Source organism: Chelmon rostratus, chromosome 2 (assembly GCF_017976325.1).
Source record: "Chelmon rostratus isolate fCheRos1 chromosome 2, fCheRos1.pri, whole genome shotgun sequence".
In the NCBI taxonomy this organism is placed as follows: domain Eukaryota; kingdom Metazoa; phylum Chordata; class Actinopteri; order Chaetodontiformes; family Chaetodontidae; genus Chelmon; species Chelmon rostratus.
The window spans coordinates 28,631,868-28,700,641 of NC_055659.1; the positions used below are offsets into that span (position 1 = coordinate 28,631,868).

The 68,774-nt window shown below is 41.9% G+C and overlaps 3 protein-coding genes across 3 annotated transcripts; 1 reads left to right on the top strand and 2 right to left on the bottom strand.

Annotated features, from left to right (window-relative positions):
- Positions 1-219: 219 nt before the first annotated feature.
- Positions 220-10,101, bottom strand: LOC121614991 (protein Wnt-7a). Its single transcript, XM_041949110.1, has 4 exons — positions 9,851-10,101; positions 9,269-9,495; positions 6,354-6,625; positions 220-2,966 (listed from the first exon to the last, which is right to left on the bottom strand). The coding sequence occupies exons 1-4, from the start codon at positions 9,919-9,921 to the stop codon at positions 2,487-2,489; spliced, it is 1,050 nt and encodes a 349-aa protein (XP_041805044.1). The 5' UTR covers positions 9,922-10,101; the 3' UTR covers positions 220-2,486.
- A 6,588-nt stretch (positions 10,102-16,689) lies between these two features.
- On the bottom strand, positions 16,690-32,501 carry ptpdc1a (protein tyrosine phosphatase domain containing 1a). Its single transcript, XM_041956567.1, has 10 exons — positions 32,335-32,501; positions 27,517-27,612; positions 24,931-25,102; positions 24,529-24,609; positions 24,191-24,309; positions 22,176-22,313; positions 20,964-22,081; positions 18,983-19,168; positions 17,870-17,980; positions 16,690-17,786 (listed from the first exon to the last, which is right to left on the bottom strand). The coding sequence occupies exons 2-10, from the start codon at positions 27,602-27,604 to the stop codon at positions 17,673-17,675; spliced, it is 2,127 nt and encodes a 708-aa protein (XP_041812501.1). The 5' UTR covers positions 27,605-27,612; positions 32,335-32,501; the 3' UTR covers positions 16,690-17,672.
- Positions 32,502-36,490: 3,989 nt separating this feature from the next.
- barx1 (BARX homeobox 1) lies at positions 36,491-39,932 on the top strand. Its single transcript, XM_041959833.1, has 4 exons — positions 36,491-37,081; positions 38,318-38,609; positions 38,918-39,002; positions 39,460-39,932. The coding sequence occupies exons 1-4, from the start codon at positions 36,880-36,882 to the stop codon at positions 39,625-39,627; spliced, it is 747 nt and encodes a 248-aa protein (XP_041815767.1). The 5' UTR covers positions 36,491-36,879; the 3' UTR covers positions 39,628-39,932.
- Positions 39,933-68,774: the final 28,842 nt, after the last annotated feature.

The window sequence follows — 68,774 nt, forward strand, 5'->3', positions numbered from 1 at the left end:
AGCCGGCAGCTCCACACTCCCACCGCTCACTGAGACACACACTGCTGTGACACCGATCACACACACTTCACCCTGATCAGTCCCCATGATGAAACCTGAAACATGTGTATAAAACACAAAATGACCTCCTTCTGTTAACTCTGAGAAAACATTTATTAACCAAAGACGCATGAAAAGACAACGTGGTTTTACATGAAATCAGACAACAATGGCCTCTGCTTTAAGAGCACTACAGCAGTCGGGTGATATCATTTCATCAGTTCAGTCACATACAAGAACAACCTTTAATGAGGACTGCGTCAGCACTGACTGACGCTTCACTGGAAACTCTCTTTATAATAACCAAACAAGAGAGCTGCAGGGTTTCTGCAGCCGTAACCATGTAACACCCCCTCCTGTTCCATCCATAATCAACCTGTCACCATGCAGCACCATCCCAACGGGTTGCTACAGTCCCTGTAGAGGTACGTCTGACTGTTTTAAATGTAAGTATTAAGGCTGGGTATTAAACTTTATACTTGTTGAGTACTGGCTGAAGCGTATCCATTGGACCACGTATGAAAAACTGTAAAAGGTTGTGAGTGAATGCTTGGTCTGTCGTTTATTTATTTCACGATCTAAATCAAAACTTTCATCTTGTTCTATTCAGTATTTCTTTTATTTTGTATTGATACTGAAACACAGTGACAGCAAAAAATGTTAAATGATACTCAGCTGGTGCATCCAGGTGCTGCAGGTGCACATCCTTGTTTTATGTCACACATCTCCCCTCATTTCCTGTCCTCTCTCTAATAAAAGGCATGAAAGGTCAAACTATGTTTGTATGAAATGATACCCAGCCCTCCCTGGTTAGAGAAAGACTTGACAAGAAGGACAAACTGCATATCTGTGGATCACTCATTACTCTAACAGAGATCTGACATGAAAGCATAGCTCCCAGACTCTCTCCCTCAACTTAAATAATCTCATCTCATTTGTATTCACACAAAGGATTTAAATCCAGCCTCTGAACACAACATCATGCCGACACTTAATATAGTATTTATTTAGATGTATTTGTTATTTCTGTTTTTCACCACTGAAGACGTTTGCAGGTTTAATATTTGCAGCTCAGCAGAAGAGAGCGGTGGAGTGGCCGCGGCTGGTCGAGGCTGAAACAGTGATGTTTTTTAGACAACAGAGATTACAGCCATGCACAGGGAGAGACTAGCAAAGGACCAACTGTTACACTGACATATCACTCCTGTACCGCGCAGTTAACCCTTCATAAGAGCTGTATCTTTTATTGGCTAACATATGAATCGTTGTTTAACTTTGTTCCAATCATAAAGGCGAATGCTGCAGCAGATACTAGCGTTTTTTAGAATATGGATCGTGAACCACGAAAACACCTTTTACCTTTTCAGAGAAACCCTGTACAAGAGATAGCACTGAGTCACACAAGCAACAACGTCCATACACAGCATGGCAAGGTGAAACCATGTTTCTGACATTCACAAGGCCACATCAGCATAATGCTGACATATTCTCCTGCTGAGGAACGAGGCACATTCTGAAAACAGGCTTTCAGTGGGTCATTTTCTCTTTCAGACACTCAGTAACTGAACAGTTAGAAATGTTAAGGGAAAATATCTTACACGGAGATAGAAAATAAATTAAAAAAAAATATTATATAAAAATAATCTCTTACAAAATATATTCTATCAAACAACATACAGGGGAATTTCTGTCTGGAAGCTCGCGTTTGCTTCTGGTGGCGTCAGCTTAGCTTGAGGAGTCAAAATGGCTGCTCAGTCACAAACCCCATAACTTTCCAGACAACTAGCAGCAGACTGTTGGGGAGAGGGAACAAAAACACATCGAAAAAAAACCCAAAACACTATCATACCAAGCCCGGGATCAGTAGTTTCATGTTCTTCTGCTAGGCTTAATGCACAGAAGCTGCAGGGTCCCAAACATGCCTTTCAGTCGAGTTTCAGTTTTCAGCTCCAGTGTGTCAGTTGTCTTGGTAAAAAATAAAAAATAAAAATAAAATTCCTTTTGCTTTTAAGTGCGCTTGAATATTTTGTCACTAAAAGGCACCTACACCATCTTAAAACCTGACCAGATTTAGTCAAAATCATCAGTAGTTTTCTCATTGAATAAATTATTAGTCTAGGAAAGAAAAAAAACTAGCACTGTTTGAGGTGAGTCATGCAATAGACCAGCGTGGCCTGCAGGTCGGTCAGGCCTGGAGCATGAAATGGCATTCAAATTCTACAATAAAATACGACTCATGAGCCCACAGGTGGAGTCCAGTGTCATGGCAGATGTCCATTGGCATCAGTATAATCAACACACGGCAGAGGAGTCGAGGCAGTCGCTCCGTGTGTGTCTGTCAGCCTCAGAGGACTCTTATTCTGAAATACATCGACGAGACGCATGCACACACATTCACACACGGTCCGGTCTGGCTGTGTGTCTCAGTACGCGTCCAATAAATACTTCTATTTACAGGTGTACACCTCTGTCCTCTCACTGCAGGTGTTGCACTTGACGTAGCAGCACCACAGGAACTTGCAGTTGCACTGCCAGACGCGGGAGTATTGGTGCGTGTTGTATCCTCGACCGCAGCACATCAGGTCGCAGCTGTTGGGCTGCTGAGCCGTCTTGTTGCAGAGGCGGCCCTGCGTTCCCATGCTGCCGGTCAAAGGGTCGGCCTCGCAGTAGTTGGGCGACCTTTCGATGTAGACCAGCTCCGTGTCCATGGGCTTGCGGTAGGAGTGCGGCTTCTTGATCTTCAGGAAGGTGGGCCGCTTGTTGCGGCTGGCTCGTACCGGCTCCACGTGCACCGCCTGGTTGTACTTGTCCTTGAGGATGTATCCCAGCTGGCGGAACTTGGGGAGCGTCGTCCAGCACGTCTTGGTGGTGCAGGAGCCCGACACGCCGTGACACTTGCACTCCAGGCGCATGCCCTTCTCCAGGACCTGCAACACGAAGGACAAGCTCAGGTGAAGCGAGGTTTCAGGCTGAAAAGAGCAAAGACGTACAACCCTCGACTGAAATCCAGTCATATTTACATAGATCGTTGTTTAAAATCAAAAAGTCTACCACGCCTTCATCAGACCTCCACTGTCAAACCATAAAAGAAGTTCTGACAGTTCATGCTGTCTCTGACAATGTGTTTGTTGCTGCCTCCCCACAATGAGCAGGCGAGAAACATACGAGTTCACAGAAATACTCAGTCTAACATATTGCATGAATAGTTCAACAGGTTGAGACAAAAGTTTTCTAGCATTCCAAATGAATGGAAGCATTCCTGAGCTGCTACAGTATGTCACCCTATGGCTACTAGCTATGTATGTATGTGCCTTTCCTTCAAAGAAGCACGCTCATACAAAAGCATGGACTCTGTCGAGCTCCATGCATGGCCCGCATGTCCTATAGCAGAAATATGAGACGCGAAGCAACTATGAGATGTAACAATATGAATGTGGCCTGACACACAAACACACTCTGTGCTCCTGTACTGATTTTACACCACTGATAAGTCTACATGAGGAGCACTACTCAGTGTGAGAAAACGGTTGTATTCTATCATCCTTGGTTCTGGAGGAGCTTTGTCAAGTCAGAGAAAACAACCCAGGTTATGTCACAGTCATGTCATCGGAGTTGTCTCAGCTTGTGTTCGGAGTCTATGTTTTTTAATGGACAGCCAGTGTCACAAACTGGGCTGTTTTATCTTAGATCTTTAGATTTTCACCAATCAACATCAGGATTTTTTTCAAAGTAGTAAATGAGTTGATTTCATCAAGTTTTACAAACCAGTCATCCTAATGTTTTTGTGTAGCCTGCAACAGAAATACAATTAGCACTGATTCACTATCATTAATATACTGAATAAATGTTTACAATTAATCAAAAATGGGGAGAATCAAGTGATCGAGTCTCTAAGTGAATTACAAAATCTGCAATGGTTTTGAAATCAGTATTTTTTACATCTAATTTTTTGCCACATTTTGGTCTTTTTTTAACCTGGATTTAATCATTCAAGTCAACAAAATTTAAGAGGCCTAAATATTGTGCATGTATATATTCTGCAAACACTTTAGGGTCAAAGTTTAAAGCACCTTTTGTTCTCCAATCTGTTTGTTTTATGGATCTGCAGGCGGTGTGACCACAAACCTTTCTGCGGGTAGAATAAAATGGATCTGTAAAGGTGATGAATTCAGACAGAAGCCGGGTCGTTTATGAGTTCTTGTGGTGACCACAGAGACCACGTCAAGGCGAGCAGACTGGCGGCGGTGAAAGGCCTTTTCAGGGTGAGAGTGGAACCTTTGGATGTGTTTGGCGAAGCAGCCGGGGTATTCTCTGTGCGCCTGGAGCTGAATGACATCAGCTTACCCTCCTTCCTCCTCGCTGAGTGGGAACCCTCGCTGGCATTAGAGAAGCCTCACCCTGCTTTTTAATTCTTCCACTCTGATGTGGCCTCAGACTTTCAGGAGTCTTGTGGAGCAATTGTCAAAAGCCTTGGATGCACACAGCTTAGCGTGGTCATGCCCCCAAGACCTGACGAACATTTAATTCACTAAGTTTAGGGAAGTGAAATGCCAACGAAGCTGCTATTGTTTGTCTAACAGAACCCCTGTAAGCCTCCCGTGGCACCTTTTGCACTATTGTTTGTTCTTCTCAAGAAATTTGAAGGATGGTACTCAAAACACACACTGACATCATCTCCAATTTAACATGAAAGCCTTACTACAGTAATTACAGAGGTATCACTTCAGTAAGCGTATATTAGGAGATTCACACACTGTATCACATTCAGACTGATGCCAGACCTCAAATATGAAGCCTGGTCCAGAGATGAAAGTTCCCCTTTCTCCTGCTGAATGGGAACACATCCTGTCACGATGACATGAAATCTATCCGAGCATATTCCCTCAAAATACACATTTTCATGTATATCTCTCTGGTGAAAAGCATATTTCCCCAAAGAGAAAAGACAGAAGATGTTTTCAGAGAGAAAACATCTGAACGTCTAGCATTACAAACGGTACTGCAGGTACTGATAGTTCTGTGTTTACAGCTTGTCCCTTCCAGCGTCAGCTTACACACTATCTTCTAAAAGCACAATGGGGAAAACTGACATGCTCATATAATTGGAATTTGGTTGTTGGATACATTTTGTCTCCATGACCCGTTAAGATATCTTTCATAAGATTACAAACTTCTCAGCCAGCATAGGGCTGTTTCCAGTCTTTATGCTAAGCTAAGCTAACTGGCTATTAGCCTACAGACATGACAGAGGTAACAAACTCCTTATCTAACCCTCATTTTGGGCGCATTACCCAAAATGATGAACTATTCCTTTAATGTTGCTGTGGGACGCTAATGGAAGCTCTGCTATTAATCTGCTTCTATATAATTAATACAGAGGATGCGAGAGCTGCACGTATGTTTTCATTAACCTTTAAAGCAAATCGAAACACTTTTCAGCATTAGTGTAGTATTTTTAGAAGTTTACCTCAGACCTGCACTGATCTACCACGGGCCTGCTGCAGTTTTTCCAACAGATTGCTTTCTTGTGGGGTCATTTTGCGGATGGTCCTGCAGTTTCTATTGATCTGTTGTTTGGCTCCACTGCTAAACAACTTTAGAGTCTGGCTAATGCACTCTCATGGGGTTACAGTCCTGGGTCCGCCTCACTGTGCATCTTGTCGGTTACATCCGGACTCTACCTGTGTTCTCTAAATGGCTGCAGGATCTGACCACACTTTGTCCTCAGTGGCTCCTTATTTTATTATATTTCTAACCATTCATGATCTCTATCACTGTGCCATTGTCACGAGTGACTCGAGTCTGACAGTCTCAGACCTGCTGAAATGTTCCCCAGTCAAGTCACCGGTTCAACATCAGCAATTCATTCCTCGACAGCATTCAGAGCTGCCTGACGTGGACTGAACTGAACGCTCTGGCTTGGCTGTAAGTGTGAATGTGTTTGCGAAACGACATGAGTCAGCTGGGGATGCACTGATCTGATCTGCTGGATTTGGTATCAGCCGTGATGCGACCAATCCACGTCAAGAACAGTATTTTTGTGTCATAATAAAATTCCGTCTTTCTGTGGCCGGTTGCATTCATTCAGTCAAGGCAGGCTGCCGACTCAGTTTTTAGTGATCCAGTAATCTCTGGCCTCGTGTTGCCTTACATAAACCTGTTTCCAGGAGTTCCACGCAGTGCAGGATGCAGATTTGAAACTTGGAAAAAAGAGCACTCTGATATCAGACTGGTACCGATTTTCTTATTGCCTTCTTCTTGCAGATTATTTTTGGATCTGTTCAAATAAATAGACAACAGAGTAATAAACATACCTTGCGTCCCACTTCATTGTTATGCAAATTCATGAGAGTCCTGGCATTCTGCTTGATCTCCCGGGCGTCCACAAACACCTTCGAGAAACCCAGGCCATAGTGGACGTCAGCAGAGCAGCCGCCCCACTTCCAGCCCTCCTCCTGGTTGTAGAAACCCTGCTTCTCCTTGTCGCAGCCGCAGCCGCTCAGGCTCCCCTGGGTGCAGGCCGCAGTGACGGCGTGGGCGACTCCGGCGGCGATGATCGCGTAGGTGAACGCAGCCTCCTTGCTGCCTGCGATAAAGAGAAAAGACATTTTTAATCACAATTGCTGACAACAGGATTCACTATTTCAGGCACTGTCAAGCCTCCTTACATACCTGGCATAGCTGCCTCAAACCAAATCATAAAATACATGAGCCAAGCCAAGTCCAATTCATTAATCAAGCTCCATTAAAACAGATAAACTTCAGGATGAACTGAATCTTGCAGAAAATATAATGGAGCTGTTTGGAATGGAGGGAAACTGATTCCTCTGAAGCAGGTCAGTTTCATTGTCTTTATGATGAGTTATAATAAAGAACCTGCAGGATTCTGACTAGTCTGTAAATCTAAGAGTACGACTTCACACATTCACCAATTAACAGTCAATCTGCTGAGTGCCTTTGATTGGTTAGGATGTTTTTGAGACCATTCAGTGGGAGATAAACAGTACATGTTAAGGCATCATTTTTGGCCCTTGTCCCAGCTGCCGTCACACTGGGATCCAGCCTGTGGAGGTGAGTCTGAGAGGCATGCAGAGCCTCCCTACATGGATGGATTTCCACTCCATAAATCTAAGTGCTTCAGGTCAACCACGCTTTTTAATTAAAATGGAGATAATTCCTGTTGGAGCACACGTGGAAAGCATCCAAAAATGAACGTACATTGCAAAAACACTGCGATAAAGTCATCATCTTTAACAATTAAACTGCCATACAAACACTTGAGACTTTTAAGATCATGGTTCTCCTTCTAACACTGAAAAAGCTCAACTGTTGAGCTTTCATGCAAAGTGCAAAGCGTCAAACACAGACGCATCCTGGCATCAAACACGTGAAGCTGAGATATTAAAGCAACTCTCTGCTCAGTCTTCACAGCTAGTAACGAAGCAGTCGGTACCCACAGAGGGTTACTTCAAGTAGCCAACTCAGTGGGTGGGGAGGATACTTGATCCCAATGCCAAAATACTGTACATTGCTGCGCCACTGCCAACAACAATCCCAAATCGATGTATTCTGTCAGTTATCAGTGTTCCAGTCTGCTGAAAGAAAACAATGGATTCAGACAGACTCTGCGTAGGGCAGCTGGACCCGAGCGGCGCTCGAGCTGACCTGCTGTCTCCTGGAACGCAGCCTGATTCTCATCTACATTTGAGCAAAATTTGAATTTTGCAATACTGACATGATCTTTTTTTTTTTTAATATATCTGATGATATCCATAAGAAGCATAGTTCTTGCCTGAAGCAGCAGTCTAAAATCATTCTACTTAAAGCATCCCCTGCCAAAGCTGCAGAACCTGGAGGTAAATTTGTAAACCTAGCAGAAAGTACTTGTCTGAACTTGAAGCTTTTGGGGGAAAAGTATTTTATGAACATACATGAAGGTGGTTGAGCTGAGAGTACATAAAGAGCATGCAGGTCTGCATGTTACAAGATGTGAAATAGCAATAGCAGAGAAAAACAGCACTTATTCATGATAAAAACACACTGAAATGATCAGACAAAAGATGCCAAAGTATCATCTGAACCGTTACAATCACAGAGCACTTCATGAAATGTCACGACAGGAAGCTCTATCACTGTTTATACTAACCTATATCATTCACACATCAAATTACACATCTCGCAGCTTTTAACTGTGGGTTGGAAGACTCATTCAGACGGCCCTCATATTTGCTGCAGCTAATACTACAACCATCTCAGGCAATCTAATGTAATATAAGGCCGCCATGTACAGTGCAGCAATCAGCAAAAATTAAAGGCTCAAACAAGATGTGAGCTGTAATCCTTAATGACACTTGGCGTGAAAAATGACACCCAAGCTCTGCATCTGTCTCTGAGATGACAGGGTGAACTTAAAGGACAAGACAGTGGAATACCAGTGTGTTAAATACGATTCTCCACTTATTTCCGCAGTCCTGTCTTTGGAGCAAGCGAGCATCGCCTCGAGCCTTATTCCACATACAGGATCAAATATGTGCCTTATTTTCCCACCACGAGCAGATGCAGAGAGTCTGAGCTTCAGACGTGCAGACATTTGTCAAAGTGTCATAGGTCGAGTACCTCAGAGGAATGCCTTTCTGGACTATTTCTGGACAAATTATAGCAATTTCAAAACTTTTTCAGGACTTCCTAAATGCTTGCTTGGACAGTGCAAACAGCAAAGACAACATGTTTTGCACAACTGTGTGCAAGCAACAAACAGTTATCAAGCTGCTGGTATACGACTATACCGCAATTTGAAAATGAACCAGCTTATTTCTCAGTAATAACTATTTTATTAGTTAAAAACAAACCTTGTGAACACTGTAACTATGAAGATCAAGGCAGGCTGACATGTTCCAACAGCATCTTTTATTGCACTTTAGGACAAGAACTCAGTGATGAAGTGGAGCTCTCAGTATAAAAAGCATTTAGGAGCTTTCTTACCTTAAGAAATAATAATAATTTTGCAGTAACTTTTAGGGTGATACTCAACTGGTATCTTAGTTGCTTGTCATGTGAGAAATTGCAATAACATGATGTCTTTGAACCCATCACAGAATCCCATAGAATATTATAGGAAAATAGCACTAAATAAATACAACATAAAAACCCGGGTTAGCAAAAAGAATCAGTAAATTCATTTAGTAAATATGGACCTTTTTCGTTAAAATGGACTCAAACAGCAACATACCCACTCTGAGCTCCTTCCCGAACACGGTCCTCTCCCCCAGGGCCGAGCAGTTCCAGCGTCCGTGTCTGAACTGAAACTGACACTCATTGATCCCCATCTGAACTCCTTCTCCGATCACTATGATCGCGTCGGGTCGGCTCTGACAGATAGTCCTCTGACGGGGGGCCAGGCCGGGGATTTTATTGCAGATGATGCTCGCTCCAAGCGCAACCACCGATGACAGACCCCTGCGGTGAAGATGAGAGGTTAAAACACGGCACTTTCCTATGGAAGTTCTGCATGGGCTTTCTGGGGACCTGATTATCAGAAAATAGACACCGTTCTGACTTATGGCGCATGTAGAATAACTGCATGTGGTCTGATGACATTCCACGATGGACGTAATAAAAGGTTAATGAATCTAACTCTACCCTATTTGCAGGGGAACGGGAAGAAAGGACCATTGCCCCAAACTGGGCGCCCCTTAAAAAGTCTGTAAAGGTTAAAGCATTGTTGAAATCTCCGTTTATCTTAAAATCGGCAACATTTTTCTTGCTTTCATTTTCGAATCTTAATTAACCAGCAGGACATCCCAAAACTCACCCGATTTTCAGATACACTATTCCAAGGCACAGGAAAAAATGGAAAATCCAGCGCCGTGTCTTCCTACTCATGGTGCTCAGCCCAGCCGGTGTATTAATGCTCTGCTGTTGCAACAACCAGCCTTATTCCTCCAGCGAGTCCCGCGGGGCGTCCAGGTGTTCCGGGCTGCAGACGGGACCAAAGCTCCTCGGGACAAACCAAAGTTTGTGGAAACGCACTCGTCCTGATTTCATTTGGTAGGTGTCCGGTGGTGTGCGCCTGTGCTGGAGCATTGGGGCTGTTGTTTTCAGGTAAGCAGCTCGGCTCCGTTAGTGATCAGGCTGAGAGTGTGTGTGTGAGTGTGTGTCTGTGTGTGTCTACCTTTTCTACCAGGGCGTGTTCTGCAGAGGATCTGCCTCTGAGCCGCTCAAACACTCTCAGCCTGCAGGTACACGCTCAGCTCATCCGTCCTGCTATCTGACACACGTTCACCGCTGCAGACCTGGGAACAGCTGACACGAGAAGCCGGCCAGAGCTCCAGCTCTTCACATGTTCTCCCCCTGACGCTGGACCTCACTTTACGTCTGACAGACGGCCCAGTGCCGCCACCTTTTTATTTAGTTTCCAACAATAAACGCCCCTCCCACCGCTTCACTGTTATCTATCTATCTATCTATCTATCTATCTATCTATCTATCTATCTATCTATCTATCTATCCAATCTTATTTATTTGATAAATGGAAAATATTAGAAAGCAGGTAAATTCATTTAAGTCTGTTTAAACAGGCGCATTCACAGCACAGTGAGTCTGGTCCAGCAGTTACAGTAACAGCACCAAACAGCAACTAGTGGTCAGCATCAGATCAGATGCATTTAAGACTATTATTTCTTCGGTGATTCACAGGCTTCGTGGTGGTCTTCACCGCGGGGACGATGGCTTGAGTTAAAGGACCACAGCACCATCTGCTGACCCCGCTGTGTAACTACTATCATGAGGCTGTGCGGTGAGCGGCTGAATCGACCTGTTGGCGGGACGCAGTTGGACCCCCGCCAGGGTGCAGTGAACCCAGCAGAGCTGCAGAGAAACGTCGCCTTGTGTCGGACGAAACCATGCGGCTGATTGGACCTCTGCTCGGTGCAGACTGAGCTTGACTGACATCTGTAACTCTTCCCAGCATGTTGTACTCTGGGTGAGACAAACGTGTGTGTGTCACTCTCGTTAAAACAGCTGAGCAGAACAATGGCCGCACCAGCTAGAAGTGTTACGCAGAATGCGCTGCAAGGCCTTCAACTTCATTTTTAGGTACTTGTACTTTGATTTTTCATGTTATGTCACATTATTGTAATGCTTCATGATGCAAGCCTGTAATATCCAAGCAAATTCCGTCCAGTTCTTATTCCCGAAACGTCAAATCCAGACGCTTTGTCACGGCCCCCTGAACGTCTCTATGAGACGCACCGGGCGTTCAGGCTCTGGCCGGATGTTCTCTGCTCATGTTCTCATCACAGCGACCGCAGAGCCCCCCCACCACCACCGCCAGTCTCCCTAACATGAGGTTAATGCTGTGAAACGGCCGCAGTTGAGGTGAGGTTGAAGAAAATATCGCTCACCTTCAGTTTGTCACGGGACACGAGCCCCGGTGTGCTGGGTGACAGTGGTGTGTTTGTCGTGAAAATGTATTTCCCTGGAAGAGCCGCTCAGTTTAAACGTGTTGTTACACACTAACCCGCTTCAGTTAAAACGACCCTTTCACACGCTACAACACATACGTGTATTTGCTGCGTATTACGTACACCGACCTGAAACTACAGCCGGTTCATACAACAGTCCTGCAGTAAATCCTCCTTTCATGAAGCTCATTATGTTCAATTTTCATTTCAACTGTATAATCAATTGGATGATGTAGTTTGTCCACACCTATAGTTTAAATGGAGAACACAGGACGGTCCATTAATAGACAGTGGTATTCAGTACCATGCTGATCAAGCCGTCTTCCAGAATACTTTCCCATATTGTAGAAGACTATGCTCATTATGAAGCTCAGTTTCATGTTTACACTGACAAAACAAAGGCATAAGACAATTTTGACCATGAATTTATGTTTATTTAATTTCATATAGCACATTGCATTTGGCCACTAAAATAAGGAGAAAATTATTACATAAATACAAAATATACAAACCACTGCTGCTCAGAATCAACAATATGAGCAAAAAACAAACAAAAACAATGCTGGGTGAGAATGGTTTACAGAGCTCTCTTTGAACAAATAGTGTATGAATACCAGTTAACGTTGATAAAACTGAAGAAATTCCACTCCTCAGGGAAGGCAATAGATTGTATAGTTATCTCCCAAACAGGGCAAAATCACTACCCTTCAACTATACAATCTACTACCTCACACTGTATGAGCAACATCTGGATCCATGCCAACACTGATGTCAGAGGACTGGCCTTCAGACGACACGGAGGCTCGCCTGAGAAGAGTGTTTGGCACTTTAAGAAAGACAGTAGGTTGAATAGTTATCTCCCAGTGCGGGTGTGACCCTAAAACTATACAACCTACTACCTCATCCCACAGTGCAAACAAAGCCGCTGTCTGCAGTGAAAGAGAAGACAGGTGGACTCAATGATGACGAGACCACCAGCTGAAATCAGACCTTCTGAATCGGGCTGACGGCTAACACCTCAGACTGTGGAGAAAAAGTCACATGGGTGGTGAGAAGTTAACATCAATAATTACACTTGAGACAAGTTGTCGTCAGGAATCAACCAAGCAGAGTGTGTTCAGTTCAACTGTGTTCAGTGTTTACTGACTTACTTTCAGTCCCATGAACAAGGTCATAACAGTAAAACTGACCTGAGTGTCTGGATACTGAAGCTACTTTCTGACAATTGGTGTGTTGTGTGAGCAGGTTATCGATTTTACAGTACATAAAATTGTAGAGTGAAGTAATGTTTGGAGAAAAACAAAAGTACTGGTTCATTATCAGTACCACATTTTCAGCACGGAATCAGCACTAGTATTAAAAAACTTGATGATGTCGAGTCCCGAGTCACAGACAGCTTCCAAGAGAACTGTGATGCAGTTTGTTAGGTTAACAAGATTCTGTAATCTGAGTCAACAAGAGCTTACCGAGACTAATACATAGAGTTTTATGACAAGAACAGAGATGGTGACTTCTAATCTGTGGCAGACATTCATGCTTGAGAGGTGAATATAACCAAACAAGACAAATGTTTTCTTCCGCACGACTAATACAGTCACTCTTTGGGCAACTCAGCACCACTGTATCCATCATTCCTCCACTGGACAACAGAAAAAAACAGACTGCTGACAATGAGACCAAGCTGAGAAACCGCACAGTTCATCTGAAGTTCAGGACCAAGGACAGCAGCTGCCAGCGTAGCACTACCGTACTGCGAAATACACGCTAGATGAAGCGCTGGACGTCTCCAGATGAAATGTCCTGTTTGCCTCAGTTGTCCACTCTCATTATCGAACATAAATTAAAATGTGTACCCTGTGTTAATGGTCATGGAGACAACTGGTTTTGATTTAATGAAGATCTATTGTATATACTACCTTAATTTTAATCCATGATCTTGCTGTCAACACATTCTTATCAAAGAACAGGCTTCACTTAACTTCAAAGTTTTACCTGCAAACTATTTGGACTAAAATAGACCAGGGTTTCTTGCAGCAGTACAATGGGGACGTCCCACCTACCCTAAAATGAAGAGGGCCTCTGCAATGTCAGAACATGACATTACATTTTTATGAAATATTACATTAGGCTTGTTAAGCTTAAAGGGACACAAGCTGTGGTGCTACATCACACATCAAGGGTCATAAATTTAACAAGCAAGACAATGTTTAAAGCTTCATTTAATAACTACACTGACAATGAGATGAAAAATGTCTGGATCTGTCTGATTCACACAAACAGGTGATAGCTTGAGGACCAAAATTGTGGATCTGGATAATTTTCATACACATTTAAGTTCTTCATCGAATTGCTGACAAACAGTCTTAAACTTGAAGATGTTCAACTTACAATAACATAAAACTAGGACCAGCAGCAAATGCTCTCATTTGACAACCTGAAACAAGACAATGGCTTTTTAGCTTGATGAACGACAAACAATTCACTGAGATCAACTGTGGTGTACAGTAATGAGACGATACAGAATTTTAGTGGACTGATCGTTATGGCAGTAAAGCAAATTCTATTTGCTTGAGAAATCTTCATAATGGCGATATGAAATTATCCTTAAAGAGTGACAGAACCAGCCAATACTATTCCATCTCAGAGAGAAGTCTGCTCCATGACTGGCTTTTATCAAAACCACATCAGACAGGGTCATTTCCAGCTGCCTACCTTCTCTTATGTTCCCCGCACCTCAGCTCTTGAAGCCTATCTCCACCCAAATCTCCTTTAATCCCCACGCAAACATGGATGTTACCCAGTGTCCATTTGGAAGGAAGCAACACTTCAAATCATGACACTACTGTCTGCCCAGTGCTGCTGTTATGTCCCAGCTGGTTTTCATACTAACCAGTCTCCGTCGACGTGCACGCGTTGTGTTGGCCTAACAGCAGCAGTTGAGGTCTGCCTCTGTCACCAAACTCGTCACACATTCATAAACATGTCACTGGTGATTCTCAGCTCGCACCTCCTACCTACTGAAGCAAATACAACTGCCTAGAGGAACACTACATCACAGCCACCGACGGAAAAAAGTCATCTAAACTGTTTCTTGCAAGATCGCGCCCAGCTGGATTGAATCTCACTAGCAAAAAATACAAATCTGTTGTTTTAGCCGCTGAGAGCATTCACGTTTCATGTGCTTTCAGCCATGTACTGATGAAGCCAGTAAGTACGTATGTCAGCATCAAGCTAACATATTGTTTTGGGTTGATCTAAAAACAACTATTACATCTGGCTTGTATATTTTCATTTTGATATATTTGTATTGCATGTTGGGTTATTTTATTCTAGTATCTTAATTTTATTTTAGAATCTTTCTTATTATCTTGTTTCTAACATGGGGGTTTCAATGCAAATTTCATTGACATGTCATGCTCAATGACAATAAAGAAATCTTGAATCTTGTCTTGAACATTTTTTTTCTCTCTCGAGGCAACGGCCATGCTGATCACTACATTACAGCCTCATATGACAATAGGCATTAAGACGAAGAAATACTTTAAAACGGTGACTAACTCGGACCATTACTGCATCTGTTAGGCGAACACTGCGCGTGCACGCGTACGGAACCAGTTCGAACCTAATACCATTCCAGATTATCATGAACACTCGTTTTCATTCAGGGCTACTCGGTTACCTTGATTATTGGACCGTCTTTTGATTGAGGAGATTCGACGGTAATAAGCAACTCTTATTGTTAGATAGAAACACTCCTTCAACAGGCAATGGACGCTAGCAAGCTAGCTAGTTCTAATAATTAGCCAACGTGACTGGGCATTTAAAAACTACAACATCGTTTTGGGATATTACTCGCCCATGGCAAAGTTCTACTAAATGCAGCAATTTAAAGCATATATTGAGTGCTCTAACTGTTGCACCACATCACACCAGCTACGCTAGTTAACCATTCCTTACAACTTGCTAGCTAGTCCAGTCGAGCTAACAGCTAGCTCGCAGCACGTTCCCGCATGGTTGTCCAGACCAGCAAACGTCGGTATGAAGTACAGTAGCTGTCTCTTCCGCTACAAATTAACACCAGGTGTTGTTGTAAAGTGTTTTAAAGAAAAGATGTACCGGCATTAAGGTATACGCATTTTAAAAAATGAATGATTAATACAGTCTTCCCACCTGTCTGCCATGTCGAAACGCTCCTCCACCCTGTGACTGCTTCTTTTTCGTGGCTTGTTGGCGCATTTTACAACGGGATTATAGCGCGCACTATTTCCCCCTGCTGTTTCGGAGTGGGGACTACAGCAATAACTCTCATCACAATGTATGAATAATCCTCACATTAAGATCCACATTAATTTTAAAGTCACCTGCTTGATTTTTTGACAGTGAACGATTTATCAGCCAGCTGATATTATTGACCAATGTTAGATAACAGACATAACAGCGTCAGGACACACAGTTTGTCAGCTGTCAGTATGCATCTGTTGGCCGTTAGCATTCATTAACACACTGATACACACCAGTAGTATAGTGTTTGTGTGTGTAGTGCGTGTATAGCATTGCTTGTTCATTGTACATTTGTAAATATATGGATGCTAGTTTCTGCAATTTAAATTGACCAACCAGCAGTTGCACTGTTTAACTTTCATCGATCAATATTATCACTAATTTGTTCATAAGATGTACATCGAGCCCAGTCAGACTCTACAAACCCACAAAGAAGAGAAATGTTTCAGAAAACACCAAATCATCGTGGTATGACTTGAAGGAACAATGACTGATGTTAGCTAATTACTTAAGGGATGACATACTAAACACTGAATCACACAATGGTCACATTTATGAGGTCACATCAAGCTGAATTCACATATACAAGTGAGATTATCATGATAAACAATATCCCCTTTACAGTAATGCCTGCATGTATCAGCCATAATAATGTGCCAATACAGTTTTGGGAGTAAAGGTCTGAAGATGACATTGTTGCATTGCATTTGTATAGTAGCACACGTTTGAGAGTCAATGATGAATACCTTTTTGGCATGAAACGAGTTTGATGCTTTAACATTGAGACAACACCAGGAGGCACACTTTCCTTTTCTTTCTAAAGTGGATGTTGGACTGCTGATAAGATTAAATGAGAAAAATCCATGAAAACACTCAAAGCTTGCAGTAAGTTGTGTTTAATTCTGTAAGAAGTAGCTCATTGTAACAATGAAAAAAATAGTGCTCGTTGAAAATTCAACACAGTACAATGTCTCACGTCCTTCACACGATTATTACCATCAGTGTTCCACATTCAGTGCATCTGCAGATCTACGCTACTTGCGTCCATACATGAGACATATATGAGGTGAGAGGCCACTGACTCCTCTCAACAGCTACACACACATACACACACACTGACGGTACACAAAGCAGCATGATACAGAGTCCTGACGGAGGCCATTTGAGTTGAGGCAGAAAACATTTTGCTAAATGCAACAGTGGAGGCAGATTGATGTTTCACAAATGCATGTACAACAGAACAGTACAGTGAGAGGTTTTTGGTGCACGCAGTATTAAGGACATAAAATTGATTGGAAAAGCGAATGCACTGTGGCCTGTTGAATTTGCATTGCAATAACAATAATAATCATAATTTGCATTTGACTCTAACAAAACACCTTACATTCTACATGAACAAAGCAACCTTCCAACTTGTCATCAGGTTATATCGTTATTAAACCAACTGCTGCATTTCAAATAAGATCTGAATAAATAAGACACATTGTAGCATCTGCACAGTGTAAAAACATGTTTTGGTTTAAATAAGACCCCCCTCCAAACAGCTTTGACAGCTGATCTACACATTAAATAACATCCCATTAACATCATGAGAGCGTTTCTCAGTCATTTTCCTACCAACTAACAGATATTAAGAGCAACATCTAGTCCCTCACAAATATTACAGTAAAACAGATGACAAAATAAATGCTTTCCAACTGAGCACAGTGGCACATTAACACAGAGAATGGCAGTGCTTAGAGTCTATTAAGAGCTTTCCAGATAAATGAAATGCTAAACCTTCAAATGACATAATCTTCAAATATCTTAAAGACTAAAGATTGGCAGATCTCAGCAGTAATGCCCAAAAATGAGAATGGAACCCCGTTTCTGAGTCTTGTTGAGGCTGGATCAGGAGTCCTCATCCTCCTCCACAGTTTTGTCACACAGCTCATGAAGAATGGGAGTCAGGATTTCTTTCAGGGTCGTGTACAAAGACTCATTTTTCCCTGAGGCAGGGTCAATCTGGAGAGAACAGATGAAACCAACTCATGCATACAAGACACACATCTTAATATATTCAATATGCACCTGATGTTAGTACTCACCTTAGTAAACACTTTTATTGTTTGGTTGAGAAAACTTGTCTCCACGTCTTCAGGCACTGGCAGGAGATGAGCAGCACAGTCGAGGATACACAGCACAGTGAGTCTGTGGCCCTGTCAGTGGAGAGGAGAGGGAGGCACGGTACTATCAGTTTACATGACAACAGGTCTCACACTTGCATTTTCAGATTTCTTTTAAAGGCAATGCCAGTATCACAGAAATCACATGAACAAAAGGTAGTCCGGTGACGAGCTAAATGATATAACATGCTAAATCATATATGTGAGCTAAGTAGTGACCACCAGTCCATATGAGATACTGTGGACGAGTACTGTTTGAGATGATAGCAGATAACTGCTGTTTCAGAAATTACAAGTGACTCTGTTTTGCAGTGTTATACAGTATTTCTACAAATAGTGTACAGTACTAAGTTCATCAAGATGTAACGTGAGTGTTGATTGTGTGAGTTTTTGTGCTTGTGTGTGGGTGGGTTCTTCTTTATCTTTGATTGTAAAGCACTCTGTGCTTTACATTTCCTTTTGTATGAAAAGTGCTATACAAATATTATCATTATTAATATTATAAATTCAAATGTGCAGTTTTGGCCCAATGCAGGTCAAATATTCCAAACCCTTACTGTCTCTTTGTCCAAACTGCACATTTATAGAGCAATTCTGACTGTATTCTGACAATCTATTCATACTAGAAACATTATTATGTTTAAATAAAATGGCAGCATGCAGACTAAAATCGAAACGTAAAACTATTTAAAAACATAAAATAATCAATTGAAACACGTGTTTACAGACTTTTCCAGTATGTTCAGAGCTGGAGTCTCACCGGTTCTACACACACTTTGTATCATTTTGTGTTTGTGTGAAACAGCAGAAATCTGTAGAAGTGGAAGTAAATTTCTCATACAGAACATTCTGCCTGAGACAAATAGTCTGAGAAGAACCAGGATTAGAATTTATGCCATAACTTGTGTCACGTTTTTCAGTGTTACTGGACACTGAGCTGAACAGCTGTCTGAAACAGAGCTGTTCAACAGTGAGTGTCTGTTATCATTGTTTGCCTCAGACACTGATGTTGTGGAACATATTTAAGCCACCTACCTTTTCCAGTGAGTCGAGGGCGCTCTGTGGGTTTACGTTCTTCTCACTGAGGCCTTTTATATCCTCACTGCTGATGATTGGGTCCTTCAGCTGCTCCAGCCACGACCACATGAGACTGGACAGGACCAGAGGATCCCTCTCCATACACAGCCTCTCCCAAGCTCCTTCTCTGGAGTTCAGCTCTGTCTGCACATCACAATAACGAGCACTATGAAGTGGCGCTAGGCAAAACATACAGGTTTAAACCAGGATAACAAAGGACTAAAATTGTTATAGTTCTGTCCGGTTTGCAGTAGATGAAAAATGAGAGCACAGTAGTCTATCAAGGTTGTGTTTTTATGGTTGGGATTCTCAAAATTGTTAAGCAACTGTTCACCAGTAAACAGAAGCTCTGCATACATGTTGTGCAGTGTAAATGTTTTTTTTTTTTTTCATACTGAACTGTGGATAAAAGAAATAAATAGCGCTGAGCAAGTGCTTCATTACTAAGTGACATGAGTGAACATCTATCACACACAGGAGGAGTAAGAGTCTTCAATCAAGAATTAAATCCAGCACAACAACAAGGTGCTGATTCCCCAGAAACAGCCTGAGGTCTGACAGGGGGCATGTTCAGCACTGGATGTTACATTTTCTACATTATTATGAAAAAGTATGATGGAGATGATGATTAGAATTCTACTGTATCTTTTTGGCAAAACAGACGTAGTCACTATATTGACATTTACGATTCCAGTGAATAGTTTCCCGCCAGAAACTTGCTGTCTTCATTAAGAGACATTTTTCCAGAGGAGCAGAGTGGACTGATAGAGCTTCATCAGATGGAGCAACAACAGCATCACCTGAAGCTCAATATCAGCAGCATGTTGGATTTTGCTGCAAAGAAGCTACAAACTGCAAACAGTGGATGCTTCACACAAATCTTCAACCCGGCAGCACAGGAGATCTACACAATCAGCACAGTCTCAAGGTGGATGCCAAAGATTGGTGTCACCAATTCAGTATCTGACCAAATGTGAAATATAGTCACAGTCTGCCGTCTGTTCCTGAGTTACGCTGTTGAATAATGAGCAGTGCTGAACATGATGACGTCACAGTGAAGGTGACCTTTGACGCTTTGGATGAAAATGTCATCACTTCATAATTTTATCCTGTGAGATGTTTGTGTTACATTTTGTCATAAATAACATACAAATTCTTGAGTTATGGCCAAAAATGTGTTGTGTGTGATCACAGTGACCTTTGACCACCAAAATGCAATCAGTTCATCTGGGAGTGCAAGTGAACATTTGTGCCAAATTTGGAGAAATTCTCTCAAGGCGTCCCTGACATGTTGCACTCACAAGGCCTCCTGAAGCCTCTGGTCACAGCTGTCGCTTGCACAGAGGCATAAAAAGTTCTTCAAGAGGCGTTCCCATGAAATCTGATGTGGTAGCACACCAAGTGAGGTGACTTGCAGAAGCTGGCAACCTCCTCAATATCTCAACATTTACGTAGTTATAATTTATTGACATTAAAGGAACAGTTCACCAAGATTATTTGCTTTCTTTCAGAGAGTTAGATGGGAAGATGAAAATCACTCTTATGTCTGTCTGTTATATAATATGAAGCAAGAACCACCAACTGGTTACCTTAGCTTAGCATAAAGGCTGGACATGGAAATACAGGTAGCCTGTCCAAAGGTAAAGTTTCACTCCCAAAGCTCACCACTTCACATATTATATTGTATGTACTGCATTTAAATCTAACATACTGGAGTTTTACTGAATATATTTTGAACTATTTTGTGGTAGGGCACAGAGACTTCCTGGAGACATGCCATCACCATGAGGTTGCCAGGCAACTAGCTGAGGCTCCAGGTACATGACCACACTTAAATGGTCATGTCTTCAGAATGCAGATGGGCATAATATTAGACCAGACTACTGTCCAGAATAATTACTACACAGTACATTTGAGAGTATCTTACAGGTTACTCTACCTGCCACAGTGACACCTTGGAGGTGAGATCCTTGTCTGTCAGGTCCATGGCCAGAGCTCTGGCCACCAACAGGCATCTGTTCTCTGGGGAGAACTCAGACTGGAGAGTGATGAAGGGAACCTCTGTGACATCCCCACGGTCTGCTCCACCCACTGACACATCCACATCCAGCTGCTCCTTACTGGTTACCAGTTGGTTGGTTGATAAGTCTGGCTGTGTGGCGTTACAGTGGGATTTTCTTCCCTGCTCAGACAGATCTAAAGACCAACTATGATGGCCCCTGAGTAGCCGCTTTTTTAGAAAGGTGGATCCCATGTCTTGCTGTGCTTCTGTACTGGGGTCCTGAATGCTGCTGATAATGTCCTGAGGAGAGAGGTCATAGAATTTGGGGGGGATGCAGGCTGTAAGGCTGCTGTGAGACAAGGAATGTTTGATCCGCCAGTTGATTGGTTTGTTGCTCTTCAAGTTTCCTGATTGAAGCTGCCGTGGTCCAAGTTTGTGAAGGACAGAATCGCTGTAACTGAGGCTCCTGTTGTTGGACAGAGAGGATCTGAAAGGGCTTTCTACATTCTGCTGCCTCCACAGAGGGTCAAGCTCATTATCACTGGCAAGAGGTTGATCATGAAAAGGCCTCGACTGCAGAGCGGTTGGACTGAGAGGATGAGATGAACAAGGTGGAACAGGAATCCCTTTTCCTCTCATCTCTTTCCCGAGCTGCTGAAGAGCCTGCTGGGACACGGTCTTCTCCACCTCCGCGGTGAGGTCGGGGATCTCCAGCCACTCCTCCTCGATCACCACCTGTCTGTTGGCTGCAATGTCCATGAGGAGCCTGCACACCAGCTGGACGATCTTTGGCACGTTCTTCATCTGCCGAGCCTCATAGCCGTGCAGCAGGTGGCGCTGCCGGGTGAGGTACTGGGACAAGGTGACGGCACTCACTTTGGGCTCTGCACAGGAGAAGACGCTTCGAAGAGGAACCAGGAACTGAGCGAACTCCCTGACACACAGGAGCTGGCCTCTGGTCTGGATGGAATTGGGTCTCTTGGCTCGCACAAACAGAATGGCTTGGTCAGCACTCATCCGGGACGTGAAAACCAAGTAACAAGCCAACAGCACACCTACATGATGAGAAACAACAAGCAAATGACAAAAACGATACTTTACAAACATAAATGAGGATTTAAACACTTTGAAACTGCTGGTGGTACAAACCTGTTCTTCCGAGACCGGCATGGCAGTGGACAGCCAGCTTCCCCTCCTGGACAGCAAAGGACATGACTTTCACCATGTCAAGGACTGTTGTCAGAGATGCCACACCATAATCCTTCCACCCAAAGTTGTAGTAATAAACTGAAATGCACAAAGCCAGAAGAATTCAGAGGTGTTCAATATCTACCTAAGCACTTTATCTCACATAGATTTTTGTTTTGTACATTAAGAGCATTCTGCTGATTTAGCATTGCACTCCTACATATAACACTACTGGACTCAAGATGATCAGTTTACTGATCAGCAGAGCCAGAGATGCCATCTTCTTTAACCCACACACATAACCACTCAGAGGTCAGTTGTAAATTTGGGGATTTTATACTAGTAGTGGCTAACGTAGCCTGAAGCTACGAGGCTCAAGCAGAGATGAGGAGCTAGAGTTGTTTTCAGTTTCAAACTTGTAGTCTTCAGACCGAGCCAACAGTGACTCAAGTGACATCACTTGAGGACATTTATCAGACTTCACACAGCTCGTTCTGGAGACACTGAAGGTTTTCTACAACTTTTTTCACACATGCAGCGATACTCCTGGAAACAGACTTTGATGAATGAAATTCATTCCATCCCTTTTCTGATTTAATTTATGATTTGCTTATTTGTTTATTACATTCATCACTTATTACTGTGGTTGTACGAGAGACATTTTGAATTTCTTCTAAACTGGAGTGTGAAGGACTGTGTATGATTCTGACCTTCAGCAAGACAACAAGCCGGTGTTTGTACCGGAGGCTTAATACTGAGTGTAAAATGAAAGATGGCACTATTCACAATGCAGCTGATGCTTTGATGAGGTGATCTGGGAAAAGATCTCAGGAGAGCTTGTTAGGAAGAGAAATCAAGATTGGCAACATCCAAAGACATAACACATGTGGAATCCCTCTGCGATTACTTGGTTACTAGGGACCATATCACTTTCCGGATGTAGGCAAAACACAAAACACTGATGGCTGGAGGAGAATGTTAAATCTACCTCAGTCTCTCATGTAATAACTGCTTCTCATTCTCACGTGTAATACATGAGAACAGATAGAGGTTTAACGTGCTCCACAGAGACTCCTTCTCTACCACTACTTTCTCGTCATGCAGTAATCTACATCTTATACAAATGTGGAAATTACGGATGGGTCGCACCACGTATTTATAAATACATCTACGATGTAGTTTACATACTGTATTAAGTGCTCACTACATTCTCAGAGGCGATTATTTCTACTAAGGCTCTCATTAATAGAAATCTGTTGGTAGGAGACATCTCCAGTAGCATCAAAGACTTGAGATTTCAACTCATACGATCAAAAACCAAGCATGTAGTAGCATTTATCTGATCTCTAATCAGGTCAATCATCGTTCAGTCAAGTGTTTTGTGTGGGTGAGAGAGGGCTGTGAGAGCCTGTGAAGATGCTAAAACTTCTGTCTGTTGTCTTGGTCCATAAATGTAATCACATCTATGCTTGTGCTAGTTTGTTGCTATCTAGCTAGCTGTTTCTGCTAACTGTCAATCGCAGTAATTAAGTTATTCTTCCGGAGTTTGTGGCAGTTACAGTCACATAAGCAACATCCAGCAGTTGGTGGCTCTAAATATTAGCTAGCAACTAAGCTCTTAGAACTACCATGTGTGGTGCAGTCTCTTTAATTAAGTGATGCAGAAATACTAATACGACTACATCCTTTTTACAAAGTCAGAATTTCTCCATCTTTTTCCTCCTAATGGGTTAAATGCACAAGCCTCTTGTCAAATAGAAAGTAATGTAAGCATGCCCTCTGATTAGATCAAATCACTCACATCACAGGCACTCTCAGAACACATATATCCATCACCTAATGTGTATGTCATGGACTACATTCAGGATTTTTTTTTCTCTCATTAAGTACCTCTTCTGCACGTCAAATACATATTTTATTGGTTTGCGTTAGGAAGTTTACAGCACGTGCTGGTGAGGATGGATGTAGAGACTCACTGCCTGCCTCCATGAAGGTTTCCGGTCGATAAGTGAAACCACTCTCCTGCTCCAGCGGGTTGCCACAGCTGGCGTGTTCCCCTGGTCGCTGTAGGTTGATGACCGTCTTCAAGCCACACCTGAGCACAGCAACAGCTCCGTGTCAGTGTACAGAGAAGTCCACACACACTACACCACAACAAGTCAACACAACACATGCATCACAGCACACTGACATGTGACAGCACTGCTGCACGTGGAGCAAACCATTCAACAATCAATCACTATTTCACTGTTAATCTCAATGTTAATAAATTAAATTAATTCAAATGAGGTGTGATAGAAGGAGACTACTGTACCTTTGGAACTGTTCAATTATATTATATTTCTCTATGATTTCAGTAGAGGGCCTTGCCATAGCTAGCAAGTTGTCAGTAATCCTGTATGTGAAAAATATGACAAGTTAGAGGGAGATGTGGTAGATATAGCAAAACCATAGAAAACAAATGTTGAATTAGGACTGTTTAGCAAGTTAACCCCAATTTTAAAGAGCTCAAGATACCAAAGACCCTTTTAAAAAAGATATCCAAATACAAACACGTTGAAACTAATGATCTCACTTGTTCACTGATGCAAAAACCAGAACAAATGTATTGACTTTTCATGTAACTACGGATGTGGACTTAAGTGACCCGTGCTGACTGAGCACAGCGCTAACACTGAGGGCTGCATAAAAGGTATGGTAAGACTGACCAACGTACCAGGACGAGTAGAGTCCTTTAATGGCTTGTTCCTCATCACTCCAGCGAGAGGGGTTCTCATATTTACAGGCTTTTCCTCCACAGGCCATGGAGCACTGCATGTGACCAGGGATGACGTGCCTTAAGGTCTCCCCCATCTTGGTGTACTTTGCTGTTGGGACCCTAGCATTGGCTGCAGAGAAAAAGCAAAAAAAAAAGAAACACAAGAACAATTTGAAGATACTTTTCAGTGCTTAGTGCGCGCTTTCCGAGCAGCTGAGGTCATAATCAAATCCCTAAATGCAAAACACTAGTTATTTCTTCAGTGTGGTTACATCTCCTGGTCTTGCGTTCAGCGGGAGGCTGAGGCTGGTTCATGCTGACGGCCACCATGACTCTGTGGGAGGAGGAGGAGAGGATCTCCAGGGCAGAGCTGCGTCTGCGCTGCAGGACCTTCAGCAGGATGTCCGAGGCCGAGTGCCTGCGGTTATGCCTCTTTACGCTGCCCGTCATCTCCCCGGCTATGGAGTGCCGTCCATGGTGTAGTGGCATCTTACAGAGCGGGCTGTGCTGCTGCCTGCACTACGAGCATCACTGTACTAACAAGGACGCCTGGTTCAACAGCTCTGTGCCCACGGTGAATCATCACTCAACAATCACCCGTTGGCAAAGAGAGGCAAATGCAACCTATTAGTTCATCAGCAGCATTTGAAGGGTCACCATGGCAACCATCTCCAAAGTCGTCAGTGGGAGGTGGATGGAGGTGAATGTTGTGCACACAAAGTACACACACACACACACACAGATCTGAGGGAGGCGGCTTATAAATGAAAGAGGAAAATACTCGCTTGCTTACAAGGTCGTACATCTGGCTAACACACAGCATGTACACGTGTTCACAATGAAACCCCTTTTCTGCTTCTGACTGAATCAACAATAGCCAAACGGTTTACTAAATAGCAAATAAAAGTTTTCTTATTATTTTCATCAGAAGTTTAACATTTTCCTTGTTTTACTGTAGAAAATGCTAACAATCATTGTAACAACAAATGCTTGAAAGATATCACAGTCCAAATTAATGTAAAATTCAGTCATTGATCAAATAAAAGTAAGAAAAGCAACAACTGGATTGTTTTATGGCCTTGGAGCACATACATTTTTTACTATCACTTCTATTGCCTGCAGTTACTGTCAATAACAATTAAGGTTATGTTAATAAATACCAGAAGAGCTGTAAAAATGGGAGAACTTGTATCTACTGGTTTAAAACTCGACTATGTAATTGTAATATTGTAATATAGACATTGTGCTTGAAGGCTTCTCAACAATTCAGCAGCCAGTCCTCCATCAAACTGAAGCCAAAAGGTGAAATGATACTGCTGGCTCGCTGAGGCTGTCAGTGTGTGGGAGCAGCGGGCAGACTGGCAAACAGCAAAGATGAGAGAGGGCTGCAGCAACAGAAAGCATGACGTCTAATGTTTTGGCCACGAAATGAAGTACACTGAAAATCAGGCAAAAATTACCAGTCCTCTTCTTTTCTACCTGCAGGCAGGTTTTCACTGAGCTGGTTACTATTCAGTCTTACAGTCAGGACCACAGGAACGACATTTTCTTCCACAATTAAGATCAAAACACTTTCAGAAATTAACATTTCAGATATGTGTACACAAGTACCAAACAACGACATGTAGCTTACATGTGTATAAAAACAAACACTTCATCATGCTTCATCATGTAACAGGCTCTGACACACCTATTCATTCATTTTAGGTTAAAACCAGTTGAATCACTTAAACTCCTACTGTTCCATTTGTGTGTTTTTTTAGGCTGTTGTACAGAAAACAGGCAATTATGATCAAATCCTCTTTATTTTTATTTAGCTTAACTTCAATTCACTTTAAAGATGGTCAACCCACAAAATTGGCTCTAGAGAAGACAGATTGTCAGAGGTCCACACCAAACCAAACCAAATCTTAATCCTGATGGCAGTGATATGGACAGATTCTATATATAAACATCTCCAATTCAGAGTGCATCTAAACACACTCATTACTGAAAAGACACTAATAAATGCAAAAAATACATTTGCCTCTAAAACACTGGTCATCATCAGGTTAGCCAACACTGAAATGTTTGACTTTTTATGAGATATGACAGTGTTCCCTGGCCATGCTACCGGCCACATCCATGATGACAGATGTCTCCTTCACAGAACACCAGTAACCACCGGCATCAATACTAATACTAAACATGGTGTTTGTGTTTTACTCATGTAATTATGTTTACTGATGTAATGTGGATGGATGTTTCTGTAAACCTTTACGTACTTTGGGAACAATCCTTGTCAGATAACAGACCTGCTGACCCCTGAAATATATTTTTTCTATCTTGTAGACTTTAAATTTATAGTAAAACTACTGTAGAGCTATATACATAACACTTCTACTCATAACAAATCACTTTTGTTTGTTTAACCTGAAAGCTTTGTCTTGATGCTAAAGCTGGCCAGCAAAGTCTAGTCTTGTGCCACTGCTTTAAACCTAAATAAACAGAGATAAATACAGCAGCTTTCCTTGTTGTTGTTTTTGCGTTGCAGAGCTCTCCTACCTGTCTCCATCTCTGCGCTGATCTCTCCACTGCGGGCTCCACTCATGGAGTAAGACAAGTCACTCAGTATGCTGACACCAGCTGCCATGGCAGGGGCTGAAAGGTGTGAACAAACATTGTGTGTCAAAGGCAGATGAAAAAAAGAGGAAAAAAAACAAAACCGCTTACAAGCAGAAGCTTAAACAGTCACAAGGTGCACCACAAATGAGATATGAGGAGCGTGAGCGGCGTTGCCTGGCAAGATAACCCAGGGGAGTGAGGGAAACGTGCAAACTAAGCGACCATGTCAGCAGCTCATGTGTCAGTCTGACCGCTGCACCTCTGGGAGCAGGTGGGTGTGGCCTGGGGACAACAGGGGGAGCACGAGCACAAACCCAAGATCCAAGGTGCTGAGTTACAAACCGCACTGACTTCAGCAGCACCTGAACAGGCCAAACAGACAGGCTTCAAGATGAGCGACACGGCACCGTCACACTCAGCTGGACCTCAATCTGAGTATGTTTGAGTTGCAACCTGTTGGAATATGTTAAAACTGCATATGAGAGATTAGGCAAATTCCTCCTTTTATATTGGGCTGATGCCACATTTATCTATTATTCAAGTGAATATATCCACCTGCTATCGTGGAGCTTCAGAGCAATACTTCTTGACTTGCTCATCTGATTTATGTGTCTTGATATTCGAGTTGTAGCACACAGATCTCCCACAGTGTCAATTTAACTGAGGGAACCAACTGTTTCTCGCGTTACACACAAAGCTCTAATGTGTCTCCTGTCTTGTGCTAACTGGGGTTGCAGGAGTGAAACTCTGCACCTTTACAGCTCTCTGCATCACTGTGGTCCATTAACAATTGAGCAAGGTCCTTGTACTTCACAAGCTAACTTTTTGATGGGCTAATGATTCATTGACCTTTGCTGTTTCCGTCCTTTTTGATAAAGTCAATTAGGATGCTTAATCAAAGAGTAAGGAGTCATATAAGGTAAAGTTTCACTTGTTTACTGATTTTCTCTCTTCTTTATATGTTTTTTAGAGCTGTGGTTCCCCAACTGATTTCTGTCATGCTCCCACTGGAAGGCAAAGAAATGCCGTGCCTTAGCACTCCTGGGGCCCTGCCACTCATTGTGGCAACCACTGGTCTAGAACATTTTAATGCCACAAACTAGAAGAGTGCAGTCAGCAGAACTCAGTGTGTGAATGAGAGAAGTATAATGAAGGTGAAACAATAGGCAGCAGGTTCCAAAACACCAGCAAAGTAAAATGTCAGTTTCAAAGCGAAAATGCCAAGAAAAGTCGTCTCTAGCAGAAACAAGATTCCAAACTGAAGCTGAAGCTACTGTGGATCACTTGCAGCCAACGACACACGCTCAAACAACCAAAGGCACAAGTATTGACTTGAGCGAAAACAAGGTGAAACTCTAACCCTGCAAATATAAAATATACAATCACCCATAAGTTTTATTATGTTGCAGCAATAAGTCGCATAATGAATAAAAACTATGGTTTGTAACTAGAGTACAGAGGATACAGAGGCTATGTAATATTAAATGTTGATATATGTGACACATGAATGAAAAGTCCAGTTAATTATTTGAACACATTTTGTTTTTTCAACAATAAGTGATTATATTTATGTAACACAAAATATGATGTGTGGAAACTCTGATACAAACAGTTCATAAATCTCCTTTTAAAGAGGTTTTTTTTTCAGTACAGATGTTACTAGAAACATTAGCCATGGCTCTGTTCTATTCAAGAGTCCCAGTAAGCTCCGACAGCAGGACAATGAGCCAGCATTCCACCAGGATCTAAAAGTGAAGCTGCTAAGCTGCTAGTCTTCTGTTCAACAAAATACACATTTGAAAAACTTATCAAATGCCACAATAATACTTCTGACTCATTTTGAATCTAAACATTTTATTGCTTTATACTAAAAATGCATGCTATGAATCTATTTGTACTGGAACTACAATGAAAACACCTGTCTGAGCGTTCAGTGTGTCAGGCTTTTAACCTGCCATACGTCCTTTAAGGCCAAATGTAAGCATTCACAAGTCATTCAACCACCTGTAAATAAGTATTTTTGCATTGAAATAACAGTTGACACAAGAACAGTGGTTTCCATTATCTAAGGGCCAATGTCTGGAAAATGCACTTTATTTTCCTAAAGTGTTAGTGTTTCATCTGATAGTCATTATCTCTCCACATAAAGGTGACAATAATTGAAAAGCAACTTCAGAGACAGGTCACATTTTGGTCACAGTGCCACTCATGTTAAGAGTAAGGCTCCTGTCGTCTATGAATAATTGATGATGTAAAGTAAGAGCCTGTTTCCATCCACAGCTGTTTTTGGACTTCTTTTACACTGTAATCCACACTTCTTGTTACAAACTAATATGGCACCAAACCCTAGTATGACACTGGCTGAAGTGTCTCCAACATTACAGCCGGAAAGAAGGCTATCCAATCAGTTCAGCAGTCTGTCCTGACGGAGCCCGACACCACTTGGCATTGTTTATAGGAAGCTCTTGATAACACGCTGGTGATTGAGAAGGTGTTCTTCATGACAAATGTGACGTATGTGCATCAAATATTAACAATTATACGAAACTGAGCTAATAAAGTGACCGCAAATAAATCTCTTCACTCAGCCACTTTCAAACTAACCAAAACACTTCACACAGTGGCTCCATAAGCTCATTCCACTGGGAGGCCAGTGTGTTGGTGGGCATGAGAGGTGGTGTGAAGGCTGAGATATCCTTCAGAGACGCTGCTAATGAGCGTGGGATGTGAGAGTCATTTCCACTCAGTGTGCTAATAAAGAAATATGGCCAACGCGACAGCGCTCCTCACACCACACTCAATCTATGACAATGTGTCTGGTCCAGGGATCCTAATCAGACCGCAGGCGAACCAGCAGACCACAGAGCCTTCACAAGACTGCAGCATTGCTGTCAGGGGTATTAACAACATCCTACTCTAAGCCTGGACCATGGAGACACAGAGTACCTCTTGTAGCTCAGGAGGTAGAGCAGTCATCCACCTATCAGAACGTCTGTGATTCCATCCCTGGCCTCGGCAGTCTACATGTCCAAGTATATGTGCCCTCAAATAGGTGTGAGTATGTGTGAATGGTTAATGCTTGTAACGAGCAGGTGGCATCGTACGAATGGGTGAATGCAGACTTGTGCTGTAAAAAGCGCTTTGAGTGGTCATCAGACTAGAAAAACATCATAAATACAGTCCATTTACCATTTGGTGTGTGGCTTCTAATTAGAAAGCTAAAGCAAAACTTTGATTTATTCATCATTTTAGGGCAAATTGGGTTTTTCCTCCTTTGTTCTATAAAAACACCACCCACAAAAGTACTGGTATTTAAAAATATCCATCTAAATGAAAACACAAAAACACAACTGAAGCACTGTAGGAGCTGTCAAAGCCACAGGCTGTGATATAACCCTAACCTTGAAGCCATGTTGGCCAATCAGAAGCCTGAAAAAAAGCTATTACCAGTAAAGCCATTACCCCCTTCATCGGTGTGCAACGGCAAATCAAGGAAGGAACCGCATGTTGGGACTGTTAGAGAAGTGGAGTTATTGCTCAGTATCACACTATATATAAAGTTCGAGTATGGTGACATAGTCATGTCACTTCCTGTCATCAGCTGATACACACAAGCAGCCCCCAGAGTGAGGGGAAAGGGTCTGATGACTGAGAACAGAAAGTTGAAAATGACATATCACTCTTGGGCAGGCCTCATGAGAGCAGTAAATAGCAGAGGTAAAGCCATGTCCTAAATAACAGCAGTTTCCTTTACAACTACGTCTGTGTGTCTGTTAAATGGTCAAGGCGAGCGGAGCAGGGCTGGCAGCTTCATCTTCAGTTTCCACGACATTTATGCAAAATGCCTGCAAAAAGTTGTGGGGATTCTTCTCAGTGCAGAGCAAGGTAATGGTGCACAGGTGACACCAGTTACAGGCCTGTAACAAGTGCTCTGAATAGCCACTCAACTGAACACAGCTCATAATGCTAATAAGACTCAGCAGAAGAAAGATTAGAGTCAATAGCCAGGCAAGATACAGGATTTAAACCACAACATAAGCTGTGTTTCTGATCACTCCTCACACCTTATTTATTCACTCAACAGTGAGCAGCAAATTCAGACGGCATCAAAAGAGCCCTTATTACTATTACTGGTTATAATCGTGCACCAGGGCCACGACAAAGATCTATTATAGCAGCTAAGTTTATAAATCTCAGAGACTGAACTGCACATTGTCATTGAAGTACGATAATAATGACGGGGGACACACTGGTGTGTCTCTTAAGCATCTTAAATAAATATGCTGGAGCCATTAACAAGCACGAAGCTGGACAGTGACCCTCCGTGTGTCAGCTCCGAGGAATCCGGCGGTGTCTGCGGTGCAGAGGGGGGGTCACCTCTCACTTCCTACCACCTTGTGCCGGCAGATAGAAATCAACGTTTGGACACTTGAGCCAGCTAACAGCTGTCGAGCTTAGGAGGTGCGCTAACGCCAGCTCTCTTATTAATCTCACGTTGCGCTTAGGTCATAAGTAAATTAGTTTAGAGCTTACTGACATTGCTTTATTTGTACTGTCGACTTTGAAAACCACAACGCTTCTTTTGACACGGAAACACTAACGTAAAGTGAACTTCTTGAGTCTGTCAGTCCGTAACGTTAGCGCTGCCGTGGTGTGTGTGGTGCTGATGCTGCAGGCTGCAGACTTAACGCTAGCTAATTAGCTTACTGCAATGTATTAGCTGAAGCTAGCATGGTGGCTAGGTAAGGCCTAACTTACCGTTTTCCTGTCGTCTGAGTCCGGGGCTGTCTGTAGAATATCGGACATAGTCGATTCATCGCTCTAAAGCCATGGTTGTGCCATCGTTGGCACGTAGTAAACCGGGATTTTCCTCCAGCCACATCATTTGGTCAGCTAAGTACAGCTAGCTTACTAGCTAACTTAGCAACCTGACATGTTGTCATGAAAAATGGTCCAATCACGTCACGTGACCGCAGGCAGCGCACAGCTGGGATATGAGGGGTCGTGTGGTGGTAGTTTATATCCATTCACTTTAACATCTGTCGAATAAAAGGCCTGCTGACACTTTCTGTATGAATTACATTATTGTTGTTGTTGTTTCTCCCACGGGCCTCTGAAAACAAGATTTTCTCTGGTCTCTTGTGGTGAAAATCTGTAGCCTACTGACTTGTTCACACAGCTCTGTAACAATTCTTCATCTTTATTTTGGTCTTTTTTTAACGCGTATCCTTTGTTTTACACTGTTTTGTATTCATTTTCACTATTATTATTCAACATCCCAGTAATCCACAATTTAAAATATTGTAGTGATTAAAGATTATTTCACAGAGTGCGTCTGTAAAATTGTATTTTATAATGACCTTATCTTTTTGTGCTCAGTGGCAGCTTATTTTATGCCACAGGTATTTGTGTGTAGCCTAGTTTCCTTGCCTTGTTTTTTGTACGCATGTATAAGTATGGTTGAATTCCGCCATAAATGGCTTTCAAAGAAATTAATTTGTCACTAATCTTTAAAACAACCAGTGTTCAGGCTGAACTGCTAACACACTGCATCAGCTACTGAAACAACACAGATCCCAAAGAGAAAAAGAGGACTGCTATATCTTCCTCTGAAGTCCTCTAGTGCAGCCTAGTGGCTATTAATGTAGATAGTGATGCTGAACTGCAAACATAGAATATCAGAGCTGTAATATATAGTATTAAAAAAAATGCTAACATTTGATTGATTAATGTATTTTTGCAATATTTGAACAGCATCAATGGCCGCATATATCATTCATCATCTACCAACCATCTGAACATTTCTGCTTACAAAATACTGCTTAGAAACTGTAAGAAGCTTCATGATCTATACGTATAGAGATAACCATTCGATGTATCCCAGTAACATCAGTTGTTAAATAGATTCTTCCTTGGTGTGAAACACAGGCTGTAGTGCAAATCTATATCAAGTCTGATAGCAATCAGACATGATGACTACTTTTAAGCTCAGAGTACGGTCACAGAGTGATCATCCATAACAATATCAACATAACTGCAATCAGTACATTGATCCAAATTATTTGAATTTTATGTTGAAATGACAGACTAGCTTTGCTAAAGCAACATGTCTGTTAATTCCAGCTTGTCATAGATATTATTGTATACTTGACTAAACAGGAACCTATTGAGATCTGCATGGACTTTGATGCTCTAAGCTTCCAATTTATTTTACTAAAGATTGGTGATTTATTCTATTCTTATTTAACTGTTGCTCAGAGTTTCTTTCTGCCTCTTCTGTCTTTTTCTGCCCTTTCAGTCTGGTTGAACCACAGTGCAGCATTTTGTTCTCAATGTACAAAACATGACTATTTTGCAAACCCTTCATACAAAATAACACTGATGTGTAAAGAGAAGTTTTTACAACCTACAAGCATGGAAGACCATTGAAAAATGAGCAGTCCGCTACCAAATGAAGCTTTAGTGGCAGACAGTCCCACACTTTTAACAGTTGTGTGATGTCATCATGTCAAAGATATCGGGAATGTTACTACATTTGAGCAATGTTGCTGGTGGTTCTGATACAATGTACACAGTCTGCTATTCTTACTTTAGAGTGCAGAAGTATTTAGATACAGAGTTGGAATTGGTTCCAGATCACAAGGGTCATGACCTAAATGAAAGAAGCTGTGGAAGTGGCAGGCAGTTCCAGCCTCTGGGGCTCTCAGTATGGTGACTGTGAAAGCACTGACAGACAGGCTGAGCAGCAAATGTTTTGTTAGTGAAGTTTATTCCAATAAAAAAAGAAAAAAAAAAGCTTTATTCTCTGAAACCTGATATGTTGCGATTGCCATTTGGGTGTACATTCATAGATACTATGGAGATGGTGCTAACTATCATCTGGCAGCCATCTCTCCTTGCAATCTTGGAAGTGACCACCAGAGGAAGATATATTCCAACAATGCCAGTTCATTCAGCCGGTGATGACGATACACTTGTGGGGCATCATGTTGAGCAACTGGAGTAAATCCTAAATACTTTTTCAGTATTTGGTCGACTGGGCACAGTGCATGTTACATGGAAAAAACATCTTCAAGGCTGCAAATGAAGAGACAGACCAGACTTACAATGTATTCCACAGAATATGACTTATTGATGATGATTCACATGAATGATCATTTGCAAATACATTACCAATGACAACTCATTTGAATACGAAAAGGAAATAATTTGATTAAAACTTCTAATTTGTTTTTGTTTTCCTCAGAAACCTGACTTCATGTTACACCTCATTACCCAATATATATTCTGTGGAGTATTCATAATTTTACAAACCAAACAAAACATGGCTGAAGAAATGCAAAACAGCCCTTATTATGGGATGCTCTACTGTAATATGACTCAATATATATCATAATATGTAATATGACTCTTATCCCTTAATTTTCCTGTTCTGTTGGTGCTTTAAGTTTCTGCATTTGTTCAGCACTGTTAGTGTGAAATATCAATATCAAATTCCTCTTTCCTCTGGGAAAATGCGTTCTTTCCTTTATTGGATAATATAAAATCTTATAAAACCTATAGCATTTTTTTTAGGGAATGCTGCTCTCCAGACTTTGACTCCTGACCCTAAAGGGGCCCACTGTTTAAGAACAGTACTTTATCATCCAGCCTGCACTTTTCTACACACTTTAAAATGCAATATTCTTCTCACTTGCACATCTTGTGCCATTCCTCCCTTATAGGATGCCACTGTTATGCTGTTTTTATTTTCATTTTTGAGATGTGCATGTGCTGATGTTATTTTTGTTCAAACACGTTCACTGATGTGTTAAAGTAAAGAGTGGAAGAGGTGTTCGTAGCCAGCAATCTGGGCGTCCTGTTCTGAATGATGTTGTTATTATTATTATGTTGTTGGTTGGAATATGTGTCACATCAGCTCCTGCTCCCATACATTCTGCTCTACACTGTGTCATATTTAAAGAAAATGTTAAAACACAATTGGAAAAGTAAAGAATCGAAATAGACCACCAACTTTGACGCATTCAAAGGTTCTTTGAGGTTTTCCGGTCCAGAGTTGATTTTAGAGGGCCAGAGCTTCTCTCAAAGCAGCCCTGAGACATGCTAAAAATATGCTGTGGGAGATATTTCGCAATTTTCAGCCAAATGGCCAAAGGAAAAAAAAATCCCAGAGGTGCTCTGGCGTGGGTTTTTTGACCTCTAGAATGAAATATTTCCCTTTGAGCTGCCTGAGTGGCTTCACTAGGACTGACAGACTGCAGCACACTGATACCTTCAGCTGAGGTTTGACATGACGTTGCATCATATATACAACATTTAGGAAATAATTACCTCATATCACATCATCACTTAGTGTTGTGTAATCCGGCAAAACAGTACAATAAAAATTATAGGCCAAATGCAGATTTCTTGATCATTTATATGCTTAATGTAAATTTCTATGAAACCACAGGCCTGAAAATGCAAATATAACTGAGCTATATTCAGCAAGCTAATGCATCCATTCAGCATATAACCTGATAGAATCACATCTGCACACAAGCACGAAAACGTATTGATGACTTTGCAAAAATTTATTTTTATCATGTTTGTTTTACTTGTAACTGTACCTTCTAACCAGAGCTTCATCTTCCTGTGATGCATTAACGGCTTCACATCATCATCATCATCACCATCATCAAACTACTGCTCTATTGCTCGCAACGTCACCTGCAGGATATTTAAAATGTCCGTCCTTTCAGGTCCTTATTTTCCTCCCTTTTGCATATAATTCCATGGGCAACATGTGCGGCTTTGCATGTAACTTTGGCTCAGTGGAGGCACCGAGCAGACAAACCCTGTGAAGAGGTGGAGCTACGACGAGACTCATAAAACCCAAAGCTTATTCCTCAACTCACTGCCAAGGTGACGCGCTCAGCGGCTGACAAATAGCTCATACCTCCGCGGCTCACACACACGCCAACACACGCACACACGCACACAAACACAGTGGGTATGAACTCGGACGGGCTCGGGAGTTTCTGGTCACAGGTTCGCTCTCGGCTCCAGATTTTCTCTCCAAAAAGAAGCAAACCTGGGCAGGAGTAAAGCGTAAAACCCGCAGAGGACGCACAGAGGCGCAGAGAGGTCGGCTACCTGTGCGTGATAGTTTGTGTGATCCAGAAGCTGAGGATAACTTTGATCTGTTGATCTCCGGACTATAGCGGCACAGCAGAGGGAATATGACAGCTGTCTTGGGCCACTGAAGGAGTGATAATCGGGGTACGCGCTTGGTGTCTGTTCAGGTGACCGCACGGCCAGATTATGCAGCATCCTTTGGACATGGGGGCGCATTACTATCCTCCGGAAGTTCATCCCGACCACAGAACTCATCGCTACAGGAGTTTCATGATAGAGGAGATCCTGACTGATCACCCGGAGCACAAAGCGTCGGCTCCGGCCGGGGAGTTCCTTAAATTCGGGGTACATGCGCTCCTGTCCGCTCGGCCTTTCCCGAACCAACTGGGTAAGAGAGGCTGCTGTGAAAAGATGAACTGACTGAGTGGATGACAGTGCTCTCATGCTGGAAAAACTATAGGAACTCAGATAAAAGAAAGTAGTATAATGGATTATTGTTATTAATGCTAACATAGATTTTAAATTAAAATTATATTTAATCGCGAAAATCACAGTGAGTGCGTACTTTGCGTCCGTCCTTTCACTTCTGTCACAAGCAGGGTTGTTTTTAGAACAGCTAGTGATTTGCAATAATTAAACAAAAGTGGGATATCAGTGACATTATCGAGTAAATGTCTCTATGTAATGTAACTATACGTTCAGCTGTGTTGTGAAGTAGTGGAAGTGTTTCATCAAGTGTTCAGAAAAACACCAGACGGCTAAAAACAAGTTGAAGTATGTGAATATAATATTTGTCGGTTTTTAATTCGCTTGTGTAAAGTTTGGCCTCTCCTCGGGCTCAGTGGTGCTGACCCAGCGCTCCTCGGGTAAAAGCAGAAAAACCCCGACATGATTTGAAGGAGTTACAGTATTTACTCACATCCCAGAGCAGAGACCATCTCTGTTCCACCGTCATAGTTCATGTTGGCAAAGCGCGTTTAGACCCTCTCAGTGTGATGTCGTCGCTCGTTTTCCAGAGCTGAACCCCTTTTTCTGATTACAAGATATAATTTCAGCTGTTTACGTGAAGATCAGCGTATTTTTAACGTAACGTACGATTTGTGTGAGAAGGGCCTGCTGCTGCACATCACATGTTTGATTTGTTTAATGACTCACATTACCAGCCCTATTTGAATAAAAGACGCGAACATAAATCTGAACATGATAATAAATATAGATACAAATAGTATAACTGATCATTAGAATAATGATATTAATATACCAGGATCTTATCCGGTCTGGGGCCGTCCGGGTGATTAGGCCCAGTTGTTGTTGTTTGGTACCGTGTGGAGTCTGACTGCATGTTCACAGGCGTGAGGAATATTTTTCCTCATATTTTGTCTTTGGATTGTGGACCAAACAAGGCCCAAACTCTGATCTGAGAAGTCAGTATTGATACATAAACCTCAGAATCACATCTGGGATCAAACATTGGCGCGAAGCTGGTTTACTGTTGATCCCTGCTGCTCTCTCGCTCTTATGTGAAGGTAGCCTAAACTAACTAAAAACAGTCACCTTTCTAAATCAAAACCTCCGTGTGTGTGTGTCTGTGTGTGTGTGTCTGTGTGTGTGTGTGTGTCCTTAGTGCTCAAAGCCGACCAGACGAGCCTCCTCAAGTTCCCCATCTCCCCTCTGTCCTGCTCGCTGGGCTCCCCGCTCGGCTCCCCGCTCCTGTCCGCGGGTCCGGGCATGCAGGTCGGCGCGGCGTCGCACCACCTGCCGCTGGACCTGCACCTCCGCGGAAAGCTGGAGCACGGGGCCGACGGAGGCAGCAAGACCAAGAAGGGCCGCCGCAGCCGCACCGTGTTCACGGAGCTGCAGCTGATGGGCCTGGAGAAACGCTTCGAGAAGCAGAAGTATCTGTCCACGCCTGACAGGTGGGTCTGGAGTCTGTCTGGAGAGTGTTTATCAGGCATTTTGACATGAAAATAAAGGCTGCATTTCTAAATCTATTGATTTTTTTCTCCTATAAATTATAGTCCGTTATGATTTAATACTTAAATGTCTTGAATGTTAGAATTTATGTCACTGAATTATTCGAAGTAACTGACAAGATCTGAACATTTGCACTAAAAAAATAAATAAAATAAATCTATAAATAAAAAAAACATGGTAAAACTGTGAGCTGATTTGATCCTGAACTGCACATTAAAATGTTTGATTTTCTTCATGTTGCTCCTCACAGAATAGATCTCGCCGAGTCTTTGGGCCTCAGTCAGCTGCAAGTGAAAACATGGTACCAGAACAGAAGGATGAAATGGAAGAAAATTGTAAGTTAGCCCATTCTTCATGATGATGATGATGATGGTGTGGTAGTGGTTATTTTGGATGAGATTAGGCCTACAGCGACAACACAACCAACAAGAACAAAGAACAGCAAATATTGTTGCTTTGCATTACTTGAGCAGATGCTGATGGTGGAATGGATTAGCTGCCTCCACGCTGCATGCATCAGGACCAAATTAGACGAGGAGTCCAGAGTAAAGGCCTGTGTTACTCCGTTTACTACTGTCGTTTGCAGAAACAGCCCAAGCTTTTAGATGGTCGAAGAAATGTAGTATAGAACTATGAATTTGAGTGATAAACTGTCTGGTACTGCATTTTCTTGCCTGTGTTGGTGTGATGCACTGTCTCTGACTGGAGGTCGGTCACCCTTCTTTTTCCTCGCATTTGCGTCACGGTTTGCAGCTGAAATGCATCTTTTTTCTGCTCGTGTTCACCCCGCAGGTGCTGCAAGGAGGAGGCCTCGAGTCGCCGACGAAACCGAAAGGCCGCCCAAAGAAGAACTCCATTCCCAGCAGCGAGCAGCTCTCCGAACAAGAGCGATCCGCCACTGACGCCAACCCCCAGTCCGACGGGTCCAGCTCCCACTTAGACAGCCCTCAGGAGGACTGACCCGGCGCGGCGCGCACACGCACCCTGACTGCACGCAGCAGCCCCGCGGCGCTCAGCGCGGATCTTTCTGATGGGGCACAGGGAGGACGTGCTGATGCTTCTGAAGCTGGACCGTGTTGTACGGACTCCAAAGACTCGCGGGGGCCCGCAGAAACCCGAACTGTGCAAGCCAACATCCTCCAGCAGCTGCTGCCGTAGCCCCACCATGCACTCCCTCATGGTGAAGTGGCCGCTGTTGGGGAGGGAACTCAAACCTTTGCAGTAGGTCTACCATTTATATTCTATGGATCCACTCACTCGACTGTTTTGCATTCCTTTGTGTAACTTTGCTATGTTTAATTATTAAATATATTTTCACTAATATTGTTCTCTGTTTATTATATAAGCACGGGCTCATGATAATGTGTACACGATGATGATGATGATGGCGGCTCACTCACACACTCTTGTTCTCATGGCTCTAGGCCTAATATGGTTACATACCATCACAACAAAAGCATGTCTCTCAGGTTCCTCGCATGCTTCGCTGGGTGTGAAGCCGTGCAGGCCTGCGATCACACGAAGCTTTAAGATTCACTGTTATCATCGTCTGATAGAGCAGTTTCCACTTCAGATGTGGACCACACGTGTGTTCTGTCTGAAGCAAAGCCAGTGATGCTGACTGCTCTGCAGGAGCTAAGAGAAAACCGGAGCAAAGGAAAATTTCTCTTATTTTTTCTGTAGGATGAAGGATTCAACAAATAAAAAATAGCAATAAGAAATAAATAAATAATTTTCTGCTCCAAGGCAACATGTTGAATATTTCCCTGAGGTGTGGCGACATTAAACTTATTTACTCAAAAACGTTAAGAAGAGCCAGAAGCTGCCAAGTATATTCGTGCAAGTGAGTGTGTGTTAGAATATGATGTTCACAGCTTCGCTTTAATTTTATTTTAAACACATGTTATATTCATGTTATGTATAAGCTGGGGTTGATTGGAGAACACACCGCTGTGTTACAGTATATTCCTTATGGGATGTGTTCGTGCTTCGGCAGTGACATGTAGCCTCCGCCTTTCTTTTATTCTTTTATTTTGGGATCTTGTATCTTGCAGAGTTCTATTTCTCTGTGTGAACAGTGATTGTAACATTTGCTCGAAGCATCTGGTGGATGCTGGCAGCCTGTTCGAGCCTACAGGTTGTCTTCTGATGCGGTTTTTATGTTCGCACGCAGCGTTTTTCAGGGATATCGATTAAGACGTGAGAAACGACGGCGCTGAGGCGTTCAGGCGCACTAAAAACGCAGGAATATATACAACAAGGCTGTCGTTTCAATGAAAGTTGAAAGCAAAGTGAATCGATTTGCGTACGTGGCTAAACTGTACAGTCTATTTTAACCAACATATTTGTCCTCAAAGCAGGGGGATGTTGAACTCCATCTTTTTAATGCACATGGTGAGATCTGTGAGGCGTTTGTGTGCGACTAACATCACTCATTATAAGTAATAATTAAAGAACATGGAGGCCTGCCACCTTGAAAGGAGCGCGTCTCGTTAAGTGAAAACCGTCGAGGCCTCCTCTCACAGCCTTTCATCATGTCCTCATGGTCCAGTCTGTGTGTGCGTGTGTGTGTGTGTGTGTGTGTGTGTGTGCAGCACAGAGCGCTGATACTGCAGTCTGCGGCCTGAAGGTTCAACAGACACCAAGTGAGCTTTAATAGACGCGGATGTCATTTTAACAGGACAACATGTGACTCATTAAAAACACTGTGCTGAAACACACAGCAGTCACACTCTCCCACCGGTCTGTGTCACACTGGTTATTGGAGGAGTTGCTTTCTGGCTCAGTGTTGAAAGTTAACAGGGACTCAAATGCGTCTGCTGTACGGAAAAATATTTAAAATTAATATTTTAAACTGTGTTGCCTTTTTTAGGATATCACGATAATACTTATATATTACATCCTTCTTTATTTTTTCTAGGATTTTAATAGCATTATCAGCCACTGTAGGACTCATCCTTTTAAAGTACTGTCTAGACAACATAAGTCAGTGTAGGCGCAGATAATACAATTTAAATAAGCTCACTACAAACCCACTAGTGTGCAGTGCAGGAACATTACAGGCCTAGTTATTTAAACAATATCATTAAGTAGGATAAAGTCCTCAAAGCGTAGGACCCTGAGAGACTATTACAGGCGGTGGACTTTTCTTTTCATGTAAATACAATGCAGAACAGCTTTTAATTCAATCCCACGCGCACAGATAGGCCTGATACTCAGCTTTCTAAAGCGAGAAAATCAAGTATTATGTTAAGTATTGCCTTTGCCCTCGCGGCTCACTGCGTAAAGAAGGTGCGTCTTCTCCGCAAATAAGCAGGACGGCTTTTCACGTAGAAAACAGGCCGAAGCGATCACATGAGAAGCGGTGTCAGACATCAGGAGCTTCCAGTCAGGTTCACCTTACAGGCTTAAACATACTTTTTATTTAACTAGAAAACGCCCAGCCGATTGTGTAACGTTCAATGAACGAAGCAGATAAGCTGTGGATCGAACGACAAATCTCACAATCTCTTACATTAAAGTGGGATGATAGCGCAACAGTTGGATGTTGTTGTGTTATTTCAGGCAACCCCGTTAATATTCTGAAAGCCTGTTATATAATTTACACGCACATGCACACCAAAAAAAAAAAAAAAAAAAAAAAAAATTGAGAACCCTTCTACTGTCAATAAAACACACGTTTTACCCATAGGCCTACTCTGTAAACAAAATGATGCTATTTATTATGACAAATCAAGAGACACTGATGGTTGAAATGATCTGAAAAACATCTGTGTTTTCATAGCAGGAAAATGGCATTACATCTGCCTTAATCACCAATCACCTCTTTCAATCAGATCAGCCCAAAGTGCAGTCTGGAAAATATGTTTTGCATCAGGAACCATCTCCAAAGCTGCAGGTCAGAAGAGCTGCTGTGTGAAAACAGGCTCAAACACTGGAAATAAAGGGATTTAAATACTTGACTCTCTAAGACTGTGCAGTTCAACGTGCGTCCTTCTGCTGCTGACTGTTTTCCACGAGCTTCATTTTGGGCCCCATGATCTTGAGGTTAAGGTGTTGTCCTTGAAGCTCTAAGTGTTTGGGATCAATAAGCAGCCGGGTCATAATGTGGCAAACATCAGTGCTCATGTCAGCATGCATAAAGTGCTGTAAACACAAGAACAAAGCTAGAGTGCAGGGATCATTCACTTCAAAGCAAATGTGCCTTAAACAGGGAAATTAAAGGTCTGAATCTCCCAGTTAAGGCTCAAAACACACAATTTGTGTTTGAAAAGTTGCATCCACACACATTATACTTAGAGTTTTTTACTGGGCGTCTGCTTATTTTTTCCTAAATCCATCCTACACAGGCATTTTTGTATATGTATAAATGTATATATGAACACCAGCACTTTAGGTTTTAAGACCTGCTTTCAGTAGTGAGGTTCAACACTTACTTCAGTGTCATTATCATGTAAAGACAACGACATAAATATGTATATAAAATCTGGAATTATTATGATGAAAAAGCTGCATATTATGAATTATTGCATGAAAGAAATAATGTTGGAATCTAAATTCTGAAACCTAGTTCATAATATCAGGTTCATCCAGTTGAAGTGTGGATCCACGTATATGTGTTTGTGCGTGTGTGTGTGTGTGTGTTTCCAAAGAGCACCTCTCCTTTACGTGGTGGTCCTATATAATAGCTCTCAGTTCCATCTAAGGATCCACATGGACATCTGCAAGTCCCCACCACACACACACACACACACATGCATGCGCGCACACACACGCACACACACACCATCATCATCATCATCTAAGCAAATGTCTAATCAGTCCTTGCCCAGAATGTCAAATTTATGTCAAGACTTAATCATATGCAGATTAAAGACAAGTTAACATAAACAACAGAGCTGAGGTTGGCAAAAGAGTCCCAGCAATAAGAAAGAAAAACATGAGCACATTTTAGAAATGCATTTATTACTGTTGTCAATTTGTAAATGGTACAAGGTGAATGTGTGAGGTCGCCTTTGCTTCACAGTGCAGATTAAAGCTGCAGCAGGCTGGATGATGCAGGCTCTATCCACGTGCACATCCTCTCTCCTGGGCTTTGAACAGGCCGAGTGTTGGACGGCAATGACTTCCGACATAAATTACAATCAGGAGGAAGAGTCAGCCGCCAGGAATCTGCAGATTCGGAACATCCATACTCGACGCAATTTAATCATTAAGGGGACCCTTTGTGGTGGCATGATAGCGCTCTGGTGCGAGCAATGAGAGGCTGACCCCAATTTTTGAGAGCGGGTGTTTATGGAGTCAAAAGGTCTGTGCTTAGACAGAGCCCAGGCTGGGGGTCTGGGGGGGTCCAGCGTCCGCCCAACCACGCACAGGAGAATTTCTCCACGATTAAAGAGCCCCTGATTAATCTAACGTATGTGCCAAAACTGCACATGCGGCGTATGATCCCAATTAGACTGAAACCCAACTCTGTGCAGGCCCAGCTCCACATTAGCTCTGCCATTCTGCTCTTTGTTTTCACTGGACGTTCCCTGACAACATGCCTTTTTTATAAGGCTGTTATAAATTCTGCTCATAGAGATAATTCTAACTGAATGATGTTGATGTTGAGGGGAAGTATGTTATCATTGTTCAATATGCTTCTGATGGAAATGCAAGCAGGGGCCTTGGATGGTAAACAACAGAGGAGAAGCCTTTCAGAAGTAGCCAAGACAACACAAAGGTACAGAGCAGCATGGCCGAGTCCATTCAAAGGTGAAGACTCAAGAGACAATTGCTCAACAAAATGAGTGTTTCATTACAAGGCTATTAGTATTACAGATGGTATTCATGTGATTCAGCATGATGTGCAAAATCTGAAATGATTGCATCATGTCATTTTAAAGATAAATCAGTGTTATCCTGAGGTCACCAGAACATCTCAAAATGAAAGTTTAAATTCATGCATATTATGAAAACATATTTTCTCATTTGCCTCTAGAGGTATGGTTTTAATTTATTCAGATTTGGAGATATCCAGCTGTAAAATAAAAAAGATGAATGGATTCCTGTTTTGTTGTGCCAGTGTTGGATTTCCAATCGACTGGTGGGAAAATGTCTCAAGGCCTCAAAGGATTCCAGATCGCTGTATGTCGACTGGTTTGAGGTAGTTTATCAGGGACTTGGGTCAGTATTAACTGACATGGTCGGGTCCTTAAAACTGCACTGAACAATATTTATATAATAACAATTTTGGCTCAACTGACTGTGTGTAATGTGAAAGAAATCGCTCGTTGTAATGAAGCCACAGGACATGATCAAGTGAGTGTGCAGTTTCCCTCAGCTCTACTGACTGATTCAGTGTCAGCAGGCAGCTGTTTTCAGTGAAAAAGCTCAGATAAAACTACGGTACCCCACCAGCCCAGCACCATACAGCAGACAGACGCGGTTACTGACTTGCGGATGAAGAAAGGGTTGCATTTATGCTCAAGAGCCTGATATCTCCATCAGAAGTTGGTGGAGACCAAAGCAGAGCTAAAAGAAGAGTGAGTATTTGGGGGAATCAGGGAGACACAAACACTTCTCCAAATGCTGTAAATGCTAACGTGGCTCCGTGTGTAGATAAGTAACTGTATGATAACAGTTTCTCCACAACAATAAGCTGACTTTTTGTTTTTCTTATATGTTATATAGAAACACAGGATGAGGAATGGGGGTTAACGGGCTCTGCAGCTCGTTTTCACCCCAGGACCCCCTGGCAGATCCCCCAGCCAGTGGAAAATGACATTTAAAACAACAGAAACAGTGTCTTCACTGCTCTGGACTACCCACAGACCTCGCTGTCTACAGTGTTATTAGGGATTATATCCTCTGCAGAAAGTAGTTCCAATGAAGAGTGAAACTTGTACAAATAAAATCCAAACTGCAGTATGAGCATGGGTGAAAAAAAAAGTTGGGTAAGAAGTTATATTTTCTGTAATATAGCGTGCTGAGCTTTTTAATATCTGAGACTAGACTAGAAGACTCAAAAAACCTCAAAGTATTAAGGGTGGTGGACTCGCTGCCAACCAATTAGATTCATCATAAGTCACGGTGAGGTATCATTTACCAACACTTCTCTTCCACACATGACCCAGCAGTCATGTTGTAAATATGCACTGAAAATTAAAAGAAATTTGATGATTCATTTCCAAAGTAATTCTCCATTTTGCACAATAATTAATTATCCCGGCAATCATCTGCAGTCACATTAACGTGACGCGTTCAAAGACTCTGGACTTCATAAATAGCTCAGTGTGACTCCCATTCATTATGAGGCCGAGCTCTCAGCACTCTGAGGGGGACATGAAGTGAACCGCAGAGCAGCATTTGCAGTTTGAAGTGTCAGGGAATAAAGTCCTCACTGTTTCACTCTCTACAACAGCTTGTGCCAGTGAGTGGGCTCTCACCCAGTTTAAATAAATACTATTTTCTATGTGTACTCAGACTTCAGAATCACGTTTTATAATTCAGACTGACCAGAATGAATATTCAAACTGCCAAATCCATCTGAGGGAAAATTATTTTTATCACGATATTATTTATTTTTATACATATTTTTTTTCTTTTTCTTTTTCCTTTTTTTTTAGTCCAAAAAATACAGCCCTGCTTGACCTACTCTATCAGATATGCAAAGTTTGGCTTAGAAAAAATATTAAAGTGATAGCACTGTTATGATTATGATGATCCAATCTGTGAGATTTATGTTTTTTAATACACACACACACACAGAGAGAGAGAGAGAGAGAGAGAGAGAGTTTTAAGCAGTGTCATCACTGCACTACATTTCTCATAAATCACTTTTCTGTCTCATATTGTATTCAGCATTATGACACAGATTTCTATTTCTATGTCTAATAATGGCGGAGTTATTTAGCCATGCAGATATCTTGGTTTTGTTTGTGTCTCTGAGATACACGCTGCTGCTTCATGCAGTGGGGGTCACTGAAATTCACAGTAGTTGGTGCTCACAGTGTTGCAAAATGGCATCTAAAAATTAAAGGTACTCTTGGAGGTTTTGACCTCTAGCAGCACAACAGAGCAGTTTTTCTGGGAGTGGGTTTCTGCTTTGCTTGTCTCGTGCACATGCATGAGGATGCACACAGACGCTGCTGATTAGCATTCCACTGATCTCCAGGAGGCTCTAACACGCCAACATATACTGCAGTGCACAGCAACGGCAGGGAAGAAGAACAAGGATGCAAACAATGCAAGATTTCAAATACTTAAAAAAGTGGCGCTAAAAATGTTTTATGAGGATGGACATGCATTCAGCACGTTTGTTAAACCTCAAGGATACTTGCTGAGTAGCACCTCCACCACATTGTTCAGTACGCTTCTGATGGAAATTGGGGTGGCGGCAAACAGCAAAAGTAGACAACACAACCTAGGGGTGCAGCCAACAGTCATGCAAGCTATCCAGCAACAGAAAAGACTTTCTGTATGTATGATTTTCTCACTCATCTTAAGGGAGCTATTTGTTTGGTCGACATTAGTTCCCGTGGAACCGCTCACAGTCTCTTCTGTGGATTTTTTGTTCAATGACTCAGATATCTCAAAATCTGAGCCAATAAAAACACACCAACAATCTATAGTCTTTATGTATTTTCACACATGGCAATACAACTGAACTGCTTAAGCGCAGCGACTTTAGTCTTTTATTTTTCAAGACACAGCCCTGTCAGACTTTCTCTTGTTCAGTACATTTTGAAAATACTTGCAAAGATCGTCATTTTGTATCAGTGTGCTTGTGAGCAGCTTTAAGTGAGTAGCAAAACAGACATGTAGTTATTTATATGGAAATATATAGTCATGGGTTTTACTTTAATGGTACTGCTGCCTTTCACTGTCACTATAACAATATATAAATTGTAATAGTAGCAAACTGGTGGACACAGAGTCGTTTTCAGACCTAATGGAGTTGTGTTAAAGTAAAGTTTCCTCCTGCAGGTGTCAGGTGATTTCCTGTGGCTCAGATCACAGCTCTCAGTCGTGCAGCTAATGGGAGAAGGCATTAGACGACGTAAACAAGAGCACATCAGGCCGTCAGCTCCTCCGCCGTGGCGATGCTCCCCTCTCAGCCCACCGCCCCTCCAGTCAGCCCTGCGAGCACAGTTTGCAGGAAACGTCAGCCGGCGTGATTGATTTGAGATGGGCGATTCCCTGACTTCATGCTTGTATAAAGCAAGACAGCTGTTGGGAGAAATCAAATTCCTGCAGGAGCTGGAGAGACATATTTTTTCCATCTGTTTAACGGAGTCGTTGCCTTTTGCTAGACGAGTAAATAAAAAAACATGGCCAAGATGTGGCAGGAGGTCAGTGAAACCCTCATTATATAGCAATTACAGCACAAAACCCCTTCCCTTTCAAAATCCAGCTTGAAAGTCAATTGCTCTTTACAGGGCTTTTCAAAAGTAAGACATGACAAGGCAGTGGTCTATCTTTGGTAACAGCTTCAAGACTTATGTTACCCATGGTGCACGGCTGAAGAATTTCCCCCGTCGTTCTTTGTTTTTGTGAAAGGTTCCTTTGCAGTTTACTCCTCAGAACGCGACCAAATCTTTCACTTCTTAAACGTATTTCCTAAAACACTTCCCCTTGTGAAAAGCCAGTTAAACACTTAATGGTTTGAACTGTTGAATAGTTTCCCCCCGACATTTCTCTGAGGCCCTCTTTCCAACACTCACTTTAAACAAAATACAAATGTCATGACGGTTTGTCATGCCCTCTTCACGTTGCTTCCCAAGAGCTGTTTGGACATACCCTTCACTGCAGGCATCTTATCATGGCACGGCTGTGTGGAAACAGCTTCATTTCTCATTAAAGTCCTCCATACTTCGTTGTGGGTGTGCTTTGCGTTCATATTTTGCTTCTCATTTAGATATAGCTGATAGCCTTGAGCGTTTCTGGACAGGCTAAATGGTGGAAAGCAGTGGCCGTGTAAAGGCACTCTGTCTTAAGTGATACAGATTATGAAAACAGATGAAAGCCAAGAAACGGAAACAGCAAAGAAACACTGTGAGAAAACATTAGAGCCTTTAGAGCTACTGCACTTTTGACTCCTGATTCTTATCATTCATGGTGACTCACAGAGCTAAACAGAGCAAAACAGAAATTATGATCTGAGGTTATGTTATTATTTGAAGTATTAGTAGCTGAGGTTGGTGTGCTCAGTGCAAACAGGTGGATCAGCAGAGGGTCCTTAAGGAAGCTGCTTTAAAGCACCACTTGATCCTCTGAAGGGTTGTTTTCTAGTTATGAAATCAGTCATTGTTCCATGCAGCCTTGACAACACATATATTAAGCCTCTTTAATGCAGTTTGAGTCTAGGCTGCAACTTATGATAATCCAGTAAGTAATTAGTCTATGAAAATTGTAAGAACTGTCTTTAACAAGTTCCCAGAGGCCAAAGTGTCTTGAAATTGCTTGTTTTGGTCCAACACCGAGGGGTATTCCATTTACAGTGATATGGAATGGAGAAAATTCTCACATTTGAGAAGCTGCAACCACACTTTAAATGACTGTTCATGTTGCTTCCAAAGAACATAATGTCTCAGTTCAGCATTAATTTTGGTCTCCAGACTTCAATGTTGGCTGAATATAGTAACTCCTGAAAATAAAGTCAGGTCCTCTAAATGGAAATTTAATGGTCTTCTCTGCCTTCACAGTGTTAAGGGACAGGTTTCTGTAAATGTAAACTAATTTAAATGTATTAAGGGTTACAGCTGTTGATCAGTGATGAAAAACTTAATTACAACTTGGGTTTTCTTTTCTTACTTCTGGCTGTTGCTTCTATTAGTAATAATAATATTATACTGATCAAATGAGCTGCGGAGAACTGGGATGCAATTAACCATAGTTTTCCTGCAGAGTGAGGAGAACAAGCAACATTTAGGCTTCACCTGTTAAAGTCAGTCCACACACCTGCCTTAATCTTAATATGACATGTTTTAATGTATACAGTAGATAATGAAGACATTCTCTACTCTGACTAGCTGCACCATTAAGTGTTCGTGTTTCTACATTAAATATGGGCTCAGCTTGCCTCAGTGACAGCTGCATGTGAAATTATTTATTATTTGTTTCAACCCGAAATATGTCTGAGCGAGCACCAGCAACACCAGACTCATATTATTTCTTCTCCATGTCAACAAAAACTGCAGATGATACATATTTCATTGGATTGTATTGAACAGGTGGTCTTCAGGACAGTGTTTTCTGTTTGTGTGTCATGTTTGCTGTTTGTTTGACTGGCAGGTGATCTCTGAAGTCACTCACACAAAAAAAAAAGAAAAATATTAATAAAAACACGCTATCTAAATTTCAATCAACTTCAACATTAAAACAAGGCATCCTTAGTGGTGTCAAACATCAGCCAGTACCAACGCACAGCTTAAAGATGTTTCAAGGATGTGCGACTGACTTTATTCCCTATTTTACTGTCCATAAAAGAGTGTGGGTTTACATTATGTAAAAAAAATAGTGTTGTATTTCTGTCTTTGCTACAAATTGCTGTGCTCTACACTCTGTCATCTTTGTCTGATGTTCATAGTTTCATTTAATATTAACAGTAAATAGGAATATAGGTTATAGTAATACAAGTTAAATTATTGGCAAAGGCGGAGGAATCTTTTTGAACCCTGAGTCATGTCTGCAGGTATTCCTTTTGGGCTGCACACTGCACTAAGAACCTTCACCTGGACAGGTCTGAAACCAATAATAAATAATAATAAACACTACATAGTTTGTTCTCCAGTGAGCAGTAAATTGAGATTTCTGAAGCTTAGTAATCATCCTAATTTTGCATCATCATAGGTGTAGAGTGACACAACAGTAATTTTCACTTCTGTAATATATGGAGCATTGCATTGTGGGGTTGTTAGCAGAAATTGGCACATGCCATGGGCCGTAGTTTTGTTGTTCCACTGTGGGGTTTTAAGGGCCACTACATAGTGGATGAATTTTAACACTCAGAATTCAGGCATGGCAGACAGTAAATATACTGCACTACATTTTATATGCTGATTTCAGAAACAAGCCAGTAAGGCAGAGCAGTCTGTATGTAGCCTGAGAGGCAAAACCCAGGGCAGTAACTTAGCAACTGTTTTGTTTTCTAAGTCTTTTAACATAATAGGAATGTGCAGTGAAAGATTGCTGTCAGGAGTCCACACTGATCTTTCGAGGCTGTGTGTTTTTCTCTTTCATGTTTTTCCTCACTAACAATCGAAGACCATGATGATGATGAATACGTTGTTGGAATAACATGCGTGAATGGACAAATGATTCCTCTTACCCCTATCACAAACAAGCATGAGGGATGTTTTTACCATTTATGATATTATGACAGCTTGACTGCAGCTGCATTTTATTATTGCAATTATGAGTAATTCTAAATCAATTAAACCAATATTAAAGGCAAAATACAAGGAAGGAGGCACAAAACTGGTGTGCTATTTTGAAAGCCACAGTCATGTTTTTTTCAACTTTTGTTTGAGCTCTAGTGTTACTCTGAACATTAAATGGAATATAAAGCACAAGTAACATCTTTAAGGAATGTGTATCAATGCAGCTTCAGGATACTCGTCTGGATATTTATTTGAACAAGACACACAAAACAATCATACTCCACAATTTCCGGCAATTGCTTTTAATTTTACAACCTTCTGTTGTACGTCCAATCCTCTCTCATTTGGTTTGATTGCAGGCTGTTGGAATATACAGTGCGGATTAAAATAGCAGAAGGCCCTCGGTGCTTGTCGACTGGAAGACACAGCCGTAGTAATCTCCCAGATGTGTCTCACATGGCTCTGGAATCACTGGAGAAGTCTCCTCGCAGGCCTTATGTGGATTTCAGTAAAAACAATCAGAAACTCCTGGCACAGGAACTGTAAGTAATTCTATGATAGCCTTGGAGACAGTAACAAGAGGTGACAGTTATAATCACCGTTGTATAGCCATGACTAGTGGCAAGATATGTGGAAGAGATTCCTTAACATGGATGTAAAAGATGTGCATGGAAAACATGTTGGACAAGGCTTGGACTAAAGTGGAGGACCTAACCTCCTATCCATCCTCCTATCTGTCCAAGTTTTAGGATCCGTTCTTCAGGACATCTCATTTAGTGAGAATGTCCTCACAAGTAAAGCAAGAGAATCAGCCATTTCAGCAAATGCACAAAAGCAATATGTTCAAGTGACAAAGCCCTCTAGCGGCCATGAGAAAAATGACAGGCGCAAAGGAGGAAGTCATGTGACAGTGGTGTCCAGCCAAAGAGTCGCAGAGGGAGGATGTTAGATTGGTCAACAACAGGACACCACTATATGTTGACCATTTCATTCCAGCAGTCAACATCAACTCTTTTAACCAAGACCACGATCTGAGCCTTGATGAAGTGGCTATTATTGTTACCATGACAACATATCTCATAGTTACAATAAGACTTAATGAAGCACTCATTTCAACCTCAACAATAATCTTTCCAATTTCCAAGCCATGGTGTTGTGTTATTTTGTCAAACAGGGCTGTCATCCTGTCAGCAGTGGCACCAGATCAGAAAACACTGAGGGAACATGTGTCATCCTGCAGGGCGCTGACCGATGATGTAGTTAATGTTAAATCTGGACTGCTCGTTTTGTGCCATAAATAAACTGCAGCATTTATTTTAGGTTTGACTCCCTAACGAGACCTTGCAGAGACGAGCAGGCACTACCAGCCTTATTTCTCTAGCTGTGTGCTGTACAGTACAAATGGTAATTGACTTATGGCACAAAACAGAAAGAGAGCATTGTTTTCCCAGCAGAGCTTAACTTTTAGTTTCTAGCAATGGCAGCCGGTGGAAGCAATCATGATGCTGATGGAAAAATTATTTTCCAACATGTTTATCTGTTTAGTAAAGCTGGAAAAAATGCCTGGCAGCCAACATTCTTTTTGCAGGAGGAAACAGCAGACTTGGTCTGAGATTTGGTCTGTTTTAATAACCCTCCAGTGACTGTGCCCATCACCTGATCCACAGTTTTATGTATTTACACTGCTTAGATCAAGACTGTATATGACACTTGCCTAAAGGTCCAGTCGCAGCTGAAAGGAGAACGACAAAGCTTGTCTGCATGGCCTTAGTTTGCTGTGACTACATTTGAATGAGCTGATTTCGCGACACTATGATACAGAGCTGTTTAATTAGTGCAATATTTGCCTAAAACACCTATTAGCATAGCCAAAAGTTTTGGTTTCTTTTGAAATGTTACACTCTGAAGTTTGAACACACTCAATTAGAAGGTTTTTGTTTCCGCTTGAATATCTTTTTACAAATAGAAGCCTGCAGATGGCTATATCTGAGCCTTAAACTCAATAAGAACTGATAACATTACCACAGAAAATTTATATTTTATATACCTCTTTCTGACAGTATGTCTCGGTGTCTCCCCCAAAAAAGGCCATTTACTATATGGATGTAGATGAACATCTATACTCATATTCAGGAAATCTTTATTTAGGCCATCTATATTCATATTTTGGGTATCTATATTTGTATTTAAGCTATATATTGTTATATTTAAGGCATATTTATAATTTCTAGCCTGTGTAATATCCCTTTTTGCACTGAATTCCTTAATTTGGCTGTAAACTACCCACTGAAGTAGCATATCCTCATTTTTAGAATTTAATTGGCGACACAAAGCCAGTCCAGTCATCTGCACAACTGGTTGAAACTGGCTCGATCTTTACGCAAAAGAAGAGAACTAGGCACTTCCTTTTAACTCTTGTTGGCTATTGTCAGCTGTGGCCATGGAAGATCCTAAGCCATGAGGGGTCAAAAGGTCAGAGTGCAGTGGGCATTTTGAGACCAACATGTCGCCTACATGTACATGCTTACTAGAGTTCTAATTGAGAAAACATGGAAGATTAGCATGTCACTGGCTAATTTGACATGATAAAACAGCTTTCTGTGGATTATTATAGTGTTTTGGACAAAATGTTTTCCTGGAATGGATCATCTGGACCTTCGCCAGTGTGACCACAATGTTTTTGTTGGAGTGTTATCCAGTGGATTACTCTCAGACTTCATGGGAAAATTACCTCAATCCAATAATCAGTTGCTTGATTGTTGTTGCCGTTGATTGTACCTGCTGTTGTGATTGTATCTTCAAATGGTTTGCATCTTTCGAATCACAAGAATCTTTCCAATGCTGCATCACGTGAGTGCAGACTTAAATGCAGAAGTTGTGTACATGGATGGGTTGAGTAGTGAACGCCTTGACAGCCTGAAGATGGGCCGTCAGGGTGTGAAGAGGTGTTTAAAATCCTGCATGTAGCACCTCAAGCTTTCAGCAAAATAAGGCATCATTATGACTTCAGTCTTAGTTTTGTGGTGTAAAATCAGTGTAAATAATCTGACTGAAAAGTTTGAGCCAAATTGTGATGATCTGGATTCCTTCAATACTTCTGGCTCAAGTATTTCTGGCTCTGTTAGAGCAGCTCGCACATATGATGATTTGACATTTTGGATAAATATGTTGTAGCATTAACGCTTTCATTGATCTCAACTGCCTTTAATAGCTGCATGAATAATTTTAACAGAAACATAAAGTCATGAGTTGCTACAGCTGAAGACTGGGCTAATTTAGAGGTTTAGAAAAGCTCCCTGTTATAGCGTAGCACACGAGAACGTTAGCTGCTCTTTAATTTAGTACTGCTAGAGTGACTCCTGCAGAGGCATAATGTTTATGCTGACTGAATGAATGAAACCTGGACATTCTGCTGCCAAACCACATTTCAAGAGTTTCAACCTTTCCTCATGACATGTCACATGAAAAAAAAAAAAGTGGTTTTGTTCCAAGGTCACCGAAGCCAAATTGATACAGTTTTGTATTATTCTAGTGTTACTTTCCTACAGTCACATCAAAGACGGGTATTCAATCAATAATGTCCCCAATCCCTCCCCTTCTACCCACTGCCCTCCCACCTCCACCCACAAGATTAACCAAATAACACTGCAGCCGCCAGGAATATCTCAGCGAGCCATACACGGACTCATGTCTCTGCCAAGAAGAAAAACCTTGTCTAACAGCATGGTGCTTAAATTGGCAAAAGATTCATGACCTGTTAACATGCTGGGGGGCAGAGGCAGATATGCCAGTCCATCCCATTAAAGGCCAGGACAGTGTGCATTAAGGAGCTGGCTCTCTTAAACATACCGATCAAAATATTAATGGTACGTTATAAACACTGTGCCTTTATCTGACAGTGATTTACTTTACAAAGACCTTAATCCAAGAGCGTGGAGCAGCTCTGCTCATTAACAGTGGCCTTTAACTCACACTCTGGGGTGACACACACAGGTGGACGCTGAGCCTAGAGTGACTATTGTGTTTATGTTATCTTTTCATAAGCTCTGTTTGAAATTTGTCAAACTGCATCACTGTTTAACTATGTGCCAGTCAAAATCTGCACTGCCAGATGGGTGCCTTTCCGCTAACCTTGCCCAAGGCTGCTCAGCCACGCAGCAGTTCTCTCCCTTCTCAGTTTCTCTCCCGCACCCCCTGCACTGGGAGCGCCGTCAGAAACGGCCTGCCATGACTCTAATTTCTGTTTAAATGAAAGTGGATGCTGGCTATGAATAAAAGTTCATGTCCCTCATGATGACTGCAGACAAGCGACAACATAACATAAAAGCTTTGCGGTTACAGGCAGCAGAATTGTCGAGCGTGGACGTCCTATTATAAACCTCCTTTGGTAGGTGTTAATGTTTATGGAAACGGGGAGGGAAAGGTTTCACAGAAAACAAGCCACTAATTAGCTGCAATTTAGATTTAGCAATGGGACCCACCACACACACACACACACATACACTCACACACACAGTGAGCGAAGCCTCAAGATTTTATTTGTGATGAAAAATATATGACTCTGTTTTAGAAATGTGAAAGCATTTTTCCCTCCCACTCCAGGGGGCCACTGCTTACCATTCATTTTTACAAAAAACTTAGCTGCAATGAACATCAAATTATTTATTTCTTGTTAAAGTTCCGTAATTGCTGTGTGGCAATGCCATTAAAGCATGATGTGAAATGTCTGCACTGCTTTGCCTCACAACAGTCATTAAACATTTAAACATTCCCAGACATTAATGCAGACTTCATGTTCATAATATTGGATTTTACAATTTGAGCAAAAGTCTGGTGATATTATATACATATTTATATTCCATATTTCTCTTAATGTCATCAAATCACAGAAAAAGACCAAAACCAGCAATTAATGAAGTATTTTCTATCAAACGAGTTATATCTTATTCCTCAGTGGCCATAAAGCTACATTAAAAACATATCAGTGAGTGCTACCATTGCACAGGCTGACATGCTTGTTTCCTCCTGTTCGACTCACACTTATTAAAAGCTGCACAAACTAATGACTGAGTTGGGGTTTTTTTTTTATTAAATTATAAATGTGTAACCAGTTTTTTCTTATGTCTTCAGTAGTGCAATGAAGCACTGGTATGGCCCTTTAACAAACATGGTTTTGGTAACAAAAAAAAAGTTTGATTTCAGGACTGTATTGTTTGCATAAACTCTTCAACTTTTAATCATTTTTAAATTACTTTTGATATTGGAATGGGAATTTTTGAGCAAATTTCCAGCTCTGTGATTAATTAATAAGCTGAAACAATAATATGAAGCTCTACAATTAGTCTCATCATCAGGATCAATCATCAGACCCTATCCTTTTGAGGATAAAGACGTCCCACAATGACATGAATATGTTAACAGGCCATGTATTGTAGGAAATAAGACGGAGAATTCACTCAGGTTTCTCTCATCATTTGTAAGTCATAGTTTTCTTTGCTAATTTGCATTTATAGAAAGAGTTTAGTCATATGCCTTCATAAACAATGTAATGTACGTACAGTATGTAATCCAATAACTTCTGTAAATTTCACTGCATACAATATTTGTTATTTCTGTTAAAGGTACCATAAATTGAGGACGGGAAAGTTGAACTGAAAGTCCGTTTTGTTTCCCTCTCCAGCCGTGTAGTTTGAAGACTGAGGGGAGCTGTTTGAACAGATGTAAGGCAGAGTGAGTCAAGAATCTGTTGTGAACAATCATCCAAAGATTAAGGATGTTAAAAGCAATTGCGGGGCTTTGTTTTGACAAGCTAAAAATGTTCCTCAAACCTAATATTTACAGCAGACAAGCATCTTCGCACTCGACACTAGACTGCTGGATGAGCTCCGTAAGTGCTTTGCATCAATTTGGCCAGCTAATGTCCAAGTTGGATTGTGAGCTGTAGTCTTGTCATCAAATGCCATAAATAAGGCGAAATCTAATGTGTTTCTGTGCTGCCTTCTCCTCTGTTATTGTAAGCGTTGTTGGATCTAATGATAGAGAGGCCCAGCTGGCCCTATCAGCCTCAGCTCCCAATCTAAACAGCATGACATAGTGCAGGTGTCCGCCGCCTCCTCTGGCACCTTGGTGGAAAACATTAGATTGGAGCAGGGCTTCCTTTATAGCTTTTAAATGGAGGCGCAGGTCAAGGGCTCCCATCCAAGGCCCAGATCAATACCGCGACCCCCTCCAGTCAGCCCACTCCTGCCTGGAACAGAGTGAGAGAGGTGTAAACCAGACTCTGACCGATGACCCTCCTGCCAAACTACCTGCACCTACAAAGGAGGCCTCTGATGGATGGGGGCTGATGATTGCTCTAGTTGCACATTTGTATATAAGAAACATCATTTCCCAGCTGCCTCTCGCCTTCTTAGTACACAGCAACTTCCCTCTGAGGGTTTTAAGGCGCTTTTTCAAAAGCTCTTGTTCAAACAAATCGAAAACACAATTTGTTCAAATTAATTCGAACACAGCCCACGTAGCCTAATCCAAGACTGTGCAACTAACATACAGTGTCCCTGCAGCCTCACTGACTGACGAGCTAACATATTAGGCATTAGCATTTTACGTCACTTCCACACATTGCTTCTCAGATGGTTTGGTTTCATGACCATCTGTTGGCTAGTTATTTCCATTTTGTGTTGCTCGGAGAACAATAGTCTAGTGGGCGACAGGGTGTGCAGCTGATCAGATGGCCTTTTAGGAACACCCCCCACCAGAGAGCCTTATATTTCGAGCAGATCATCACAGATCAGTAACTACATTTTTCCCATTTTTCAAAGAGCAGTTTGAATTTAGAATAAAAAGTGACAGCTGGGCATCAAGGAGATGTCACAGCTCTCAGAGCAACCTCCTCCTGTCATACTGGAATTAATAACCACTGATTTGTATGCAATGCTCTGTTGCTTCTCAATTACTGCAGACAGAGCAGCTCAGGTTCACTTTCATGAGTAATGGCCTGCAGATACAGCTGAAGTTCACATTTTTGCCAAATGGCATGCAAGAGTTCTGCAAGTGTGACGGATGCATCTTATGAAGGAAAATCACTGAAAGGTTCTGGAAAGAAAAACAGGAGACAGTAGTAAGAAAGTGACATTATTTTTTTTTTTCATTAAAAACTTTTCATTAACCCTCAAATGTCTCCACCACAGAGATGAGGCCCTTCTTGCTACAACGCTGAAAGTTGTTAATGTTCATTCAAGATGGCGAAGCGGCATTTCCATATAAATCCATTCGGGTCCGGCTCTGCATCATCGAGTTTCACTGAATGGATCGTGGCGTAATTCATCAGAAATTCATACCTTTCAATAAGACGTTTGTCACCATCTGTCAAAGTCATAAACTGAGACATTTTCCACGTCTTCAACTGGAACACCAGAGGGATTAGCATCACAGCTCATGCGCTCAAATAAAGGTGAGTATTCAACAAATGTCATTAATTACAGGGATGGAATGTAACTAAGTACATTTACTCAAGTCTCTACTTGAATTAGATTTTGAAGTACTTGTACCTTAGTGAATTCATGCTGATTTTTACTTCTACTTCATTTCATTTGAGAGGGGAACGTTTACCTGAAAGCTATGGCAGGTAAAAAAGTTGTTTAAATCAGCCCCTCTTTGACCAGCGACAACAGTAAACTGCTGCTTGTTTAACATGTTTAATTGTTGTTTAAGTAAAAGATCTAAATACTTTATCCACAGCTGATCAATTAGAATTGGGACACAGCCTTTTTAGACAGAAAAGAACTGCACAGTGAAAGAAAACATATTTCCACTTGTGTTCAGACAAACTTAGCCCCAGCACTGTTCATGCTTCAGTATTCTCTGCAGAATGTCCCTTCGTTAGTCACAGAGGCATCTGTCATGGAGTAAATATCAAGCTCCAGTTTATACAACAAAACAACGCGAGACCACACACAGATTTGATGCATGAAACAATCTGTTTCGTCTTCCGCGCTAATCACCGCTGCGATCGCTTTGTAATTGTAATTCTGCTCTTTGCAGTCTTCAGGAACGAAGCGTAATATTTCACAGCGGTGTTATGATAGCCTAATTCCTCTGGCCTGCCCTCGGCCTGTGAAGCGCAGCATGAACTGACACACAAGTGAGAACAGCGGAGAAACCTGCAGGTGTTAAAACACTGTATTGAGCGGGGGGTAATTTGACGTGTTTTTGTTTCATTAACACTGTATTAATCCATCTGAGCGTCCAGTACACCTGTGCTGTGAACATGGACACGTCGCTCCTCTGTATTGTAGCATTCCTCAGTGACAGCTCGACTTGTCACGCCTCTCCCTCTCCATGTCCCCACCTGCGGTAGTCACAACAACTTATCCCTCCAAGTACGCCATCCGAATACCCACCTCCGCTTGACTCAACCGTGTTGTTTTGACAGACAGTGTGGAAAAAACAGCTGCCGCAAGTGCACGGCAAAGCTTCAACCGTCATGTAAAAGGTCACTGGAGTGCTGGCTGACACAATCAAAATGCAATCCATTAAGAGCTCCGGGATAATAGCAGCAGCAGTTTGTAACTCATCAGCTTTGTTAATGGCCTGTCTTAATGTTCACTGATGTCATTGCACGCCAGTTGAGCCTGAATACATTAGTAGGAATGTGTTCTGCCCTGACACGCAGAGATTACAGCAAACAGGATCATTTTATTAGCACGTCTCAGTGACTCACTTGAATGTGCCTCATAAGGTTTGAAGTGAGAAGTGACAACTTGGATGAATAGACTGACACCTGTAAGTGTTTCTCCATTGGTCAGGAGCCCTAAAACAAATTTCCAGTATTTCTTTTTCTTTGATAGAAATAAAAAGCAGTCTAAAAATGCAACTATTTCCGTGTGGAAAAAAAAATCTTCCGAAAAGCAAGAAAAAGCATAAATAAAAAAGCATAATATAGTCTCCCATTGAAACAGCCGAGGCCATGAGGTTAAGTGGGGAGAATATTTTATACACACACGTGTTTTTACTAAGATTAATGTCATAAAATAATGCTGTGACAGAAAATGTTTATATGTTCATAATTTCCTTTGTTAGTGGCTGTGAGCTACCAAGGCTACAAACTAGCTTCCTCTAGCTACATTCCTCAGGCTACATGCAAGCCAGCAATAGTGGCTGCAATCTACACCTGCATTTCCTGCTACTATCATTTACTAACTGGAGCTGATACTTCTCTCACTTGGTCTTTTCATAGGATACGCAGAAATGTCTATTTTTGCTTCTATGCATCAACATGTAAAATTACATAATTAATAATAGTCCATATGTAGTATAGAACACATCCTGATCTCATGGTAAATTTGCAAACAGTCTAATGAATAAGAATATCATTTTCTGATCCAGTGAGTGTATGAAGATGTGCCTGTGCCAGGCTGGTTTTACAGCGGAGTAACTTAAACAAAATGCTTCTTATTAGGTGACATATGTGGTCAACAGTTACTTTTCATTTTGCAATTTAACATATAAAACACATGATGATTTTCTAAAGCATGCTGTTTTCCTATAGATGAAAATAACCAGTAGTATATAAAGTTGTTAAAATTGGCTCTACCACTTTCAGCTGGAATATTAAAATGCTGCTAATGCAATAAAAGCATTCCAATGATATAAAGCCACTTTTCTGTTTGTGATTATTTTGTTTTATTTTTATTTATGATAGAACAGCGGTTAGAGACGGACAGGAAAGGGGGGAGAGTGTGAGGGGAAGAGTCGGCAAAGCAAAGGGCTGGAACTGAACCTGGGTCGACGCTGAGGACTCCATACATGGAGTCTACCAGGTGGGCCACCAAGACATCCCATTTACTACCATTGTTCTTTTAAGTACAAAGAATATTTTTACTTTGTTGTATCAAGTAGACGATCTCCAGGATTACTCCATCACTGGCAATTACATTTGAAAAAATGAGAAAAGAATTTCATATATATATTTTTAAATACTCACAAAATCTGCACAAAAAGCTACTCAGTCACGGTAATGAGCGTGAACGGAGTCTAATTAGTTGCTTCCACCGCTGAAAAAGAAAGCAGCACATCAGTTGGAAATAAACTCTCCGTGTGTCTGCCCCCCTCCCTCCCATGTGTTATTGTGTCAGTATCATAGCAATGAGGCTGTATTTGACTTTGGGAGGTTCGCTTGTGTCGGCTGAGTGACGTGAACCCTCGCTGGCCCCTCTTAGAGAGGACATGCTGATTAGGTAATCACCTGTGTACACAAAGCCTGCGCTCCTCTCCCTCCATATCCTCTTTGACAGACGTGAGGGGACGACACAGTTCTGCTTTCACACCCCTTTTCATCACGGTGTGGATAACAGCTTCGCTGCGGCCTGCGAGACGGTAGAACATATTTACCGTTTCAACAGAGAGTCACCAGGTGAGGTCTGGCCGGGAAAAAAGGAAATGATGAAAAGTTAATCTTTTAATGCAAGCCAGGTAGAGGCTTAGTCCCGGTGCAGCTCTGGATCCTCAACCCGAAGTGGCTTATGAGCTTTTACTGTGCCACTTCAAAACAAGATAGTTTGGAAAATGTTAGATACAGGTATGTCTTTTTCTTCGCATTTCCCTTCATTCATTACCTGCATACATGATTATTCACTTGGTTCAGTTATTCATGAGAAAAATACACGTAGCAGAGGGGGAGTGAATCAACAGCTTATTTATCGTTGCTGCAACAAATTGCCCTGCTCAGATGTTTTCTCAGGGCACGCGCTGTCTGCGTTGCCATTCATGAAACTCTGTCCTAATTAGCTTAGCACTGCTAACAGATGAGTTTGCCCGGTAAGAAGAGAAGGGCCGGGTGGACCGGCTGGCCTCGGAGGCCTGATGTGGCTCAGACCTGTCACTGCTCAGCAAATTGATTCAGTGGCACGCTCCGCGCTGAATAAAAGAGCGGTGGGTGGGGGTAGTGAGAGACTAGCAGTCCATTCATTAATCACTGAGGTAAACAGGCCATCCAGTGACACCTGGTCGGGTTAATGCCTGGGACCCCAGAGTAATTACCACTCCCCTCCCCAGCCGGCCCCGGCCAGCCACTCACATGAAAGCTTGTGATTATAAAGGAAATGGGAATTAGCAGAAACATTTCAGAAAGGCGGTCTTCAGTTCACTGGTAGCGGAGAGGGCTTGCAAAAGAAGAAGGAAGGGGGAAAAAAAGCTGGTGGAGATGTGGGCTGATTGGAGTTTTCCCCACGGGACATGAGGGGGAGAAGGAGGGCGGGGGGCAGGGGTCAGGCCCACACCAAATTAGTAGTGTCTGTTATTTGAAACCAAAATAAAGTAGGAGCAGCAGTAAATGATTTCCCCAATGCTAGAGTGCCTTTCTGGGCTCTCTGTTGAAATTATGGAGAGGCCACTTCGCAATTAGTGGTTTGTTTCTTTTAGACTGAAATATGGCCATAATTCATAGCTCTCAACCCATTTCACTGGGAAGATGTATTGGCTGGCCAAACTGAGGAGGTAATTGTAACACATGATATGGCAATTTGTTACCCAAGCAGCAAGTACACAAAGTATTTGCATGGACATGTATAATACTGCATTGGTATTCCAGGGAATAAAAGCCATTTGTTTCCAATAGGATGTAATTGAAAACTGCCTGTTGGAGTTATTGCACATCTATTCATTAGAGCTACGAGGCATAACACTTCGGTGTGTTGCTGGGCTTGTAATGTTTCCAGTTAGTGTCTTTAATGTCAGAATTAGCTAGGACAGAACATAGCTTACATTTCCTCTTTAGTGAATGTTCTGCAGAGCTTTGGCACGGTCTCAGCGAAGGCCTTCACCTCCTCGCTGCTTTGTTTTCTATAAAGACCAGGTATCAGTTTCTCTGTGTTTACAATAGCGAGCATGAAACATTATTTGATAATTCTGGATGTTTTCCTGCGTGCTTGGTGTCCTCCAGGCCCTTAGTTTCCTGGAGATTAACAAGCTAATCTGCTTTCAATGACTCATTACGCTGCGTATGTAATAATTACTGTGTGAAGTAATGATCTAAATACAAGTGTTTCCACTCATAATGACTCTTTCATTTTCCAGAATGTTGACCTGGCTCAGCAGCACTCAAGTCTTTTGCCAAAGTGGATGCAGAACATTAAACCCCTTTTTCCTCCTTTTTTTTCCTCTCACCGTCACAACATTTACAGTAAAACTTCATACTTCCCTAGCGATTGTACAGAGTTCAGATTTTCGCTCAGTTTTTGGGCAAAGACCACAATGGAAGTTAGTGTGCGGCTTTAAACAGAGATATTATGTTGTAATAACCTGCAGATTAACAAGTAAAGTATGGTATAGTTGGATGTTTCCAGTCCAGTGGAGGCTGCAGCAGGCTCGGAGCTGGATTTCTCTCCAGTCCTCCACCAGCACCAGAGAGCTATTACACAAGTCCCTTAATGACACTTAATGATTTAATTGTAGAAATCATGGAAACAAAGTGATACATGACTTATTCATGTTGACATTTAGCAGACCCACATCCATGTGTTCTCGCACTGCAGGGAGGCACACGCTGCCCTCGCCTCCCCCCACTCCGACTCACCTATCTTTTCACATAATTTATTTCTTATGTAGTAGATCCAATGTAGAATGCACACTAGGTGTTCCTGGCCTTCACCACACTGGAAACCTTTGGTAATGCCCCCTCAAAGTCAAACACACAGTTGTGTAATTAGAAGATTTTAACCATAACATATTTGAAACTTTTTTCCCATTGAGCTCAGCCTCCTCTTGCAGACTCCCCTTAAGTTGTTCCACAGCTCTGGATTTGTCGAAAGAAGGTGAACTGGTTAAAATGGTGAGCATATTAGCAATGAACTGCATCACTGAAATTCTTAAGGATGTGAGTGCTCTCCCTCACTGTGCCACGCTAATGTCTTCAGAGAAAGTCTGGCCTGGCCGGGCTCGATGCTGCGCGCATCTGCCTGGCTGCTCCCCAGCCATTGATAAATGGAAAACTACACTTAACATCCTCAATAGACGCACGCTTTTTTTCTTCCTCTTCTTTTGGAAATTGGAAAGTTTATAAGTGCTCTGCAATAAATGAGGCCTCAAGTGCACTTAAAGTGACAGCGAGTGTAGATTTAAATGTCTGCGCTACTTTGAGGCCGGGGAGCTGCTGAAGAATTACACCCAGCAAACTGTAGCTTTTGCTCAGGCTGAACCTTAATGGTGGAGCTAAATCCTGGATCTGGAGCGGGATCAACAGCCCAGTATCAACAAATGACTTTTTAATTCAAACGTTGCAGAAAAGTTGGTATGGTGAATATGTTGTCGGGGTAAGGCTGACAAGGACAGGTGATTGAGGGTATGTGTGATCACGTGTTAAAAAGGACAGCGTTGCTGAGCTACATGTTACAGAAATGTTGTTACTTTTTTCAGTAAGGGTGGCAAATGATGCGTGTCAAAACATCCATACTCATTGTCTTCTATGTAAACCCACACACTGGCTGGATTACCTCAGGTTGAAACGTGCCAGAATATGCCACTGTCCTGTTTCCCACTGCCACCACACATCAGCTCTCTGTGTCCTATTCGTATGAGGCATCCAGGCATCACATGGCATGACACCCTCAAATCCCGCTAGAATGGTGTATGTGACACAAAGGGTCAGAGGGCACGGCGGAGGCGGGCCGACCAGCGCTCCGTGTAGCGTGGACAGAGGTGAACAGCCGGTTGTCAGAGGTCTGGAAACTCGGGGAGTCAGGTGGGGTGCTGACAGCCAGTAGAAGCACGTTTGTGGGAGTCACTGTGTGGGTACCTGTGCTGTGGCTGAGCTGGCGACTCTGCTATGAAAGGCTTTCCATTGTGTGTCTGTGGAGAAGTTTCAGGACGTAGCCTTAGCCAGGCTGTTTATTGTGCTGAACATTACTGCTAAATATCCGATTAAGCTCTGTGTGCAGCACAGTCATTGGGGGCGGCATAAATCTTGTTTACGTGTGATATTGTTATCATGCTGGCCAAAGCTAATGCTAACACCACCAGTAAAGCACAGCGAGCCAGTGGTCTGGTTGCGACCACAGTAAGGGGGTCAACATGCAGTCTCGCTTGCTTCATCACAGTTAGGGAGGGACGACAGAATGTTCAGCAGAAAAAGGTGTTTTTGCACATACCAACAATGTGATTAGGTGTACATCACAGAAAATAATAGTAAGTGTGGAGTTCTTCCATCTGGGTTTGAATTTGACTTTGCGCTTAGTATTACCAGGAGAGAAAAACAAAGCCAAACACTGACGCTCCATCAGGTGGCGCTGATCCTTTGGGTGTGTTTGATGTCTTACCAGAAGTTGGTTGGAATGTTTAGCTTGTTGAGGAACAAAACTTTGAGGTTTGTCCAGAGTTGTGAGGTGGGTGAATGGCAGCAGGATGACAACCTTTATTAGAAATGACGTGCCGAAGGTCACAAAGGTGCCCAAATCAAATAAAATGCAAGAATTTTGTGTTTTATCACCAAAATTTACATTATATTTAGACCTACGTGTGACAAGACAACATTTTTTAAATTGATGGAACATTCAGTTAAATTAATAAATAATATAAAGGGAGTTTGGTACAGGGTGGGTTTGCACTGGGTAATTTTGCCTCATGACCTCGGTATTTTGAAAATCCTGGCAGCAGCCCTGCTGTACCTGAACGGTTGGTTTGAACAAAATTAATCAGAGATGTACAAAAGCCGTGTTTTTGTAGACAACCCACATAATCAGCATATAAAGCCTTCAAAGCTGTGAAAACTCCAACACTGATTCTCACCATAGACCTTGCACCACTTTTGCTCCGTGCACTGCCAGGGTTTCTTTAGCGGCGCAGTTGCTTTTGGCTACCTCAACCAGCAAAACAAACTTGGAATTCCCCTTGGTAGCCTGAGCCGCTATGAGTTGAGACACGGAGGCAGGAAGGCAAAGGTCTCTGTTTGGTAAAAGCACGGTCGTCGTAGAGCACACAATGATGTACAAAATCATCAGTGTAGTTTTCTCCCTTTGTTTCTTTTAAGTGTTATTTAGGAAGTTAAAGCTCAGTGTGCACATTTGTCCCTCTTCTGTAGGCTCACAAGATTTTAGGAGAACTGATGATTCTGCTATTTTTAAGTGTTTTAACATGCAAAGTCACTTTGGCATGAGCGAGAAGTTTCTGTCAGACTTCCATGACTACACAGCAAAAACAGGTAACTGTACTCCTCTGTCCCACAGCCTTTGTGCTCCTCGGTGCCTCATCTTAATAGAATTTTGACTCCAATCATTCATAGTTTGATTGAAAGCATTTCAGCGTGTCTGTTAGATTTCCTGCACAGCATGACAGCTCTCCATTAAGACAAAAGAGAGATTTAAGGGCGACAGTTTTCACTTGAGAAAAGTTAAGCACAAAAGCACAGTATCCTTGCAGTTAAAATGTTTTGAAATCATCACACTTGGCCCTACCAGCTCTATTTGAAGATGGATGAAATGGCTTTTAAAGAGTCGGAGTGAAGAAGTGCAGATACCTTGATGAAATATGTCTTGTATACAAAAGAGATTTTATTACTCCATCGTTCAGACAAAGCCATCAGCACAGTGCACTTTTCCACTGGGTGCCTAATGTAAATTCCTGCTCAGTGTTTATAATTTCCACAGCAGGTGATTCACTCAATCAAAGCAGGAGCTCCAGTTTCCACAGGCCCTGGACTAAATCTGGAATTACACGCAGCATCAGAAAAATACAAGCTCAACACTGGTATCCTGGAGGTTACAAAAATCATACCTCACAGCCATGATAATGATTTATTTTCACCCCCAAACAAACTTTTCATCAGATTGAGCAGATGAGGTTAAAGCAGTTATCCGGCTGCAGAGCGCGCTAACCTCGTGTGCTGAATTAACAAAGGTTTCTGCATCGATAATCGTCAATCTTCCATGTCAGCAGAGGGTCTTCAGTTCAGGTCAGAGGCTGCCACATGTAATCAGGGAAGATCAGAAAGTCTCCAGGGGAACTGCAGAGACTTACCAATCCCAGATGGGATCGTACTCGCCCTCTCTGCGGCACGTGGACGTCAGGCATTACCTCAGCAGCCCACAGCAACATGCTAAAGACAGCAGAGTTAACAAACAAACGCTCTACATGGCCCAACAGTAAACTGTAGGCTGTAAATGCACCAGATTACACAATCAGGCAAGTCCTGCCTCATTCCAGGGTTCTGATGCTAAAACAGTCTGCGGTGGCATTGGAGGAAAAAGAGGTTTTATATACGAGGGAGTGCCATAGTCTCGAAATGAAAATCCAATGTTAGAACTAAATGTATTTGTGAGGTGAGTCATTTGTATTATATGTTTCTAGATTTATGATTCAGATCTGCACAATGCGTCCAGTGTCCATTCTGTCCATCGGTAATCACATACATGTTCCATAAATGAACACTTATTTTCTTAACTCCATCCATCCATCTCTTCTGTACTGCTGTATAATCAAATATTATGTTGTGTTTATATTTCCTTCATATTTGTATGTTTTGTACTGTGTATCCTCATCCTGGTTCTGTTCATCTGAACACGCTAACAGTGCTGTCAATCCTCAAATGAGCTACATTTTTAAGTGGTGAACTGTTTATTTTAGCCTCATTGGATTTTCTCCATTCAGTGTTTCCTTGCTGTTTCCTGTTACTGTTCCCACTGCAACAATCCTTTTCCTCACAGGGGTCATTAAACATGGATCTAGATGGTCTTTTTAATTGTTGTCTTATTTAGGCAGCAATTAAACACCAGGTTGAAGGCATCATCATTTTGAGGTTAGATGTGAATTTGTGTACATGAATAAATCACAACAAAAAGCTTTTTCAAAATCATTTCAAAAATGCAAAGAAGTGAGAAAAAGTGTGTCTAGAAATAATGAAAACCTCAATGAAAACAGTGAGTGGCTACTAATAATCTGCTGTCTAACACAGGTTAAGGTAGTTTATTTTAAAAAAGGAGCAATGTAAAAATATACATCTGTACACTACAAGTCTTGCATTTAAAGTTGTGATTAAGTAAAATTCAGAATTATAAGTATTAGAAGAAAAGTACGTAGAATTCAGCTTTCAGAGTTCATATTATATTAAGATTATATTATTGTGTAAGGTTTTTATTGAAGTATAAAGCAGCATTTTAATGTAGCCAAGCTAAATTTAATTCCTTTATATTCATAGTTCAGTCTATAATTGCTCTGAAACAATTTATTGATTCACTGATCAACAGAAAATTAACAACTTTGAAATTCAGTCATATTTCCCATTTTTTTTCACTATCAGCTCTATGAGAACTATTGATTCAGAGTATAACCAACAGGCTGCATGAGAATGAAAACAGCCTTTAGTTTCAGCCCTAATATATGACAATACACCATACTTATTGCACCATGCAAGATCATCATTTGTTGTTACTGTAGAATATTAATCTGCAAGGTAACTGGAAAGATGTCGTGGCCAAATAAATGCAGAAGATGTACCTCTGAAATGAAGTGGAGTAGAAGCAAGTGCTGCTAAAAACTGTAAATAAGAGTAAAGCACAGTTACCTTCAAATTATACTTACTGTGTTAAATGGTAGTTTAAAGGTTGAACCATATGAACACTTAACACTATATTAATGCAACGGTTGTCGCATGGCTGTATTCCCATTTAGGACTAGACCGAGATAGAACTGTGTCCTCACATTTACTGAAGGACACTCAGATTGTTTAAAGATTTATTTGTTTACATGCATCAG

What these genes read in the sequence shown, in the direction of transcription:
- LOC121614991 (XM_041949110.1), bottom strand. Translation starts at nt 9,921, where the DNA reads ATGAGTAGGAAGACACGGCGCTGGATTTTCCATTTTTTCCTGTGCCTT. An exon ending in ATAGTGTATCTGAAAATCGG is followed by an intron (nt 9,496 to 9,850) that starts GTGAGTTTTGGG and finishes TCTTCACCGCAG; the next exon opens with GGGTCTGTCATCGGTGGTTG. An exon ending in CGGGAAGGAGCTCAGAGTGG is followed by an intron (nt 6,626 to 9,268) that starts GTATGTTGCTGT and finishes TCTTTATCGCAG; the next exon opens with GCAGCAAGGAGGCTGCGTTC.
- ptpdc1a (XM_041956567.1), bottom strand. Translation starts at nt 27,604, where the DNA reads ATGGCAGCTGGTGTCAGCATACTGAGTGACTTGTCTTACTCCATGAGT. An exon ending in AAAGGACTCTACTCGTCCTG is followed by an intron (nt 24,610 to 24,930) that starts GTACGTTGGTCA and finishes TTTCACATACAG; the next exon opens with GATTACTGACAACTTGCTAG. An exon ending in ATAATTGAACAGTTCCAAAG is followed by an intron (nt 24,310 to 24,528) that starts GTACAGTAGTCT and finishes TGCTGTGCTCAG; the next exon opens with GTGTGGCTTGAAGACGGTCA.
- barx1 (XM_041959833.1), top strand. Translation starts at nt 36,880, where the DNA reads ATGCAGCATCCTTTGGACATGGGGGCGCATTACTATCCTCCGGAAGTT. An exon ending in TATCTGTCCACGCCTGACAG is followed by an intron (nt 38,610 to 38,917) that starts GTGGGTCTGGAG and finishes TGCTCCTCACAG; the next exon opens with AATAGATCTCGCCGAGTCTT. An exon ending in GGATGAAATGGAAGAAAATT is followed by an intron (nt 39,003 to 39,459) that starts GTAAGTTAGCCC and finishes TTCACCCCGCAG; the next exon opens with GTGCTGCAAGGAGGAGGCCT.